We start from the raw sequence: 72,089 nt of genomic DNA, 5'->3' as shown, positions 1-72,089 counted from the left end.
CTCCCAACTACACTATATCGGAGAAGTTTGTGCTTATTAAGGATTATATTGATGGGTTGCCTTTTACCATTGCACATGATGATTTTGATAGATATAATATGCATGTGCTTGCTGCTCCTACTTGCAATCATTATGAGAGAGGAACTATATCTCCACCTCTCTATGTTTCCAATATGATAAAATTGCAAGAAACTATTTATGCTATGCATTGGCCTTTACTATGTGTGCATGAATTGTTCTTTTATGACATGCCGATGCATAGGAAGAGAGTTAGACTTTGTTGTTACATGATATATATTACTTTGTGCTCACTACTAAATTACAAATCTTTGTTAATTAAAATTGGCTTTGATATACCTTGGGATCCGGGTGGATTCATTACTTATTTTGCATCTCTCATTAAAGAGGCAGGGAAGGCATATAGGAACTTTTTTTCACTACTCCCGATCGATAAAGATAAAGAAAGACACACATACGATATGTGGATTAGTAGAATTTAGGATATTATATTACTCTATGAGCACTATATGCCTAGCTTAATGGCTTTAAAGAAAGCGCTGCCAGGGAGACAACTCGGAAGTTTTCGAGAGCCATTTATTTCTGTTGTGTGCTTTCATATAGTCTAAAAAAAGAGGGGAACCCAAAACTTTTCAAAAAGGAAAGTGGAAGTGAGAAAGACAAGCATTGTTGAAGTGGGAGAGCTCCTTGAACTTTGTTCATGCTCACGGAAACTTTGTGAATCTTGATTACAGAAACTTTTCATCAAAAATAATTATCCCCTTGTACAATTACATTGTATTATAAAAATAATGTGCTAAGGTTTGCCTTTAGGATGTTTACACTGCTTGTTGGTTTGTACGGTGCAGGACAACAACATTAGCTGTAGTGCGCGATTTTACATTTTTAACTGGAAAGTCAAACGGTTATGATTCCTTTTGCACTGTCTTGCTGTACAAATTTTTTTAGTTTAACTAATTTTGATAGAATTGTTGGGGTAACAGAAGTACGGTGGATGTTCATATTGCTACTGATTGTTCTGTTTAAGACAGATTCTGTTTTTGATGCATAGTTTACTTGTTTCGAGGAAACTATCAATTTCTATCAGTGGATTAAACCATGGAAAAGCTATATTACAGTAGACACAATGGAAAAACAAAATATGAATTGGTTTGCAACAGTACTTAGAGTAGTGATTTGCTTTATTATACTAACGGATCTTACCGAGTTTTCTGTTGAAGTTTTGTGTGGATGAAGTGTTTGATCGAGGAGGTCTCGATATGAGGAAAAGGAAGAGAGGCAAGAGCTCAAGCTTGGGGATGCCCAAGGCACCCCAGGTAAATATTCAAGGAGACTCAAGCGTCTAAGCTTGGGGATGCCCCGGAAGGCATACCCTCTATCTTCAACAAGTATCGGTATGTTTTCGGATTCGTTTCGTTCATGTGATATGTGCAAGTCTTGGAGCGTCTTTTGCATTTAGTTTTCACTTTTCTTTTATGCACCATGCTGGTATGATATAGTCCTTGGTTGATTTATAGAATTCTCATTGCACTTCACTTATATCTTTTGAGTATGGCTTTATAGAATGCTTCACGTGCTTCACTTATATCATTTGAAGTTTGGATTGCCTGTTTCTCTTCACATAGAAAACCGCCATTTGTAGGATGCTCTTTTACTTCACCTATATTTGTTAGAGCTTGGGCATATCTTTTGTAGAAAGAATTAAACTCTCTTGCTTCACTTATATCCATTTAGAGAGATGACAGGAATTGGTCATTCACATGGTTAGTCATAAAATCCTACATAAGCTTGTAGATCGCTGAATATGATATGTTTGATTCCTTGCAATAGTTTTGCAATATAAAGATGGTGATATTAGAGTCGTGCTAGTGGGTGGTTGTGGATTTTAGAGACACTTGTGTTGAGGTTTGCAAGTCCCGTAGCACGCATGTATGGTAACCGTTGTGTGACAAATTTGAAGCATGGGGTGTTTCTTTGATTGTCTTCCTTATGAGTGGCAGTCGGGGACGAGCGATGGTATTTTCCTACCAATCTATCCCCCTAGGGGCATCCGTAGTAGTACTTTGCTTCGAGGGCTAATAAACTTTTGCAATAAGTATATGAGTTCTTTATGACTAATGTGAGTCCATGGATTATACGCACTTTTACCTTTCCATCATTGCTAGCCTCTTCGGTACCGTGCATTGCCCTTTCTCACCTCGAGAGTTGGTGCAAACTTCGCTGGTGCATCCAAACCCCGTGATATGATACGCTCTATCACACATAAGCCTCCTTACATCTTCCTCAAAACAGCCACCATACCTACCTATCATGGCATTTCCATAGCCATTCCGAGATAGCCATGCAACTTCCATCATCATTATATACATGACTTGAGCATTCATTGTCACATTGCTTTGCATGATCGTAAGATAGCTAGCATGATGTTTTCATGGCTTGTCCATTTTTTGATGCCATTGCTACGCTAGATCATTGGACATCCCAGTACACCGACGGGAAGCATTCATATAGAGTCATATCTTTGTTCTAGTATCGAGTTGTAATATTGAGTTGTAAGTAAATAAAAGTGTGATGATCATCATTATAGAGCATTGCCCCATAAAAAAGAAAAGAAAAAAAGAAAGAAAAAGAGAGGCCAAAGAAGCCTAAATAAAAAAGGGGGCCAAAAAAGCCCACCCAAAAAAAAGAAAAAAAGAAAAAGAAGAAAAAGAAAAGGGGCAATGTTACTATCCTTTTACCACACTTGTGCTTCAAAGTAACACCATGTTCTTCATATAGAGAGTCTCCTATGTTATTACTTTCATATACTAGTGGGAATTTTCATTATAGAACTTGGCTTGTATATTCCAATGATGGGCTTCCTCAAATACCCTAGGTCTTCATGAGCAAGCAAGTTGGATGTACACCCACTTAGTTTCAGTTTGAGCTTTCATACACTTATAGCTCTTAGTGCATCCATTGCATGGCAATCCCTACTCCTCGCATTGACATCAATTGATGGGAATATCCATAGCTCGTTGATTAGCCGCGTCAATGTGAGACTTTCTCCCTTTTTGTCTTCTCCACATAAACCTCCACCATCATATTCTATTCCACCTATAGTACTATATCCATGGCTTGCGCTCATGTATTGCATGAGGGTTGAAAAGGCTGAAGCACGTTAAAAAGTATGAACCAATTGCTCGGCTTGTCATTGGGGTTGTGCATGATGGGGGCATTTTGTGTGACGAAAATGAAGCATGGCCAAACTATATGATTTTGTAGGGATAAGCTTGCTTTGGCCATGTTGTTTTGAAAAGACATGATTGCTTTATTGGTACGCTCGAAGTATTATTGTTTTTTATGTCAAATGATAGACTATTGCTTTGAATCACTCGTGTCTTAATATTCATGCCATGATTAGACATATGATCAAGATTATGCTAGGTACCATTCCACATCAAAAAAAAATTTATCATTTACCTACTCGAGGATGAGCAGGAATTAAGCTTGGGGATGCTGATACGTCTTCGTCATATCTATAATTTTTGATTGTTCCATGCCAATATTATTCAACTTTCATATACTTTTGGCAACTTTTTATACTATTTTTGGGACTAACATATTGATCCAGTGCCCAGTGCCAGTTCCTGTTTGTTGTATGTTTTATGTTTCGAAGAAACCCAATATCAAATAGAGTCCAAACGGGGTAAAAACGAACGGAGAATTATTTTGGAATATTTGTGATTTTTGGTAAGTAAAACCAACATGAGGCGGTGCCCGAGGGGGCCACGAGGCAGGGGGGCACGCCCCAGGGAGGCAAGCGTGCCCTGGACCCTCGTGGGCACCCCGTAAGGCGGTTGACACTCTTCTTTTGCTGCAAGAAAGCTAATTTTATGAGAAAAATCGGGGCGAAAGATTCACCCCTATCGGAGTTACGGATCTCCGGATATAAAAGAGACGGTGAAGGGGCAGAATCTGCCAACGCAGAAACAAAGAGAGACAGAGAGATAGATCCAATCTCGGAGGGGCTCTCGCGCCTCCCAAGCCATGGGAGCCAAGGACCATAGGGGAAACCCTTCTCCCATCTAGGGAAGAGGTCAAGGAAGAAGAAGAAGAAGGGGGGCTCTCTCCCCCTTGCTTCTGGTGGCGCCGGAGCGCTGCCGGGGGCCATCATCATCACCGCGATCTACACCAACACCTCCGCCATCTGCACCATCATCTCCATCACCTTCCCCCTTCTATATTCAGCGGTCCACTCTCCCAGAACCCGCTGTACCCTCTACTTAAACATGGTGCTTTATGCTTCATATTATTATCCAATGATGTGTTGTCATCCTATGATGTCTGGGTAGATTTTCGTTGTCCTATCGGTGATTGATGAATTGCTATGATTGGTTGGGTTGCATGTTTTATTATTGGTGCTGTCCTATGGTACTCTCCGTGTCGCGCAAGCGTGAGGGATTCCCGATGTAGGGTTTGCAATATGTTCATGATTTTCTTATGGTGGGTGGCATGAGTGACAGAAGCACAGACCCGAGTAAGTAGGTTGTTTGCGTATGGGATAAAGGGGACTTGATACTTTAATGCTATGGTTGAGTTTTACCTTAATGATCTTTAGTAGTTGCGGATGCTTGCTAGAGTTCCAATCATAAGTTCATATGATCCAAGAAGAGAAAGTATGTTAGCTTATGCCTCTCCCTCAAATAGAATTGCAATAGTGATTACTGGTCTAGTAACATAGTCAATTGCTTAGGGACAATTTCACAACTCCTACCACCACTTCTCCACACTCGCTATATTTACTTTATTGCTTCTTTATCTAAACAGCCCCTACTTTTTATTTACGTGTTCTTTATTATCTTGCAAACCTATCCAACAACACCTACAAAGTACTTCTAGTTTCATACTTGTTCTAGGTAAAGCGAACATTAAGCGTGCGTAGAGTCGTATCAGTGGCAGATAGTACTTGAGAGAATATTTGTTCTACCTTTAGCTCCTCATTGGTTTCGACACTCTTACTTATCGAAAGAGGCTACAATTGATCCCCTATACTTGTGGGTTATCAGTGCACACACTATTGACCATGTATATCTCAATTACGCTAAAGTCCCTCAAATATAGACACCTCACTCTTTATATGAAGCCAACCTCCCCCCCTCGCCCCCCCCCCCCACACACACAGAGAGAAGTCGTTCTCTCCCCTAAACACCAACACACGAGCACATTAACACCCCTCTCTCTTCTAAAGTCCGGACCCCAATATAGATCTCTATCACTTTGTCTCTCGGGCATGCAAACATCTCTTCCCCCACTCTCTAGGTCTCCCGGCATCTCTCTTTCCCAAGCACAGGCACTATGTAGAGTGTATCTTTCCCATACACACAAAACGTCTATCTCCCTAGTTATGTAGTTCTCGCACACTCACCTCACACACCACCCCCACTGCAAACAAACACACTTTGTCTCCTTGTGCACCACTCTCCTCTTTCTATCTCCCCCACATGCGGACCCGCCCCAGCTCCTTCCCTGTATACATATATGTCGTGACTCTTTCCATAGCTCCCTAATGTATCATAGTTCTCAATCTCGCACATTGTTCTCTGCATCATCTATTCTAAATCTCTCATGAAGTCCCTATCACACACACGATGACTCGCTTCCCTTGCGTCTTCGTACATAGGCCAATTTCGAACAACATCAACATTGTCTCCCTATCTATACGCCATTTATGGACACAAACGACCCCTCTCTCGCCCCCTCCCTTCCTCTCTCTCTCCCCCCGTTGCTAGCTCTCTCTCTCGCTCTCTCTCACACCCCTCTCCCACACACACTCGATGTCTCTTCCAAATAGTCTGCTCCCCCCGCCCGCACTCATGCTATCCCTCTACTACACATGTCACACCATTCCCCCCTTCCCTTATACTAGGTTTACATCATTAGTGGTCTCTCTACTCCACATACACACACTCCCTCTCACACACAAACGCGCACACAAACACACACAAACACGCACAAACACCCATTTATCTAGATCCTCATCTCTCCCCATGTCCGCATGTGTATCTCACACACTCACTCTCTAATTATGTATATGTGTCTCCATGTTACACAGCACAAAGCCCCATGTACATGTCTCTCTCTATCCTCCACACACATAGACACAAAGAATCTGTTATCATTGCCTCAGTCTCTAGACATATCACACACGCACACTGTCTCTCTCTCTCTCGCAACACGCTCAACAAGGGTTTCCCCGTGAATAACTTACCGTCTATTCATCAACAGTCGTGGCAGTACGGCGAACACGAGACGTGAAAAAGAATAAATCTACACGTACTTAGACCACCTAGTATGACTACTAGGACTAGAGCAAGCCAAAAAGCGCGCCGTCGTCACCCCCTCCTTATCGACGATGGGAAAACCTTTGTTTTACACAGTCGAGAAGTCATTGTGCTAAGGTCCCACATGCTGAGGCATTGAATAGAATGTAGATGCTAGTTTACGAAAACAAGTACCAATAATACATTTGTATCTCCATACTTATATTTCTTCTCTTATAAAAAACCGAGTTGGTGATGATGGTACGCGTGCCATCTTGCAATATAGACTGTCCGATCTATATCTGACAGATGGAAATTAAACTAAAAGATACCCGCACCCCTCTCCATATTTGCAGACAAGGCCTTCCCTCGTTCATATTTATCTCCAACAACCTCATTGTTGAGCAATTAAGAAAGGAAGCCTCTGGAACAAATTGGCCTAGTGGCCGCTGCCGGCGTCGTCAATCCCCATCCCTCCGCTCATTCCGACCACCAATCACCACCACGCCCCACTCCTCTTCACCTTATATCCTATTTCTTGAGATATCATTAGTTTTTACACATGGGATTACTCCCGCATGGGTCAACCACAACAAGTATTTTATAAAAAATGCATCTTGATGTTTCGTGTAATGCACGGATCTTGCTAGTACTCCTACAGAAGACTAAGTTGGTGATGATGGTGTGTCTGCCATCCGTAGTTTCTAACCATTAGATATACATCTAACGACTGTGAGGTAAGTTGTTGCCTTTTCTCACCAACATCCCACTTGTCTACCAATTTGCATAAAAACCCATAATTAGTATCTTAAAACCATTTGTGAATAAGTATTATTCTAATTATGATCCGTCGCAACGCACATGAACATTGCTAGTATTTCCAAGATGCAACAAAAAAATCCAAGTATTTCCATAGTTTTGAGTTTTCCATCAAGATATTAGTCACTCATGGTTGATATTTACTTTCAAACATGTACACATATGCACTATATAACTAGCCTTGCTTATTGGCTTCCAAAGCTTAACTTTCACTCCTACTTACAATATGTAGAGTATTTAACAAAAAACTACCACTTTCAACCAGCCCTAGGAAGAATCTATTGTACAAAAAATAGCAAAAACATACCCAAAATTTCTTAATCCACGCCAAAAACTACTACCTAGTACCGATTAGGCTCATTTAAACCCATTTATGACTGGTTTGGCCCACACATCCGTGCTGATGAGGCAGCTTAAACCAACACATTTTGTTTGACCGTTGGCACGAGGGACCCACATCTGACCTTCTATCCTGTTATTCCCCCTCAAATCATTATTTTTCCCGAACATTACTTCAAACAGTACTGATGCGTGTTCGTCGGTGGCGCCGGTGATGAGCGAGTTGGCCGCCGCTCCGCCGGACGGGTCGGACGCCGCGCTGGCCTCTGCACGGGTTGGCAGGCTGGCCCAAGCATGACTCACGAGTGAGCAAGCCGCCGTGCTGGCCTTCGCTCGAGCTAGATGGCTGGCCTTAGCGCGGTGCGCGCAAGCAAGCCGCCGCGCCGCCGTGCCAATCTAGCTAGCAAACCTTGCAGACAAGCAGCTGGACGGAGCTATCTTGGCTATCTAGCGGTCGCGAGCGCCTGACGAAGCTAGCATCCGGGCTACCGCAAGATGGGCTCCGCACTGCTAGCGGTTTTGACCTTGCCTTCTGCAGGCGGCGGTAGCTACGTCCCATGGCCGAGGATGACTAGGTGGACGGGCCGGAGGTAGGAGGTCACTCAGGGATTTTTGTGCAGACTGACATGTAGGTCCCACAAGTCATAACGCCTGGGTGTGTTTGGTAGGGTGTATGAAGGGTGCATGAGCCCAAGAGTTCCCTTCTCGACCCACTTTTGGGTGTTTGGTAGAGTGTATGAAGGGTGCATGAGTCCACACTAGCTTAGCACAAATACACTAGAAGCATGCATGAAGAGAGCATGCATGAAGAGGGGTGTTGAGTTGAGCATGCATGAAGAGGGAACAACTATGCTGAGACGAGAACGCAACCAAACACACCCTCCCGGTCGAATAGAAGGCGTTGACTTAATGGGCGACATGGGTTGAAACGTGCCTATAACGGCACTTTGTAGAGTAGTCGTTTCTTGGTAGGGCTGGTTGGTAAGGGCATGTACAATGGTTGATAAGGTAGTCTTATCTTAAGTCTGCCACGTATGCAAGTGGTAGTAGTTTCTTGGCATTATTAGTGGTTTCTTGCATTATTAGGGGTTTCTTGTAAGGAACAATGTACTACTAGCAACAAAAGGCGATTCTAGGTTGTGTTGTACTCCAGCGAGTACTACTAGTGGACGTGGGAGTGTATACCTCGTTTTGTGGTTTCGATCCCGGCCGAACGCATGGCGGCCTTTTTTTAAATAGTAACTTCGCTGCGAGCCAGTATTTTACACGGGTAGTTTGAGTTTTGAAGTCAAACGGACGTGCGGCACCACAATCTGAGTGCACTGGATAGCCTAGCCATGTGAACGGGTTTTCTTTCCCATCATCTCGTGGCTCGCGTGCTCGCCCTAGACACACCTCGCTTGCAGCTTCCTCGTTATCTAGTAGCATATTTAAACTAGCGCCTCCCAATTAAGCCCGAGGAGCCGAAAAAGCCTGGCGGGGCATTGGGAACTGTGCAATATGGCTCTGTACGTAAAGTGCTTTGCTACTAGTACTCTGTAACTTGTGGCATTGCATGCATGGACTTCACTCCATTATCGGCTCTATAAAAGAAATTCCTCTTTACATGTTTTTTTAAACGGAGGCAAAAGCTTTGCCTCATCTCATTCATAAAGAAGGAACTACTAACAAAGTTCGACGAGATACATTACATCTCCACAAATGGAAGCGAAAAGCCTAGTCTCGTTGTATCAAATAACTCAAATGTTCTACCCTCGCAGTAACCGTCGCTAATAAACAGGTTGCTAGTGTGTGCGTGAGAGGAGGGGCTGAGTAGTCCAGCTACGTGAGAGGACCGGCTGAATAGAGCACCGAGAGTACCCACTAGGCCACTACGCAGGTATACTTTCCATGCATTGATAGTACAGCGATGGTTCTAGAGAACAGTAGTACCCTCCAGTTCCAACTATAGCTCCTTGGCCCTGAGATTCAAGAGTTCAAAACTGGCGCACTATACTAGAAGTACAGTACATCGCACTACTAGTTGAGAAAGTAGTACTAGTACTGCTACAGTACGAGTACATACTCCTCCATCCCATAATGTAAGACGTTTTTGACACTAGTTGGCGTGTACAAAAAATAGCACAAACATACCCAAAATTTCTTAATCCATGCCAAAAACTACTACCTAGTGCCAAAAAATTCTTACTAGTGCTATTATTTACAGTATAATGCAATCCCATAACGTCCCATAATGCTAGTACTAGTAGTAAATAATATCCTCACCCCTTCGCTAAGGAACGATCTACAGTAGGAAGGGACGAGGCCCTGCGGTTACTACGCTCTTATCTTCTCCTCGCCAGTTCCCCTCCCCCGGAAGAGAAGGCAGTTCGTTGCTGCTCCCATGGATTCGTCAGGCGGTTCTCCTCCTCGTCGGGGCTGGGAGACCTTGGATGATGATCCTCTGGGAGAAATCGCACGCCGCTCCGACGTCCTCACCGCCGCAAGACTTGGTGCTTCCTGCAACAACTTTTTCAAGACGGTGCTTAAACAGGCTTGGGAAAAGGCCATGTTTGTTGGTCTTCCATGCATCCTCGAGGAGAAGGTTCTTCTATGGGACAATCCTTCGAACAGTCCACCGCTCCCTGGCCATGGTTGCACGTTGACTCTGCTAGAGTTTCCCACGTTGAGAGGTAGTCGGATTTTGTCCGATGAGCAGGTCAGTAATGGAGTTTGATCATGTAGTACTTAGTTATTCCATTTCCATCTCGTAATTTCTCTGCTGCCCACCGTCTTATATATAGATCTGGGTCGGTGCCAACGAAGATTGGCTTGCATACCTCCGGACGGATACCACCATCATTTTGCACAACATCCACAGCAGTGCGGCCATTCCCGTAGACCCCTTCTCCACCATTGGATCGGCCTTCCAGACTGACTGGGCTTGAATACGTATGATGATGCCTACATGAGATTGAAGAAGATAGCAATTGCGGACCCGCCGACAAAGCGACGCGGCTACAACGATTACTATCCCATCTCGGTGTTCGACATAAGGATTGCCATCAATGCAAGAGGCACTAACGGCAGAGGCTGGCGCATGTTGGCGGCGGCAGATTTGTAGCCCAACACGTTCGAAGATGTTGTGCGCCATCTAGGCCGCATCTTCGCGGTGACAAGCCAGGGGACTGTTTCATCTGGTTGCCATCCTACGGTACGGGAGATTACAAACGGAATGCACAAACCATCATTTGCATCCCTAACGGTACTCCATTTTTGTAGGGACCAGTCATCCCCCGATCAAAATAAGATCGTCGATCCTGGATGTGCATTTGCATCCGCAATTCATTCTAACCTGTAACCTTGTAGCTGACTTTGGCATATTGGGATCAACTATCTTAGAAGTCGTTACCCATGGTACCACTGATGTGCAACATGGTCACACAATCTACCATGATCGGACCGTCATCATCTACCCAGGTATTCCATTTTTTAACCCTCTCGCCTTCTCTTTCATTGTTGTACTACTTACTAGTACTAGTAGGAGTACTTTTTACCTTGGAGGACGTGTATAGCTAGCTAGGCCTTGAAGACTTGAAACCACTAGCTGACACCATTTTTGTTTTTCCATGTCTTACTATCTCATCCATGTAGCCAAGAGTGGCTATATATAATAAGCCGGTTATTTTACTTTCTCTATACTGGAGTAGTACTATTTGCTGCACAGTATTACTGACCGCCATATTTGAGCACAACATTATTATACATGGACCTTGACTATGTACGTCACCATGTGTCCAGATCTGAGATGCCACGTGTACCAGATGAACGGCACCGAGTTCGACCACCGTGATGCTACGTGGGTGCCGAGGAACACTCTTGGACAGTACTCGCTTTTCATTGGGGACAACTACCCCATTGTTAAGCGGATGCCACCTTCCATGCACGACACGGAAGGCCTGTCATTCATGAAGCATGGTTGTGTCTTCAGTGTGCACCGCCAGATGAACGACATGCTGGGACACCCTATCCTTGATTTATGCCGCTTCAGCTTGGATGAGTCTCCATCGTGTGGAACCGGACTAGAAAGTTGTGACAATGATTCCCGTTGCCCCCCGCTATGGATCGTGCCATCCATGAAGAACACCTGGGACTGGAACCTGGAGGAGGACATGTAGCCCATCTATAACGTGTAAGTGGAGTACAGTAAATTGTGAATGGTAGCACTGTGAATATATGTAGACTAGTCGTGCACAGATTTATCACATGAATTGGAGATGAACTTGTGTGGCATACTGGCATTTGTCCTTTAGAATTTATTACTAGTAAATGTGTTATGTGTACATGCAACTTGTGTGGTTGTTGCACGGTCTCCAACATGCTCTTTGAGAAAAAAAGGTGGCACAACTTTGGATATAGGTGACGTGGCGGCATCATACAGTAGCATCGTTCGCTATAGTTGTAGTATACTCCTACTAGGACGACAACTGCTATAAAACCTTGTGCTTGGCTCTTTGCCTCTTCGGGAGGTTCAACAGTTCGTACTCGTGTGAACCTTGCACTTGGATCTTCGCCTCTTCAGAAGGTCCAACAATGATGATACTACAATACAATATGCTTCTGGCAATCTGACACCGGTTGAACTGTTGCACGTCCACCATGAGGGCGAGGGCGGGGGAGAGGGAGAGGGCGATGTAGTCAAAACCCTATCCTTGTCCCGTGAGCCACCGCGCGTGGGCGAGGGAGTGGCGTAGTAAGCAAGCTTCTCCTCGTTCGGCGAGTTGACGGGACACATCAAAGCAGTATTAGTACTAGTCCATACTGCGTCCTTTCCGATTAATATGGCTTAACTTGAAACGAGAAAAATACACTGGCGGTCAACGTATGTAACAATACGCTCTTTACGGTCACTATATATAGTTTTACGGTGATTATATGATCACTAGCTCATCGTAGAGCACCATATTGCCCCCTACTGACCGTCCACATAGTCGACGTGGCACTTTGTTGACTGGTTAAATTGTCACCTAGTTTCTGGGTCCCACCTGTCAGTTGGCAGAGCAAAGAAATCAGTTAAACAAAACTTTACGCATGCGCGATAGGAGTCCAACCCTTGCGCGTGAACCACCCTGGTTGTGTATGAGAGTGCATGCACGTGTACTCTCTTGTCATTTCATCCCAAATTGGTATACAAAGCCTATAAATATGGTGGGAAAGGTCTTCCAAGAAAGAGTATACATCGGCTAAAAAACAAAGAGTGTAGTACATCTACACTTCCAATGCATTTAGCCTTTAATCTAAATTGATATTGATTGACTAATGCACCAACTTGTGCTCTAGGTATAGGCTACATGTCTATCCTTAATTACAGCATGCAACAACCTTCATTTAATCTTCTTCTCTCAATGGTCGCATGCACATATAAGTCTGCTACTTTTAGGCGTTAATTATGCCCTGGTCAATGTATAAATCTCTAAATGTACAGTCTTTCACGGACGTAGGGAGTAGGTTGAGCACTTGAGCGTGAGCGTGTGTGTTGCATCCGGTGCTATGTGCCGCATGGGTGCGTGAGTGTTGCATGCGTTCATGTGTACGTGTGAGTGTTGCATGTTGCATGCATGCATGCATGCATGCATGAGGCTTACTCCCTCCCATTGACATGTTCATATTTCAAGCTTCCTCTATTCCCTCCATATGGTGATACTCCCTCTGTTCCCAAATACGGAGTAAAAGCCTCCCTTTGTTTCCAAATACGGAGTATTTGTCTTTCTAGAGATTTCAACAAGTGACTACTGAAAGGATCGAGATGGACCTAGGGGGGTGAATAGGTACAATTATAAATTTTAATTACTACTTAGCAATTTTAGGCAATAATGCGGAATATGAAGGTGAGCCTAGCAATTGCAAGTGAGTACTAAGTACTAAGCAAGTAACACGAGCACATAAGTAAGCAAGCACAATATGATGTAAGTAAGTGCTAGGAGACAAGTACCAACAATTAGAGAGTTAGGGTTAGGAATAACTGCAACTCCAGGAGACAAGGATGTATGCCGATGTTCACTTCCTTGGAGGGAAGCTAGTCACCGTTAGAGAGGTGGATGTTACCACGAAGGCACACCAACGCCATGAAGGCTCACCCTATTCTCCCTTTGAGACAACACCACGGAGGCGTTTCTCAACCACTAGTGGTAGACCTTGGGGTGGTCTCCAAACCCTTACAAAATTTTCCGGGGGTAATCACAAGGTTCGATTCCTCTCCGAAAGACTCCTACCGCCTAGGAGTCTCCAACCTCCAAGAGTAACAAGAACGATGGGGAAAAGCTCAAGACTTGCTCAAAACACAAATTCCTTTGGTGCAAAGAAGGGGAAGGAGTGGATCTATCACTTGATCAGAGAACTTCTCTCAAATGTTCCTAAATCACTTGGGGATCTAGGATTTGATGTAGGGGATTGAGAGAGAGAGTGAAGAGTGTTCTTGGCAAGCTCAAAGTGAATGGTCAACCTCATCCTGTGGAAGGGGTGTGGAAAAATGACCGTTTGGGCCACTTAAGTGCATAGGATAGGTCGGACGTCCGGACAACACCGGACGTCCGGTGGCACAAATAAGTCTGGACGTCCGACAGACATCGGTCGTCCAGCCGCTGGGAATACATGTGCCATGAATCAGTACACAGGATACAGACGTCCGAGATGTGCCGGTCGTCCGGCGCCCGGATGATCGGAGAAGCCCGGAAATCCGTAAATATGGTTCTGTGGTAAAAGTACCGGATGTCCGAGACCTGCCGACCGTCTGGAGGTCGGACGTCCGGAGAGTTCCGGAAATCCATAGCTAACTTTCGGTAATGGGAACACCGGACGACCGGAGAGTGTCGGACGTTCGGACAGCTGAGAGGGACCGGACGTCCGTAGAGTACCGGACGACCGAAGAGAAAAACATAAGTTATGGGTTTTGAGCAAGTCTTTCACTAGATCCAACGATCCCCTCTTAATAGTGCGGGATCCCTATACTCAAGAACAAACCGTAATCAAAGCCAAGGCTACTGTCTTGTATCTCCATTCTTGAGTTATATGCATTTGTCCCTAGTCATGATCCACACATGGTCTTTGTGACATAATCCTGAGATATACTTGATAAACATGATTAGTCCCAACATACATGTTGTCATCAACATCAAAATATGATTAAGGGCATGATTGCACTTTCAACTACGTACGGAGCAAAATGAGTGAAGTGAGCATAGAGGCACAGGGATACTGTAGATAGGAAGTCTTCGCGATCCATTATTGCCCATCTCGGTCAGAGAGAACTATTCCAATAGTCTTCGCAGTGAAGTGACAATACACGCTGCAGCAGATGGGACACTTAATTAATAAGCTGAACCAGCGTGTTGGTGTTACTAAATCGGCCTTACCCAGTACTGCCATCATGTTTGCCGGTAGAGCACGTTTCCGCAAATACGCCTACACACCTCTCTCCTCCATTAACTAACATATGGGCCCGCATGAGGTGGACCCACATGTCATCCCTGTAACTATACGCTCTGAAGGACGGTATATCCTGGTAGTAGTACTAGTAGAATTGAGATTTAATGCACTTTCTTCCCCGTCTTTCACTCTTCTTCCTCCTCTCTTCTTCTTCCTCCTCTCTTCTTCTTCCTCCAGTCTTCCCCATCGTCGGTCGCACACCATTTCCCCCCGCTCACTGCTCGCCCGCCCACGCCATCTTCCTTGGTAGCTCGCACGTACCATATCCCCCGCTCACTGCTTGCCACACGAGGAGAAGCTTCTTTGCTCGCCCGCCCAAATCCACTTCCCGCTGGCTCGCAGGCACCGAAAACCCCAATGGCAGAACCGACTGACGCGCGGAGCCGCGATTGGAATTCCCTCCCCTATGTTCTCTTGGAGCAGATCTGTAATCCTATGGACCTACTCAGCACCGTCCGTCTGGCTGCATGCTCGATGTCTTTGTACCGTCTACTCGTTTGCAACTGGTCGGCTCTTTTCAAGACACCCTACTTGTTGATGCCTGACCCTCGAGGTAGCCCAGACACCGACTTGATGATCCTACGGAGGTTGTCGTGGTGCCTCTCGACATGCTACCACTACCCGTCCACCTGTCCTTCATGCGCGGCCACTACTGGGCGGGCATGAAGGCCAACTGGATCGTCCTCATCCACCAATCCGGTAGTCCGTGACATCTCATGGATATCTACACCCAGCGAGAAATCACCCTTCCATTGTTGGATACCGCTGCCATCGAGCCTCATGGTCCGCCGGACACTCCTGCCTACTACGCACGAGACGCGTCAAGCTTTTGGCTCGACCTCTATTTGCTGAAAGTTGTAATCTGTGAAGTGCCCACACCATCAGAAGACTACATGGATTACAAGCTCATTGCCTTGTTTAACATGAGATTAGTCTATCTGGAATCCGGTCGCCATACATGGTTATGGCTCATCGTCAATCCTATTGAGGCAACATTTATGTTTGATGCTATAGTGCACGATGGCATCGTTTACGCGGTCGACGCACAGATTGGTTGCCTATACTGGTGGAATCTATCGTCGTGTAATTGTTCTATCTCATCTCATCTTTACCTTATGAATACGGCTGCTTGTTCATTGTTACAAATTTAGAATAGATAGTATGTCTATAACCACATCATTGCTATATGTTCCTCTCATTTCCTAGATTTTTATGATCACACATGTTATTGTTAGATTTGATATGAGAACAATTGGCATCTAATGATTGTTAGAATAGATATTATGAGCATAACCTCATGATTGCTATATGTTACTCTCATTTCCAAGATTTTTATAACAACGCATGTTATTGCTTAGGTCTTTGAGAGTTTGGGTTGTGGTTACCGTGTCCTATTGTGTTTCGGCTATCTAGGTACGGTTCGACTTCAACATCACCACCGCTCATCTCCATCAACTATTCATCATTGCCAAGGACGGTAACTTCGACAACATCTTTGTCATACCTTGCAATTGCATTGATACCCCACATGTCCCTACTTTTGCGTAGCTTACCCATCAAGACTAGACATTGAGTATTGCCGGCAACGTGACTTGTGCACATTAGTGATCATACTCCATAGCATACATACCATACCATAGTGGTGCATATCTTGAGATCAACTTGTGTGTCACAAAGTTGTCCTCGCATACACAATTGCTATCTTGGTTCGTGAAGTTTTGCATAAGAAAAGAGCTCAAAAGTGAAAGAGCCACCCAAGATTTTAAGCAAAGAGGAAAGATAAGCAAAGAGCTTATAAGCAAGAACCATAGCATCATAAAATATTAAGATTGTCATATCCGATCATCTTGGATCATAGCACCGAAACACCAAATATAAAGCATACTTGGGATAGAGATCGTTGCATTTTTGCCTAGTAGGTTGTGCACAAGTTTCATATCCACCTATTGTGCAATCGTGCTAGCGTCTCTCTAGTATTGTGCAACAAGAGCATTTTCGTGGTTTCCACATTTTGGCTCACTTTTGGTTTGCACAATCCCATCTATCTATTTGCGTGTGTGTTTCCATGTACAACAAATTGCTTGGTCTACTTGTTGCATTTGCAAATTTGTGAATCTTTTCCAACATTATTGAAGCTCACTTACAATTGCATCAAATTTTGTGCCACCATCCTAACCAAGCTCCACCAAAAGCTTTTACTTGTGTAGGTGTGAGAACCGACAAGAATTGGTACCAAAAGTGCTATTTCATTGTCCGCATTTGAGTGAACTTGATTCATCTTCAACATCGGTCAAGGTACATTTGGGTATAAGTTCTTCTCCATCTACCACTTACATTTTGCTTGGAATGATGGACAGGCCAAGTTCTTCCACCAATACACCACTCATCGAGAACGGCGACGACATGTCATCATTTGTCACCAAGAGCCACCTCTTTGGTGCTCAAAGGGCGTTGCACCAAGAGCAACAAGCAATGAGCGACCGCATCAACAACCTCGCCACCGACTTGCGACTCTCCGAACAACATACAAGAGACTACTTCGACACCAAGTTCGACGCTCACAAGCAAGAGAATGATGCAAGAATGGACGAGATCCACGCTTTGATGAGGAACCGCCATACTTCCACTTCTTCATCTTCAAGATGGAGCCGCTCGAGTCGACACTCCGACGCCACCTTCTCCGACTCGAGTACACCGTCATTGAACACCCTTCGACGAGCAGCGCGTCAAGACCGTCATGCATCTCGCAACCCGCTACATGATAAGCATTCACAAGAGCAAGTCAACGAGCATCTACCTCATCCTCCACCACACCAAGTTGCTTTTGCAAAAGCTCAAGAACGACAACGTCTACGTCGCCAAGAGGAAGAATGAGCGTGTCTACACCAAGAGGAACAAGACGCCGAGGCTCAACGTCTTCAACAACAACAACGTGAAGCGCAAGCTCTTGAGGCGCAACCTGCCCTTAAAGAATCGAGCCGAGCCATTGCCAACCGCAATCGTGATCAGCGCAATCAAGAGGAAGCCCTTCGAGAATAAATCTAAGAGAGGAACTACCAACCGCGAGTACAACGTCAAATTCCTCAAGCTCCTCCACAAGCTCGTCAAGCTCCACTTCAACCTCAAGTTCAACAAGAACAAGTTGATCATGGACTTCCTCCGCGCCAAGAGAAACATGAGGATGACTACCCTCCACGTCAAGGGCGTCATCATCACCATCGCCAACAACACAATGAAGAGCAGCGCTATGGCAAGCTCAAGTTCACAATGCCCAAGTTCAATGGAAGCAATGATCCCGAAGAGTACCTCTCATGGGCATTGAAGGTCGACAAATTTTTTTTGTTTGCACAACTATGAGGAAGATAAGAAGATCACTATGGCATCACTTGAGTTCCAAGACTATGTGCTCATATGGTGGAAACAACTCCTTGAGCGCCGACAAGTAAGAGGTGAACCTCCAATCACCATTTGGGCCCAAATTAAGGATGTCATGCGAGCATGCTTTGTACCAACCTACTACAACCGTGATCTCTTCAAGAAGCTACAACTCCTCAAGCAAGGAACAAAGAGTGTTGAAGAATACTACAAGGAAATGGAGATAGCCATGATTCTAGCCAATGTCACGGAGGATGATGAGCAAACAATGGCACGTTTCTTGAATGGACTCAATCATCCCATCAAGAAGATTGCCAACTTCCAACCCTACTCCAACCTCATTGAGATCGTGCATCAAGCTACCAAGGCGGAACGTCAAGTGCAAGATGACTTCAAGTACGCCAAGTACTCATCCAAGACCTACGGCTTCTCCAACAACCAAGCTTCAATGACTCCTCCAACATCTACATCAACCAAGCCTTCTCCAAGCAACGACGACAAGTCAAGTTACAAGAAAACTTTGGCAAGTTCAAGTCGTCTTCCTCCTACTACAAGCAACTTCAAGCCGCGTGCTTCTTCATCTACTCCAACCGATGAGATCGTCAAAACAAGCTCCTTCAAGTATTTCACTTGCGGCGGCCGAGGCCACAAGTCCTACCAATGCATGAACAAGCGCACCATGATCCTCAACGACGATGGTACATATGAATCCATGAGTGAAGAGGAGATGGAAGCCCTTGAGCAAGTGGCCATGCACCGGCGCGTGAATGAGGATGAAGATGATCAAGTCTTTTGTGATGAATATTCGAGCCCCGCTCTCGTTGTCTCCAAAGTCTTGACTCTTCAACATCAACAAGAAGAGGACCAAAGATGCCACATATTTCACACGAAGGCCGGCATCAATGGAAGATCCGTCAAGGTCATCATCGATGGAGGTAGTTGTCACAACTTGGCAAGTGAATAACTATGCTTCAAGCTTCAATTGGTCAAGAGGAAGCACCCGCACTCATGCAAGGTTCAATGGCTAAGTGACTCCGGCACAATACGAGTTGAGCATACGGTCCAAGTCTCCTTCAAAATTGGTGCATATGAAGACACTTTGGAGTGTGATGTGGTCTCAATGTCCGTTTGCCACCTCCTTCTTGGTAGGCCATGGCAATTCGACCGTGGTGTCATCCACAATGGGCGTACCAATCACTATAGCTTCAAGATGAAAGGGAAGGAATATGTGTTACGACCTATGTCTCCTAGTCAAGTGATAGCCGACAAGCAAGCCACCCATCGTGGAGAGAAAAATGAGAAGGTGATCCACCATAAAGTGAATGAGAGCCACAAGCCAAACTTGAGCGACTCTTCGCCTAGAGAGAAAAACCTCATCCTATTTGCCACCAAAAGTGAGATGAGAGAAGTGTGTGAGAACCCATCGAGTGTTATGCACTTTGTCCTTGTGTGCAAGGATGGAGAACCAAAAACTAACACCTCTCATGAGGTACCTTTAGTGTTTCAATCTCTTTTGCAGGAATTCCAAGATGTTTTCCCCGATGAGCTACCTCCAGGTCTACCTCCACTACGAGGCATTGAGCATCGAATCGACCTCATCCCCGGAGCGCCACTTCCAAACAAAGCTCCATACCATGTCAATCCCGAAGAAACTAAGGAGATTCAACGGCAAGTTCAACAACTCATCGACAACGGTCATGTACGTGAAAGCTTAAGCCCTTGTGTCGTTCCCGTTATACTTGTGCCTAAGCCCGATGGAAGTTTCCGCTTGTGTTCCGATTGTAGACCTATAAATGATATGCTTGATGAGCTTAGCGGAGCCAACTTTTTCTCAAAAATTGATCTTAAAAGTGGCTATTATCAAATTCGCATACAAGAGGGTGATGAATGGAAAACTGCTTTCAAAACAAAATTTGGATTATATGAGTGGTTAGTGATGCCTATGGGTTTGTCGGAAGCTCCCGGTACTTTCGTGCGTCTTATGCATCATGTGCTTCGACCTTACGTTGGAGTCTTTGTTGTGGTTTACTTTGATGATATTCTTGTGTTTAGCAAAACTATGAAAGAGCATATAAATCATGTTAAGGCTGTTTTGCAAACCCTTCGCAAGGAACGTCTTTATGCAAACTTGAAAAAAATGCATGTTTGGTGTTGACAAAGTGGTTTTCTTGGGTTTTGTTGTCTCTTCCAAAGGTGTCCATGTTGATGAAACTAAGATTGAGGCAATTAAAACTTGGCCCCAACCAACCAATTTGCAACAAGTGCGTAGTTTTCTTGGTCTTGCAGGATTTTATCGTCGCTTTGTGAAAAACTTTAGCACAATTGCCGCTCCTTTGCATGCCTTGAGTAAGAAGAATGCTCCTTTTGTTTGGGGATCTTTGCAATCCACCGCTTTTGATGAGCTCAAGTATTTGCTTACTCATGCACCGATTCTTGCTTTGCCCAACTTTGACAAAACTTTTGAGGTTCATTGTGATGCAAGTGGTACCGGAATTGGCAGAGTTTTGATGCAAGAAAAACAAGCCATTGCTTATTTTAGCGAAAAACTCCCCGGTGCTCAACTTAACTATCCCATCTATGACAAAGAATTATATGCTTTAGTGCGTGTGATACATGTTTGGGAACATTACCTTAGACCTCATGAGTTTGTCATACACACCGATCATGAAACGCTTAAGTACTTAAAAGGCCAAACTAAGTTGAACAAGCTTCATGCCAAATGGAGTGAATTTATTGAATCTTTTCCTTATGTGATCAAGTACATTAAGGTTAAGGAAAATGTAGTTGCGGATGCACTTTCACGCATATGCACACTTGTCACTCAACTTGAGTTGAGTGTTATTGGTTTTGAGCATATAAAAGACTTGTATGAGCATGATCCTTCTTTTGCTACTCCTTACGCTAAGTGTTTGACACACACGTCTTGGGAGCGATACTACATAAAGGATGATTATCTTATGAGAGCTAACAAACTTTGCATTCCCGAGTCTTCTCTTTGTTTGCTCCTTTTGCAAGAGGCTCATGGAGGCGGACTCATGGGACACTTTGGATGCGACAAGACATTCGCCACGCTCTCCAAGAACTACTTTTGGCCCAAGATGTTCCGTGACGTCTCACGCTTCACCAACCGTTGATCTACATGTCGCAAAGCTAAGTCTAAAGCTCAATCCCATGGTCTTTACATGCCCCTTCCTATTCCTTATCAACCTTGGGAAGACATTAGCATGGATTTTGTACTTGGTTTGCCTAGAACTCAAAATGGCAAGGATTCCGTCTTTGTTGTTGTGGACCGATTTTCTAAGATGGCACATTTCATTCCTTGCAACAAGATAGACGATGCTTCATATATTGCAAATCTATTTTGTAGGGAAATTTTGCGACTACATGGAGTGCCAAAGACGATTGTCTCGGACCGCAACATCAAGTTCTTGAGTTACTTTTGGAAGACCCTATGCGCCAAGCTCGGAATCAAGCTATTGTTCTCTTCGTCATACCATCCTCAAACCGATGGCTAAACGGAGGTGACGAACCGTACACTCTCCACTCTACTTCGCGTGTTGATCAAGAAGAACATCAAGGAGTGGGAGGCGTGTCTACCCATCACCGAGTACGCCTACAACCATGCAAGACATTCGACGACCGGAAAGTCCCCCTTCGAGGTCGTCTACGGCTTCAACCTATTGTCCCCATTGGACATTCTACCTCTTCCTCTTCAAGAGCACACCAACCTCGGCGCAAGTGCCCGGGCAAGCTACATCAAGAAGATGCATGAAGATACAAGGCACACCATCGAGTGCCAAGTACAACGACTCGCGACCAAGCTCAACGTCAACAAGCATCCCATGATATTCAACATTGGAGACCTCGTGTGGCTACACCTTCGCAAGGACCACTTCCCCAACGAACGCAAGTCCAAGCTTCTCCCTTGAGCCGACGGGCCCTTCAAGGTTCTAGCACGCTACAACAACAACGCTTACAAGATCGATCTCCCACGCGACAAGTACAACATGAGTGACATCTTCAACGTCTCCGATCTCTCCCTGTACCATGGTGATTAGGATTTCGATCCGAGGTCGGATCTTTCACAAGGGGGGGGGGGGGAGATGATGCGGAGCATCCTTCGGTCATCCTCATGGACCTTCCATCGTCTCACCAAGCACCAAGAGGACCCATGACTAGAGCACGAGCTAGAGCTCTCGAGACTGAGGTGACTTCTCTCCTTAGTGATATCTCATATGATCCTCTCGAGACATGGCTACTACCTCAATCCGGAATGTTGTGCATGATTAGGTACCAAGAGGACCCTCCCGAGGATGGACATGGAGATGGCCAAGACCCCAAGTTCATGAAAGAAGAGAACCCATGGAAGAAGGTAAGAACACCCTCCAGGCACCGGACATCTGGCCAAGACCCCAGAAATCCGGCCCATGGAGATCTACACGGCCAACCCCTGCAGAAGAAGACTACAGCGCCCGGACATCCGGCATCCAGCCCGGACATCCGGCGTCCAGCCCGGACATCCGGTCCCTCACCATAAATCCGGCCTCCCGCCCGGATATCCGGACCAGGCGTTCTGAATGCACAGAACCTGGACCTGACAGCCCGGACATCCGGCCTCTCCACCGGACATCCGGCCCTTCAGGAAGCACCGGACATCCGGCCCCTCTGAGCGGACATCCGGCGCCTCATGAGACATCGGACATCCGGCCCGTCGCCCGGACATCCGGCGCCACCCTGCCTGTGCGCAGCTCCTTTGGGCCGTGACCCATGTATCCCTTCGCCCCTTTGACTGTATATACTCCCTCATCCCGTACGTTCTGGGGTTAGCGTTGATTTAGCTCATTTTTGAGATAGAGCCTCGCTCATCCATCGGATCTCCTCCTTGTGAGAGACCGCGGCCTCCTCGAAGAAGATCCACATGGACTCAAGACCCCTCTACGGGAAGATCCCCTCGTGGATTCAAGACCTCCTCATGGAGAAGAACGGTTCCCTTTGTATCCTTCCTTTGTTGATTTTGGATCATGTGCTACCTTATGTGTTCGGTGATCTAGCACTCGTGTGATTGATTACTTGTCGATTGAGTGTTTCTCTCGTCGTCGTCCCCCCCTCCCGTGATTTCCTTTGTGTTCTTCCGCGTGTTCTTCGTGTTTCCCCGTAGGATCCACTCCAAACATGAAAGATCGTCACCATAGGGTTCCGCCCTACATCACACACACACACACACACACACACACACACACACACACACACACATATATATATATATATATATATATATATATCAATTAGGCTTCAAGTGCGTACTTATTAGTTAAACATATGGTTAAAATGTGACACTAAATACGACTAGTAAGTAGTACAGTAGCAGTACTAGTATACGTCGGTCAAATTATTCATCGTGTCCATACATTCAATTGACGTGACAACACACTGCGCGTGAGGTGACACAAGAATCCCGGTGGCGTGTTCGGGTATTCTGGACTTCAAATTTGGAGTACCACTTATCTGTCGTAATCTTTCATTATTCACTTAAAATAGTCGATTGATCATACATTGAGTACCATATAACTGGAATTAACCGATGCAAGTCCAAGAAGGATTGGCCGGTGCTGCCGGCTCGCATCAAGTTCGATCCCACGGATCAGGAGCTGATCGAGCACCTTGAGGCCAAAGTGAGTGTTGACAGCGCGAGATCTCACCCTCTCATCGATTTGTTCATACCAACCATAGATAGCGAGCACGATATATGCTACACCCATCCTGAGAAACTTCCAGGTAAGACACCGATCGACCGTCTACTTGCACAAACATATTTCTTTGTTTATATCTCTATTTTTCTTTTTAGACGCAGACCTAGTGAAGCAGTTACAATTTGACAGTTAATAAAAAGTGAAATAAGTGACTGCAACATGCCAAAGAGTTATGAAAATGCCAACTACATACACTAAAACCTGTATTCGACAATACTGCAGGTATCACACTGAGTGGCCTAAGCAAGCATTTCTTCCAGCGCAATTCCAGGGCGTTCAAAAGGGCCACGTGGATGTGTTGCAAGATACAGTCGGAGTGCGGCATGCACGCGATGTGGCACAAGGCCGACAATACCTTGCCGGTGATGGTCAATGGCCGGCAGACGGGTAGCAAAAAGGTTCTGGTGCTGCACACCAACAAGAACTTTGACCAGCAAAGGACCAACTGGGTGATGCACCAGTACCACCTCGGGGACCTGGAGCAAGAGAAGGAGCGGGAGCTGGTCCTCTGCAAGATTTTCTACCAGACGAACACTAGGGCCAGGAGTAAAAAGATTATAAGTTAGTGTGGTATTGGTACTTGTACTACCTTGTCGTCCGCAAGTTGGTATTGTTGTTAACGATCTTTTGGTATGAACTTGGCATTTGCTTCCAACCATCATGCCAAGGGTCGGCGTGGATATAAAGCTGAATCATTTGTTTTGAAACGAATTCTCAGGCACCTGATTTTTATTTGATGAGTAGCATAAGCACCTGCCGTTCGAATTCCCAGTTCTCCAAATTTTTCGAAACAAGTGCATGCACTTATTATCACAATGAAAAAACAATATCCCTGCTGCATCCCAGTTATCAGCCTGTACTTGCAGAATTCTCTCGTTTATTGAGCAGGTATATTGTTTTTTCAGGTCGAGCAAGTTTCAACTGGGCTGTAGATTGCCCAAGCTTGGTTTTGTTTTTAACAGACCCAGCCCATGACGACAACGGGGCACAAAGATCCAGCAGGTATCTACTAGCATCTGGCCCGCCAGCGTTAGTTATATTTTGTCTTACAATATCCGCAGACAGTTTTTTTACTGAATCAAACACACATCTCAGTTCTATTTTCCTCTTGAAACACATGTCCTACATCCGTTTTCTAATCTCTACCTATAGTTTTACTAGTTTATATACACGTATCATTATATTGAAAATACATAAAATTCCCTTTTCATATTTACATCCTTATTTTTGTTGCCGTTTTCCCTCCCAACGCTGATTTTTTTACCACTGGTTTTCCCTTAAACCAACTCAATTGTCCCACGTCTTATTTGCTTAAAAAACAAAATGATTTTTTTGGCAAATCAATAAGTTCTTAAAAAGATGTTTATCATTTCGGGATTACAACAGTTCGGAATCTACCGAAATATGCAAAATAAGGTTGAACTTTTTGACCGTGGTCCTCGGTAGAAAATGGGTTGTAATAAATTACTTAAAAATTAGCAAATGGGCTGCAAATTATTAAAAAATAATAGCAAATGGGCTCTATGTTGTCTGCCACAGATTTGGAGGCTGTCTTGTGGGCCTACTAAGTTCATGCGTACACAAGGTTTCTCAAAAAAGAAACTTAGTCAACAATCGAATCTACCAGCGTTAGACCGTTAGATGTCAATCTAACGGCAATCGTGCTTCTTCAGTCTTTGATATTCCTGCTCCAACCGCCCAAACAAGCGCCGACGGAACCGCCTGCTCCCGCCTCCTGTGGTCGGCTGTGCTGCCGGGCAGGCCTCACGACCCCACCATACTCGCATCCCTAGCCTATCTATCCTTCTACTCACCCACACCTCATGTTATTTTTCGGTGACGGTAGCCGAACCAGTCAACCCTCATACTCTCCACCGCGTGGGCAGCCACTACCGTGTCTTCCCGTCTCTATGTCGTTCCCTTTGTAGGCCTCGCCGTCATCCACCGCCCTGGTGCTCTCGGCGCGTCGTGGTCAACGAACGGATCCATCGGAAGTGGACTGTACGTGGAGAGGCTGACAGCTGGGTCCACGGACGCACACAAGGAAATGCCTCCTTATTATGCACAAAATAATGATTCCTCCACCTGACATCTGGGACCCACCAGAAGGGCCTCTGTATTTCGTGAAAAAAACATTCCCTCCACTAACAGGTCGGACCCACCAGCTATATCTTTGCACGCAACAAAGTTCCTCCTTATTGCACACAAGAAGATGAATACCCCCTGCCAGTTGGGACCCACCATAGTGGGAGGCTGACTTGTGGGCCTACTAAGTTGACGGGGATGGAAGGCTTTGTCAACTTAGTCAATATGAACGATCTAGCTCCTGTGACCGTGCGATGTCCCTCCAACGACCGTCGTGCTTCTTCAACCTCTGGTCTTCTTGCTCCAGCCGCCCAAAGCAGCGCCGGTTGTGCCACCTGCTCCTGCCTCCCGTGGCCGGCTTTGCTGCCGCAGAGGCCTCACCGCCCCCTACTACTCCCACCGCTGGCAAGGCCATCCCTCCACTCACCCATACCCCCTGTTATTCTGATTATTTCTGAGGCGACGGCAGCTGAGGGAGTCCCGGATTAGGGGATGTCCGGATAGCCGGACTACCATCATCGGCCGAACTATCATCGGCTGGACTATCATCATCATCGACCGGACTCCAAGACTATGAAGATACAAGATTGAAGACTTCGTCCCGTGTCTGGATGGGACTTTCCTTGGCGTGGAAGGAAAGCTTGGTGATACGGATACGTAGATCTCCTACTATTGTAACCGACTCTATGTAACCCTAGCCCTCTCCGGTGTCTATATAAACAGGATGGCTCTAGTCCGTAGGACACAACAACAACCATTACAATCATACCATAGGCTAGCTTCTAGGGTTTAGCCTCCTTGATCTCGTGGTAGATCCACTCTTGTAAACATCCACAATATCAATATCAATCAAGCAGGACGTAGGGTTTTACCTCCATCAAGAGGGCCCGAACCTGGGTAAAACATCGTGTCCCTTGTCTCCTGTTACCATCCGCCTAGACGCACAGTTCGGGACCCCCTACCCGAGATCCGCCGGTTTTGACACCGACATTGGTGCTTTCATTGAGAGTTCCTCTGTGCCGTCACCGATAGGAAGGATGCCTCTTCCCGTCTTCAAGGACGGCATCTTCGCCGATGGAGCCTTGGCCGCCGGCCAAACTATCCGGCTAGGAGGTTTTCTTATGACCGCCTGTCCGGCCACCGCTTCAACGATGACCTCTCGTGTCATCGAGAGCAATCTTCACGTCAACTCGGAATTCGCCGAGCAGTTAGATCCAGCAGAGCTCTCGTCTGTAAACGAACTCTTGGATCGGATCGCCGCCCTTGGAGTCGCTACAGACTACAATCGGATCGGGCTTAAAACCGATCTGAGAGAGATTAACTCTCCCCAGGTTACCCACCACGTCACGGTGGTAGAGGAACATCGCGACGATCCTTCTCCCATATTGAAAACTAGTCGTGTCCGGGCTACCGAACCCTCCATGCCGGATTCCCGCGGAGGAGCGGATTCCGATCAAGCACTGAACATAAAGTCAGGCATCGGACCGGACTCGTTGGACAACGTTCCACTTTCCAAGCTTCCAAATTCGGAAACTTCTCGGCCCTTGAGCCTCGAGATGGGCAGGGTCCCGGACTCAATTAGGCCCGCCCGTCCAGATATATGCGATCTATCTCTAATCCGGCAAGAGCCAGCCGAAACAGTACATCATTACTGGGCCAGATTCCTCCTGGTCATGGACCGGATAAAGGACTGCCGAGAGGAAAACGCAATCTCGATCTTTTGCAACAATTGCACGGACAGGGGAATCTTGAACGCCGTCAGCCATCGTGAAATCACACGTTTCGCCGACTTGGCATCCATAGTGCGAAAGTACTGTGCCATAGAAAGTTTCCGGAAAACCGAAGATAGGTTTTGGGATAATCCGGCCCCGAACATAGCCCCAGTCCGCAACAAAAGGGTGCATTACACTCAGGCACCAAGTACAAGAACCAAAAAACAGAAGCCCCTTAAAGGGAACGGAACCGTACTGGAGGGATGGCTCAGCAAACCCTGTACAATTCACAGTACCAAGGGCGCCACCCCAACACATAGCCTTCGTGCATGTTGGATATTACGGCAGGTGGCCAAAAGTGGCGAGGAGCTTCTAGCCCCGCGAAACCACACCAACAATACCGGTACGGTATCAACAGTCTTCGAGACTTTCGCATCAAACAATATGCGGAAACGAACGATCCACAGCCTTGCCGAAGTCTACCAAGTAGCAACAACAAATCCTTGGAGCGACGCGGCCATCACCTTCAACGCCAGCGACGAACCTAAATTCCGAACAGCCCGAGCACCAGCCGCATTGGTCCTCAGTCCAATAGTGGACGGCTTTCGACTTACCAAGGTACTCATGGATGGCGGCAGCGGATTGAACCTCATTTACGAGGAAACTCTTCAAAAAATGGAAATAGACTGGAGCCGCATTGAGCGAAGCAGCACAACCTTCAGAGGAATAATCCCTAGCCGGGAAGCACGCTGCACCGGAAAAATCACACTCGATGTGGTGTTCGGCTCGCCGGACAATTACAGGTCCGAAGAAATCACGTTCCAAGTGGCCCCGCTCAGCAGCGGATACCACGCTATATTAGGACGAGAGGCGTTCACAATTTTCCAAGCCGTACCCCATTACGGGTACATGAAGCTCAAAATGCCTGGGCCCGGCGGGATAATCACTCTCGTTAGTGATCCGGACATAGCACTCCGCGCCGAAAACAAAACAGCCGCATTAGCCCTGGAGGCACTATCCGAAGCCCTAGCGGCAGAGGAACTCACCGCGCTGCGCGCTACGGTGCACAGAGACGACGTGATACTCGATAAGAGATCCAAGTCCACCTCCTTTAAACCAGCGGACGAAATTATAAAATTCCAGGTCCACCCAACGGACCCGACAAAGACGGCCTCCATCGGGGCACAGTTGAACCCTGATGTAGACGCCGCGCTGCGAGAATTCCTTCGGGAAAATTGGGACATTTTCGCCTGGCATCCTTCAGATATGCCAGGAATCCCTCGCAGGCTGGCAGAGCATAGCCTAAACATCCTAAAAGGGTTCAAGCCAGTCAAACAGGCTCTTCGACGATTTTCCGAACCCAAAAGACAGGCAATGGGAGAAGAACTAGCCAAACTATTGGAAGCCGGATTCATCAGAGACATCAAACATCCGGATTGGCTAGCAAACCTGGTAATGGTACCAAAGAAGGACAGATCCTGGCGCCTATGTGTCGATTTCAAAGACCTAAATAAAGCCTGCCCAAAGGATCCCTTCCCCCTCCCCCGCATCGACCAAATCATCGATGCCACTGCAGGGCACGATTCATTGTGCTTCCTGGACGCATACTCCGGCTATCATCAAATCAAGATGGCAGAAGCGGATCAAGCCGCAACGGCGTTCATTACTCCATATGGACCATTCTGCTTCAACACGATGCCCTTCGGACTTAAAAACGCCGGCGCAACATATCAGCGCATGATTCAGACATGTCTGGCTACCCAGATCGGCAAAACAGTAGAGGCATACGTAGACGACGTAGTCGTCAAAACCAAACACGTCGAAACTCTAGTAGACGACTTGAGGGTCACATTCGACAACCTCCGAGCATATGACATCAAGCTGAATCCGGAAAAATGCGTTTTCGGCGTACCAGCCGGAAAGCTCTTGGGCTTCATTGTATCCGGTAGAGGAATTGAAGCAAATCCGGCCAAAATCCGAGCCCTATCACAGTTGGATATTCCAAAAAACCTCAAACAGATCCAGAAATTGACTGGATGCGTGGCGGCTCTCAGCCGCTTTATCTCCCGCCTAGGAGAAAAGGCATTGCCCCTCTATCGCCTCCTCAGGCACACCGAACACTTCGAGTGGACGGATGCTGCCACTGCCGGACTCGAAGAAATAAAGGCCATATTGGCAACGAATCCGGTCCTGGCTGCGCCCAACCTGGGCGAACCTATGTTGTTATACATCGCGGCAACACATCAAGTAGTAAGCGCGGTGCTCGTCGTAGAACGAGAGACAGAAGGGCATAAATTCCCTCTTCAAAAACCAGTGTACTACGTATCCACTGTTTTAACCCCCTGCAAGTCCCGTTACCCGCACTATCAAAAGATAGCGTATGCGGTGTTCATGGCATCCCGGAAGCTCCGACACTACTTTCAAGAGTGTTCGATAACAGTGGCCTCCGAAGTACCCCTAAATGACATTATAAATAACCGCGACGCAACGGGCAGGATTGCAAAATGGGCCATTGAGCTCTTACCATTCGACATAACTTACAAACCCCGGCGAGCTATAAAGTCGCAAGTTTTGGCTGACTTTGTCGCTGAGTGGACTGAAGCCGAACTCCCTAAAGAGTACGGCGCATACTCCAATTGGATTATGCATTTCGACGGCTCCAAAATGTTGGCCGGATTGGGGGCTGGCATCGTACTAACGTCCCCAACCGGGGACAGAGTCCAATACGTACTTCAGATAATGTACACGGACTCCAACAACGCAGCCGAATACGAGGCCCTCTTACATGGCCTCCGGATGGCAATCTCCATGGGCATCCAACGCCTAGAGGTGCGCGGGGACTCAAACCTCGCAATATCCCAAGTAAATGGAGACTTTGACGCCAAGGATCCAAAAATGGCAGCCTATCGCAACGCCGTCCTTAAAATGTCAGCTCGGTTCGAAGGACTTGAATTCCACCACGTAGCCAGAGATAATAACCAAGCGGCCGACGTATTGGCACGCATCGGCGCAAAACGTGACGCTGTCCCTCCAAATATCTTCCTGGAACGGCTGTTCAAGCCATCCGTACTATGGGAAGAGGAGTCCGGAAATAACAAACCGGAGGCAGCCGCAGAGCAATCTGACATAACCGGCGATCCAGCCGACGAAACAACACCCTCAGCTCACGACATAATGGCAGTAATCGCCCCATGGACAGAGCCGTTCCTAGCCTACTTGCTTAGGCAGGAACTCCCCGAAGACCATAATGAGGCCCGCTGCGTAGTCCGGCGATCTAAAGCCTACAAGGTCCATGAGGGAGAACTCTATAAGAAAAGCACAACCGGAGTCCTTCAAAGGTGTATCTCCGAAGAGGAAGGGCGAGACCTTCTGGCTGAAATTCACGCCGGACTAGGCGGACACCACGCCGCAGCCCGGGCCCTTGTAGGAAAGGCATTCCGTACAGGATTTTATTGGCCGACGGCCCGGGCAGATGCTCAGGACTTAGTCCAAAGATGCGTCGGTTGTCAGCTCTTTGCTAATCAGAGCCACATGCCACCCACCGCCCTCAAAACTATACCCATTACCTGGCCGTTCGCGGTCTGGGGGCTTGACATGGTTGGACCACTTAAAGGGGGAACCCACAAGCAAAGGTACCTATTGGTCATGGTGGATAAATTCACCAAATGGATAGAGGCCAAGCCAGTTAAAACGGCAGAGTCCGGACCAGTGATAGACTTTATATCCGGGGTAGTACACCGTTATGGTGTCCCCCACAGCATCATCACCGATAACGGCACGAACTTCACGGCCGATGAGGTTAAATCATGGTGCAAAAATATGGGCATCAAGCTCGATTACGCTTCAGTCTATCATCCTCAAACCAACGGTCAAGTGGAACGAGCAAATGGTCTAATAATGAGCGGCATCAAACCCAGACTAGTGCGGTCCCTTACGAAATCTGACACGCACTGGGTAGAGGAGCTCGACTCCGTACTCTGGGGGCTGCGGACAACGCCTAACCGTACTACCGGATTCACACCATTTTTTATGGTATACGGCGCAGAAGCAGTTTTGCCCTGCGACATAATTCATGACTCACCTCGAGTGCGCATGTACGAAGAAAGAGAAGCCGAGTTGGATCGGCAGGACAGCTTGGACGCATTGGAGGAAGAACGCGACGTCGCCAAGGCTCGTTCCGCATTCTATCAGCAGCAGGCTCGAAGATACCAAAGCAGAGAAGTACGGGCCAAGACTTACAACGTTGGCGAACTGGTTCTACGCCTGCCGGACAAGAAAAAGGACAAGCTCAAGCCCAAATGGGAAGGCCCCTTCATCATCGATAAAGTCTTGACCGGCGGAGCGTACCGTCTACGAAATGCGTCGGATAACCGACTCGAGCCGAACCCATGGAACGCAGCCCGCCTCCGAAGATTCTATGCCTAGCGCCGGACTAAGAGTTCGTCCCTTTCCCCCCGTCCAATTTTTTTTACTTCAGCTGCCTTTTGTTTATCTTTTTCTTCTCAACCCTATTCATCAAAGCCTTAAAAGGCCTACTTGCGCATCGTTCGCGCGCAATTGATGTGCTATCCGCACTCATTATACCTGGGGGCTTCTTTACCAGAAGCTTAATTATAAGGGCTTCATGCCCAGCACATGTGTCAAGCCTCCACATGTACCTTTTATTCACCATTATATGCATCGATATGACTTAAGTTTTGGCCAAGCTGGGTTGCCTGGCTCCTGTGCTTACCCCTACGTTCCCGATTGTTCGGCTAGGAGGTAAAGGGAGCACCTCTGCGATTGTTACTGCCGGGTCAGCCGGATGTGTACCTCAGACTGGGTGAAGCCGAAAGCTAGCGTTCTTAAGGGAATATTCGGTCGGTGACTTAAAAGATGATTTTTTATCCACTTATTTATCTGCCCCCAGATGTTTTTCTGCTTTTTTCGCAGTCCGGACATGCACTTTAGGGCATGCCACCCCCAGAGGAAAGGAACCCTTAACGGAACTATTCTCCCTGGAAGATGTTTCTTACTACCCATGTAATATAACATAACTAGTTGGGCACTTGTCTGATAAAGCACTAATGACCCCTACGCCTGGTCTCCATGCATACCCCGGTTGTTTCATAACCGAGAAGGTATTCGGACACACTCCGGACTCTAGGGTCCCGAGGTCGAAGCGAAAAGGTCGGCAAAGACAAACGATCTACAATCCGGCTAGAAGGCATTTTATATGTCATTTTATAATACATTGTCAAATCGACTGATTGTATTCTTCCTCAATCCCGTCTAACAGGTTGTCTAATTTACAGTCCTGTTGGGAAAATTTAGCGGCCAACTCTACTTGGCCGTATACTAAACTCACAGGGATCTCCTTCCCATCGGGCCCCACAGGTCCGACTTCGGCCATGTGGTTGGGATCCGCCTTCTTGTACCGCGTCTTTACCATGGCCCAGGCCTCCCTGGCACCTTGGCGGCAGGCCGAAATCTTCCATAAATGGAAGCGCTGCCGCACTCCCTGAAGCTTCTCCGCAAGCTCCCCAAGACCCTCGGGTAAGGAGAAGGCTGGCCATAAAGCCTGGATGACGCCGCTCATTGCCTGCCGAACTCGTTCGATCAGTTGCAACAATTCGGGAAGTTGATCACCCGTTGATACGGGCATCTCCTCCGCAGGGCGACCTGTGAGCATACCTGCAGACATATTCTGTCAAATTGACTTCCTCGCCGAACTCTTCTTTTCAAAGGAGTTCGCTCAAGCACTTACTATAGATGCCGCGACGAAGCCGCTGATTCTCCTTAACGGAGCCCGACAGCTCGGCCCGAACGCCTTTCAGCTCTTCTCCAAGCTGGGCATGGGCATCCTGGAGCTTGTTCCTTTCATGCTGCACCTTATGCAGCACCCTCTCGCCGGCCTTTAGTTGGCGCAGAAGTTCTTGCCTGTCCGGATCTTGTCCGGCAGCACCTGCAACGTCATTTTTTAGACTTGCGCAAAGGCCAAACGCTACTTATCTTTCTAAAATAATGCGTTACCAGGAGAGGTCCCTGTGTTTCCTCCTGCGCCAGAGAGTGCGGCCTCAAGTTGGGCCTTGCACTCTTGCAGCTCCTGAGACAGTTGGGTATTCTTCTCGGTAAGATCCTACGTTTCATATGATCCTTAAATCAGTTAATATAACTACTTTAAGTCTCGGGGGCTACTGGCATATACAACTATTAAATTCTCTTACCCGTATGTCTTTTACATACTGCTCCGTGGCTCTGGTAAAACCATCTTGAGCAGCACGAAGGTGCGCGTCCCCCGCGTTAAAGGCATTCAACGCCTCGGGGGAGAAGCACGCGTCACGAAATACTGTCCGGCGGCGCCTGTGATTCATGGCACTCTCCACCTCAGACTTGGTGGCGGACAGTCTGTCGGCATCCTCCGTCGGAGGAACGTCCGGCTCGCGCCTTGCGCTCGCCTCCCCCTCCAGACCAGGTGCTGGAGCCTGGCTGGTAGAGGTTGGATTGGCAACCTCCACGCCCGCAGTCCGGCGGGCGCTTTTTTCCCTACAAAAGTCATGAGCACTCAAACGCTTCCTAGGAACGTTGCTCTAAATAATGAATTGTGAGCTACACCTTTGCGGCGACGTTTCAGTCCGCGCCGCGCTCCTCTTCCGCCTACTGGTCCGGACTGGCCTTTGTTGGTCAGCCACCGCGGGCTCGGCTTCTCGCCCTAGGGGCGCCTCCTGCACAGCGCCATCATATACGGTGGTCAGAAATAAGCAAGGAAGGAATGACGGTGTCAGGACTTCGGTCGCAATCACCTGGGAAGCCGGATATAGTCCGGGATAGTCGGCCGTGATGGCGACTAAAGCATTGTCCATGCTGAGCTGGTGGAACACCCCGTCGATTAGCTCCACCTTTATGTCCGGATCCTCTTCGGAGGCCGGATCCCGGGATCTCTCTGGATCCTCGGGTTGCGGAGCTGGACTTAGCATGTCCTCCACGATCCGGCGCAGTTCCTGCGTCGAAAGAAGAACACAATATAAGAAACTTAAGTTTCAAAAAGCATGGGTCGGGCACGCAGAGTGTTCGCTTACCCAAGGCCGGGGATTATTCATGGAGAACCCATTTAACGGGTTCGTCCGAAGGAAATCCTCCTTCTCCCCCTTATACAGGCCGGACAGGATCGTCACCAGGTCTTCGACCGAATCCGGCCCTTTGCGGCCATGACGGGTGGCATCGTCCTCCCCGTTGAAATCCCACATGGGGTGGCCCCTGTATTGTAGTGGCTGCACCCCCCGCATAATGCATGTTGCCATGACTCCAATCATGGTCAACCCGGAATGGGCCAGTAACCTTATTCGGCCCATCAAATAATGGACGCTCTTGTCTTCCTCCAGTTGGGGGCTCCGCGGACGCCAACTAAGGCGTTTCTTCAGAGGAGCATTGCTGAACTCCGGGAGGCCGATCCGAACAGGGTCCGGCAGCGGAGCGTCTTCTATATAAAACCATTCCGAAGGCCAGTCTTCGGACGCCTTCTTAGGGGTTCCGGATGGATATCCGGTCCCGGCAATGCGCCATATTTCGGCGCCGCCCACTTGATATATGGACCCCTCGTGAGAGCGGGGTACAAGGCAGAACAACCTCTTCCACAGCGCGAAATGGGGCTCGACGCCCAGGAATAGCTCGCAAAGAGCTACGTAACCCGCAATATGCAGGATTGAGGCGGGCGTGAGGTGATGAAGCTGGAGTCCGTAGAACTCCAGGAGCCCGCGGAGGAATGGATGTACAGGAAATCCGAGCCCCCTTATCAGATAGGGGACGAAGCATACCCGCTCCCCTTTGTTGGGACTTGGGGTAACCTCCGCTTGCTTCCCACCTTTGTAGGTGGCCAGCCCGGCTCGAACCGGAACCATAAAGGCCGGAGGGAGATATCCCCCCGCTTGGAGCTTCACCAGCTCGTTGTGCGGAACAGAGCATCTCCTCCAATCTCCTGGCAAAGGGCTGGGAGCGCGAGAAGAGGAGCCGCGTTGACGGTCCATGATGGAATGGATTCTTGGTCGAAAGCGCTCCGATGAGTATTTGCGGGAGGAAGATGGTGATTTGGATCTGGATTCTTGCCTCCCTTATAGGCAGATTATTCGCACAACTAGGGGGTAAAACATAAAAGACACCCTGGCTTTTCACATTCGCGCGACGCGTGGAAGAAGGCCATTATTGGGCGTGGAAGCCAAGACGCGCAACATTGATGAGGAAGCCGGACACTGTTCGGCAGGTACGTAGAACTTGAAGGAGAACCCGCCTTGCAACGCCGAAGACTACACACATGCTGGACTTATCGTCATTGAAGCCTGGTTCGGGGGCTACTGAGGGAGTCCCGGATTAGGGGGTGTCCGGATAGCCGGACTACCATCATCGGCCGAACTATCATCGGCCGGACTATCATCATCGACCGGACTCCAAGACTATGAAGATACAAGATTGAAGACTTCGTCCCGTGTCCGGATGGGACTTTCCTTGGCGTGGAAGGCAAGCTTGGCGATACGGATACGTAGATCTCCTACTATTGTAACCGACTCTATGTAACCCTAGCCCTCTCCGGTGTCTATATAAACCGGATGGCTCTAGTCCGTAGGACACAACAACAACCATTACAATCATACCATAGGCTAGCTTCTAGGGTTTAGCCTCCTTGATCTCGTGGTAGATCCACTCTTGTAAACATCCACAATATCAATATCAATCAAGCAGGACGTAGGGTTTTACCTCCATCAAGAGGGCCCGAACCTGGGTAAAACATCGTGTCCCTTGTCTCCTGTTACCATCCGCCTAGACGCACAGTTCGGGACCCCCTACCCGAGATCCGCCGGTTTTGACACCGACAGCAGCCTCACGCCGTAGCGAACCAATGAACCCTCGTACTCCTCTCCGTGTGGGCATCCACTGCAAAGTCTTCCCCGGCTCCGCGTCGTCCCCTTCCTAGGCCTCGCCATCGTCCACCACCCTGGTGCTCTCGGTGCGGCGTGCTCAACATGGTCAAGGAACGACTTCCATCAGAAGAGCACTGTACGTGGAGAGGCTGACAACTGGGTCCATGGCCGCAGCAAGGAAGTGCCTCCTTATTACGCGAAAAATAATGATTCCTCCACCTGACAGCAGGGATCCACTGGACGGGCCACCGTATTTCGTGAAAAAATGTTTCCCCCTAACTGCTGGGACCCACCAGCTACATCTTCGCACGCAAGGAAGTGCGTCCATATTACGGGAAAAAAGCGATTCGCCCCCTGACTGCTGGGACCCACCAGCTACATCTTCGCACGCAAAGAAGTGCCTAATAGTCGGGACCCACCTGGTCGAAGCGTACGTAGTGTTGTCATTCTGGTCACGAACGTGTACGTACATACTGGTTGATGTAGAGGTGTGCACGTGTCATAGTAGAGGCGCTCATGCAGCATATACATGTGCGTATAATGGCTAGGGTGCAAGAAAGTAAATACGACCACATAAGTACATACGGGCAGGGTCTTGAATGCCTACTCGCGCATACGTATGGCCAGGGTTGGGTCGGAACGGACAAACTGCGTCGTCGTCGTGTTCATGGGGAGGCAACAGAATGCGTCATGTTCATCGGGGGGCAACAGAACACGTTGGAGCCAACCGGCTTGGACGGAACAACCGATGAAAACGAGGCCTGACGTACCGCAGAACGGAGGAAACGGCCTTGTGTTCGACTGGCCACGTTCGAAACGGGATCCTGTTCATCGGGAGGGGTCTGGCGTACCGCAAAACAGAGGAAACAGACTTCTGTTGGACCTCCTATGGTCGAAATGGGGTCTTGTTGATTGGGAGGGGTGTGGCGTACCGCAAAACGGAGGAAACGAACTTGTGTTGGAGCGCTACGGTCGAAACGGGGGTCCTGTTCATCAGGAGGGGTGTGGCGTACCGCAAAACGCGACTCCACGGGATACTGTTCATCTCCACCGTCGACCTCCTCCATCCTCCACGGGCTACTGTTCATCCACCGTCGACCTCCTCCAGCCTCCACCCGCGACTGTTCATCCACGGGCTCCTGTTCATCCAGCCTCCACCGCGTGCTACTCCACCGGCTACTGTTCAACCAACCCTCTCGACGGGGTCCTGTTCAACCACCCCTCTACGGGCTACTATTCATCTAGCCCTCCACCGGCTACTATTGAACCAACCCTCTACGGGGTCATGTTCATCCAGCCCCAACCGGCTCGATCAGGGTCCCGTTCATCCAGAGGCAACACCATGGGGTCCTGTTCATCCACCCCCACCGGGAAATGTTCATCCACCCCCCAACAACGCTCACTGTTCATCAAGGGAAGGAGGCAGCAGGGTTCGATCGACTTCAGTTAGCAGCAGTAGCAAAAGAATCACTCGGATTCAGTAATGTAGCTAGTGCAATCGCTCGGGTTCAGTTAGAGCCCAACGCCTCGCTTGGGTTCAGTTAGAGCCCAACGCCTCGCACACACACGCGTACGTGTATGAGAAGAACGCATATCGCTCGGCCCCCGACCACCCACCGTAACCGGGAACTCCGCGAAATTTTCCTTGCCCTCGCTTCTACCATGGTTTTTTCCGTCATGTATGGCCCAAAGAATGTCATGCAGCTGCGTCTCCGGCCCGCCCAGGATGAAAAGCCCATTTTCTGTCATGATTTTTTGTCATAGAAGTAGGAGCCCACCACATCTATGATGATACCGGATTTTGTCACAATTATCGTCATAGAAGTGTCATAAGTATGACAGAATTTTTTTTCGTTCGGCCCAAAATATCACAGATGTGTCTTTTTTTGTAGTGTTAGCTTATGACTCTCCCTCATATAAACTTGCAATAACGATTACCGGTCTAGTTATCGATTGCCCAGGAACAAATAACTTTCTTGTGACAAAAAGCTCTCTACTAAAACTAACTTAGTTGTTTCTTTATCTAAACAACCCCTAGCTTTTATTTACGTGCTACTTATTATCATGCAAATAATTCTAGTTTCATACTTGTTAAGGTAAAGCGAACATTAAGCATGCATAGAGTTGTATCGGTGGTCGATAGAACTTGAGGAATATTTGTTCTACCTTTAGCTCCTCATTGGGTTCGACACTCTTACTTATCGAAAGAGGCCACAACTGATCCCCTATACTTGCGGGTTATCAAGGAACCAATATGGGCATCCAGGTTCCGCTATTGGTTCTTGACCAGAGAGGTGTCTCGGTCATGTCTACATAGTTCTCGAACCCGTAGGGTCTGCATGCTTAACGTTCGTTGATGATATAGTGTTATATGAGTTATATGATTTGATGACCGAATGTTGTTCAGAGTCCCGGATGAGATCACAGATACGACGAGGAGCTCCATAATGGTCCAGAGGTAAATATTGATATATAGGACGATGGTATTCGGACACCAGAAGAGTTTCAGAGTGCATCGGGTAGTCATCGGGGCACCGGAAGGGGTTCCGTACACCCCCGGGAAGTGTATGGGCCTAATGGGCTAGGGGGGACAGACCAGCCCACTAGGGGGCTGGCGCGCCCCTCTCCTTGGCTGGTCGGCCCTAGGGGAAGGAAAGGGAAGGGGTGGCCCCTCCTGCCTTTCCCTCCATGTGAGAGAAAGGAAGGGGGCACCTCTCCTTGCCTTCCTCCCGCACTCAAATAAGAAAGGGCGGGGGGGGGGGGGGCTTGGGGAATTCCCCAAGTAGGATTCGACCCTACTTGGGGTGCCCCCTGGACTCTCCCCTCTCCCCCACCTATATATATATGTGGGAAGGGGGCGCTACACATAACCACGACAATCTCTTAGCCGTGTGCGGTGCCCCCTCCACCGTTTACACCCTTGGTCATATTTTTGTAGTGATTAGGTGAAGCCCTACGGAGATAGCATCACCATCACCGTCACCACGCCGTCGTGCTTCCGGAACTCATCTACTACTTCGCACGTCTTGCTGGATCAAGAAGGCAAGGATGTCACCGAGCTGAACGTGTGCTGAACGCGGAGGTGTCGTACGTTCGATACTCGATCGGTTGGGTCGCGAAGAAGTTCGACTACATCAACCGTATTACTAAAACGCTTCCGCTTACAGTGTACGAGGGTGCATAGACACACTCTCCCCTCTCGTTGCTATGCATCTCCATGGATAGATCTTGCGTGTGCATAGAATTTTTTTGTTTTCCATGCAACATTTCCCAACAACAACCCCTTTGCTGTCGTTGGGTGCAAGCGTTGGTTTGTGCGTGTGCAGGTACCACTTATCTTGTCTGTGTGACCTCTCCTATTGGCTCAATAAACCTTGGTTCTTACTTGAGCGAAGTACTTCACGCTACTACGCTATATCACCCTTCCCCTTCAGGGAAATCCCGACAATATCACAAGTAGCATTTACCATTGACGAAATCACTTTCATGACGCGCCATTTATCATCTAGAAAGTGAACACTTTTCGTGATGATAAATGTATTATTGTAACACTTTTACGACAACACAGGTATGACTATCTTGGTTCTGTCATAAAATCGTCACAGATGTACATGCATGACAGAAAACGTGACATATTGTGACAAACACATATCATCATGAAAGTGTTTTTAGTGATAGCACGGTAGTATCACTCGCGAAGGGAGCGGTACAGCTGCACCAGACAACAGTACAGCCGCTGTGGCCAAGCAAGCCTTGTGCACTCCATGAAGGAGCGGTACAACTGCTTGGGAGGAAAATACACTGGTTAGACTTGAAATTTTCTCCTCAAAACGGGAAGGTAGATATGCGGGTGCGATATGTATTTGTGTACGTGATTTGATTCCACTCGTACCTTTCGATGCAGACCTCCTGTTATTGTTAATAGTACGAATTTCTATGACTAAACAAATAAACATGTCGAAAATGTCGCCTTCATTCTTTTCCTTCCAAAGGGGTGCCTAGCCGTCTTGTGCCATGTAAATATGCCTGTGTAGCTCAAGCACACGGTTAGTTTGCAAAATTGCGTTGTCATCAACACCAGAATACTTAAGGTGGGAAATGCCCTTTCAATGAGGGTACGAAAGAACATACAAACGATTGTCTCATCAAGCACAGTTGACATGTAAATGACCAACAGTCATGAAGCCCTTGCGCACATCAGCTTCCTCAACAAAAGACACACTAGAACTAGTCTGCAAATTGTCATGTCTATGGTTTTAGATGAGAGGTGTGAATCTCCGTCGACGTCATCTGAAGGAGGAGGTAACCAAACATGTTTTACACTTGCCACTTGTGACTAACGCCACCTTAAGGATTCACGCGATACCTTTGGAGAAAAACCAACATCAATACTTCCAACCCTTCACCATCAATTCAGGCTATTGAAGAAACTGAGGCATACTGCAAACATATTGAAAGAAGAGGTCAAAGTTGTCGCCCGAAGAGCGAGCTAACTGATTCTTGATTGACACATCAACTAACAAGATCTGAAGAGAAGCAATAAATATGACAAGACCTATTCTCACGGGCCCTTCATTGGTGTTGGGTTGAATGTCGTTGAATCAGGAAGAGACATTACTCTAAAGCTTCATCATTGTTTCAACCTCACCGATGCCGCCATGGAGAAAATACAGAAAACAAGAACCCGCTAGAACTAACTAAGAACAACAAAAGGAACGGTCCCTACTCCTGGCCGCCGACGAGACAGCTAGAAGAGACGTTACTCCAATGCTTCATCACTATTTCAACCTCATCGATGCCGCCATGGAAACAAAAATTCAGAAAACAAGAACATGCTATAACTAATTAAGAACAACAAAAGGAACGGTACCTGCTCCTGGCCGCCGACGAGATAGCCCGACCAGAGATAGGAGGAGGCCCAAGCGGCAATGTGGAAAACGAACTCGATGGGAGCTTCATGTTTGCAAAGATAAAGCTTTCCCCCCAATTTTTTCCGATGACACACCTAGGCGTACCATATTTTTATAGAAGGCGGAAGTCAATTACAAAAGACTACAACTTGCTGCGAACAACAAGTGTAGTTGGAACTCCACACTCCACTATGACAAGTACAAACACAACGGAAAAGGGCTTGCCCTAAGTCAATCATCTAGCCGCGTCACAACAAAAGTCAGTCGCCTTGAAGAGTAATAACTCCAACTGGATTTCCCTTGCCAACGCACTACCCACCCTTGAATGCCTAAGAGGAGACGACGAGTGAATAGCGGGACTCGGTCAGCCATGAGAAAGCCATCGTATTGGAATCACCGGCAGCTGCATACATAGCGCCCACGAAGATTAACTCGGGCAGCGGCAAGCACCACAGACAGAACCACCAGGCCAGGTCCAGGCCAGGTCTCCACATGCGATGCTCTCAATAGAGTGATGACGCCACACCGCCGCCATAGTCGGTCCTGCAACGGACAAGGCTTTCGCCCGAGGACCACAATCTGATCAAGGAGGGAAGATGCCGACACACCTTGGCGACGCCTCCAACAAGGAAAACGACACCCACGGGCGTCGTCACCGCTAGCTCCGAAGGATGAGCAGGATTTTCATCCGAACCGTCGCACCTCTCCCACCCCCATCAACAGATTGGCCAAACTGTCGGAGTCACACCGCCGCTGTCGCAACACCTCGCCACCGTGTCAAGACCACCGCAGTACATCGCCCTCGCACGGCCGAGAGCAATTCCCCCCAAAAAGTTATGGAATATGTTAACGAGCTACCGTATCCTTGATCTTGCTTGCCTGACTGGAAGGGGCAAGTAGTCGAGATCGTAATGCAGGAGTAGTGACGGCACGCTGGCGTTGCGCCGTTATAATTCGCCACGGCAGGCAGAGGAGAGCCGCTTTTCCACGGCTCGCTCGCCCGACCCCATCAAACGTTGAGGAGAGGGGGGAAAAAGAAGAGAGAGAGAGAGAGAGGGCTCGCCCGCTCGAGGATGCCCGTTCCTCTTCCTCCGCAAGAAATAGGCGCAAACACAACAACACAGTGGAGCCAACGGAATCCCCAAATCGATCTCTCGACTCCGGGCCGAGAACCCCCAATTCCCAGTCCTCAGCCCCCATTCCGGTCGCCCTGATCCTCCCCCGCAGGCGATTTGTCGGAGTTCGCCGCCCCTCGCGGCCCTGCCGGTAAGCCCAATCCCTACGCCTATGGCCCTGCTCGGTCTCGCGTTTCTCTCGCCCGTTCCATGGGCAATTGGATCTTCCTTTTTCCCGCGACGCGGCGATGTTATCTGTTTTCGTGTCCGCTAGGTTACTTTCTGTGCGAATTTCTCAGCGGTTGCTGCTGTAATCTGCTGCAGGGTTCTGTGATTCCGCCTCGGGCGCCTCGGGGATCTCTCCGTTGCTCGCCGGCACCCATGGCGCCGGCTTCGGCTCCGGCTTTGGACGTCGAGGGCGAGGTCGGCGGCGGCAACAGCCAGAACGCGCTGAAGTCCGAAGCCGACGGGGAGCGATCCGTCGCTCCGGGAGGCGGTTCTGTGCCCGGTGAATTCCGCTCCGATGACGCGGCCACAGCGGTTTGTGAGGACGGTATCGACTCCTCAGATGACCCTGCCCTGGCCATGGATGTCAACGGCAAGGGCGACGGGGGCAAGGAGAATCTGGGCAAGGTGCGGGTGAAATCCGAGCCCGAGCACTGCGAGGGCGAAGGCGCCGTTCTCGCCCCTTGCACCCGGCCTTTGGGTGCCGATTTTGTGGGGATAGCTTCCTCCTCCTCCTATAAACTGCCCATGGCGAGTCCGGAGGACTCGACTGACCAGCGAGGAGGGGATAGCACGGAGTGCTCGAGCTCGTTCGCAGACTCCCTTTGTGAGACTGGTGATGAGGCAGGCAATGGTGACCTGGAAGTGAATTCTCCCTTTTCAGCTCATGCTAATGGCGGTCAAGCTTCCGCGATGCCCAGGTGAGTCTGTTGGCAGTTCCTTGTATGCATTCAATGGTACTGGTTGGATGATTATGCAATCCTGTTTCCAGATTGTCTGATTGTATTGTTTGAGAAAGAAATGAACAAGCAGAATACCCTGTTAGGCAGTTAGTAACTGATATTATACACTCTTGGCCTTGGGTTTCCCGCGCTGGCAGGGTAAAGAGCAGTGCTATGTGTACGATATTTTTTTTACGACTTTTGTACGACACTGCTCAGTTACCCTTGGATCAGATCTATGCATCAATAGGAGTCGTGGGATCACAATGTTGGACGTGAATCGTAAATATCAAGTCGTATGCAGAACAATTTCGCAGGGTAAAAGGTAGGTTGTGGTAGAGTTTTGTTTACTCGTAGAGCCTACCAAACTTTAGAGGCTGTAGCTATCCATAGGAGGCTATACACTTTGGTATCAGCTCCTAGGTACTGTGATGGCAACCTGGTCTGCGCACCCAAGAGGCAGATGGTGTCAGAGAATAGAGAGAAGGAGATAAGCAATCCGGCTTACCTATTATTGCTTTCCCTAATAAATACTAGTGCATAGCTTATACAGAGCTGGTTACAATTAACTCATCCATCACGCCGGCGACTGTATGTAGTTTATCTGCCAAAATTAGCAGTAAGTGATCCGCGCCGTTTTCTTGTGATCTCGTCGTGGTTTTCGCTGAAAATGTTGGGCCTACAATTCAACCTTCATGTGATTTGTTGAGTATGTATTGAGATTTTTCAAGGAAGTAAGGATAACCAGAAAAAGATATTCAAGAGACAACTAGAAACCTTCATGTGAATTGTGAAGGCAAGTGCATGATCTGTAGTTATGTCTTGATGCTGCTCTAGTCGCTATTTGAAAAATCTTGGCAAATGAGCAACAGAACACATGAACTGAATTGAATGCCCAATGTCTTCAGCCTCTAGCTCTGCACCAAAATTAGTGACTAGAGTACCCCTGGGTAGGGTACATCCTAGTTTGAACACTCAAGAAGCAATTCATTTGACATAAAAGTTAATTCACGTATACATTTGCTAACATCAACCATCCAGCTAACCCCGTCTTGAGTAATTCAAAGGCATGTCAGCCACACAACAGTTTTCTGTGAAGCTCGTAGTTCATGACCTCTAGTTATAGAATGCAGACTTTCTTCTTTCTTGCCCCTCTTTGTCTGATACTCACTGAATTGCTGTCCCAACATCTATGCACCAGCAATACACCCAGGTAGCTATTCCCTAATTTAAACAGTCGAGAATAAATTCCTTTAGATAAATGTTTATAATTTAAAGACTTCTCTTGTTTGACAACACACAAAATTTGTATAAGTGACTCAGAGTTTATGACATCCAGTTGTGTCCTCAGTTTTCCTTTTAATTGCCCCTTTCTAGTTTCCAAGACCTGCACAACATGTTCACCTTTTTTTAGATCAGGGAGGCTGGTGGCCACCCCAGTTCCATTAATCATGAAACCACCAAATCCATACAGGTCTAAAAATCAGGTAAAAAGATCCAGCAGCTAAAAGAAAGTTGGTAAAGACATAAGTCACCTCCAAAAACAGGGGAGGAAGACAAAAGGCTACTTAAAAGGAAAATTACAGCAGGATCATCAGCCCGCAAAAGCCCAAACTATACAGCACGACCAGAGAAACTTCTGCAACAGCCTCATCTCAGAACTTGGTCTTCTTCAACGGAGACTGGGTTGGGGATGGCGCAGGTTCCAGAGGACTGCAAGGGCTAAGCATGGCCATCTTCAGAGCACACTGTGGATCCTGCCTGGGAGGGGAAGACAGTAGCTCACCAAGTGGCAGGTCAAGGCTGCGATCAATTGCATCTGACAGAGAAATCTTGCTAAGGAGCGCTGGATTCAGGTTGGCATCTTCAGTGCCAGACTCATGTGCAGTCACCCCAGCAGGCAGTATGGTATTTTGATCACCGTGGAAAGCATCCGGAGAAAGACTCCATTCTCTCCAAAGCACCATCCTTGAACAGGATTTGCAATTTTTTCAGAGTAATCCGGATTAGCCACCACACCTGTTTGATGTCAGACCACATCATATTATTATAAACATGGGAAATCCTAGTTTTCCATATGCACCAAAGAGTATAAGCACAGATATAATTAGGGGCAGCATAATTTTTGTTTGCTGGTCAAAATCTAGCTACTGACAGAAAAACATGTTCACCTTTCAGCTACGTTATTGACTGGAGCATCCCAGGGTCTAGTCAAGAGGCAGTTCCTTTGAGTAAACATTGATTCACAGATATATTTGGCACATCAGCTATACATTCATATATTTCTCTTCAATAATTCGAAGCACTCTTTCTCTCCCTTCTTGGATGTAGACACCAAATTTATGTGAAACTCGGTATTAAATGAAGGCTGTCTCAAAAGAAAACTGGTGCCACATTTCCTTATTTGAAACATCAGCCAACGTTGTGTCCGACATCTTCAGCCTGCAGCATTAGGGACCAGAGTAGCCCTGTGTAGCTACTTCCTGGTTGAGATAAACATTCATTCAGAGATATATTTGCCGACATGAATTATCATCTGTTATTCTGACGGCAATGCATGTTGTGTTGTGCACTTGTTTCTTCATAAGTCTAATGAAGCCAAATTTGAGTTACTCTTGTGTGTGCTTCAAATTTCTAGCTGACCTGTCATATTCTATGGGTATTGCATCCTCAGTGCAATATTTCCATATAGAAGAAATTATATCTACTCTGATATGCTTCCGTTTTGTGCAATTTTTTCACATGTAAATTATCTTTCAGAAAGAAAAAGGTAACTGCCGAGTGGAGGAATGCCGTCCGCCCAATGCTGTGGAGATGTGAGTGGTTAGAGCTGCGCATGAAGGATCTTTTATCGCAAGTATCAAAGTATGACAGCCAGCTTGCTCTCATCGAGCAGGAAAAAGAATCGCAGAGAGCAACAAGCAAGACAAATGGTTGTAGGCAAGAATCTGGGAAGAACTGCAGAGACCATGAAAATATTAGCATGGAGAGGAGAAAGCGCAAAAGACATGAAGACACTGTGGATACATCATTGTACCTCAAGAAGCACAAGATATTATCATACTTCTTTGGTCCGCTATCTATTTATTTTCTGTTTGTAGGGATAGTGCATCACTTTATCCCATGTTTGTCTATGTTTTGCACCAGGATACTACTGGTAATAATAAGGTTATTCTTGTCTTCTACAGATAAACAAAACAAGGGAGCTGATGCAGATGGCCTCTTAATTGATGATGATAGTCATGGTCAAGGTATGGTTATGGTGATCATTTTCAAACTCTTTGGTTAACAAAGAAAGTTATTTACTACTGTACCTATCAAAATTTTACATTAAGTTGAGCTGCCATGTTACTTAACAGATAGAAAATGCTTGCTTATATTAGGGCACCTTCATTTGTGTTGTAGTCACATGCAAGCAGTTAATTAGCTGACCATTAGGAAGCTAAAAACTGCAGTCTTTCATTAGTTATGACTGTACGACAGATTTCAGTGCTCTGCAACCAGCAGACATCTGTGGAACTCATTTTGCTAGGTGCATGCTTACTGTAAGAAAGCTGACAGACCTACTGGCGCCTTGTTCATACACTAGGTAAAAATGTTCAGGGCGTCATGTTAGTGAGTGCTTTTATTTTATCAAGATAGCTGATCTGATTGTTTGTTAAATAACCAAGTAAATAAGTATACAGCCATATCTTGGTGTCTGTTCCCTGCATCTAACTGATTCATAAATCTTAGAGTTAGTGTTATAACTGTTAACATCCTATTGTATGATGAATCAGTTAAGCGTAGTACGTTGCAGCCGTTTAGGGATTTATTAGGTTGTCAGTGTAGAAAATGCAAAATCCATCTTTACTGCCTACTCTCTGGGTTTTAAGTAATCCCGTTGTTGCAAGTGCTATCTGTTTATTTGATTTAGTCCTAATGCAGTTGGGGATGATACTAGACGCCGCCTCGAAATTGTTGGTTTGCCTGCGTCCAAGGAATATGATATGGCTTCCAACCAATTTGTGTTACAAAAAGTTCTCATGAAAATTGGTGGTATCCAGTCTCGAGTTCATCGTCTACAAGAGCGTCTCAGCAAGGCTCGCTCTAAACAAGCAAGGTTGGCATCTTTCATGGATCATGACCAGGTCAAGGTGGCTGAGAAGAGGCAAAGGATACAAAAACGTGCATTCTCTCCTGAGAATGATCGATATGCTAAGCCACAGAAAAAGAAGAAGCTAAACATTTTGCTGGAGCAGGAGGATAGACCAACTCTGTCAGTAAAACCCACATTGTCTGAGAGGGCAACTGATTGTCTAATAGAAGATCCACAGGGCAATGGTGAAGAAAAAGCTCTAGAGAGGAGCCAGGCACATAAGAAAGACATCACAGCGGACCTACTTCTAGCTGTTGAAAGTTCCTTACCAAATGGTCATTTGGGAGATTTGTGCAAAGAAGTAAGTTCTTGCTCCTTGGTCCGTTAACAGATGTTTCTTCTTTGTTTCGTTGCATGGTCCCTTAGCTTATGCTTCTTTAGTCCATTGCTTTGATCTTGTTCAGTTGTGGTGAATTTGGTTCAGCTCAGTTGTATTTAAAGAGATTCATTGTGAAATGGAATACATACCTACCTATGGCTTGTATGTACATAGTAGGACTTCGATTTAGAAAACCCTAATTATGAAGTATATAGAATATAAAACAAATGCTACACTGCTGTGAAAATATTGTACAGATGACTTGTCTACTTGTGAACTCTGATTGAGTTAAATGTGCCATTAGTCCATTAACTCAAACTCTTTGCACAATTTAGACCAAGAACTCAGAAAAATATACCAATATTACAAAGAATATACCAATATACAAGTCATATAATTTTTATGTTATATAGTTTATATTAGGGTGATAAAATTGGCAACCTAGGTATACGCGTAGGACTTGTAAACTGAGACGGAGGGAGTACTAAGCTTCCATCCTATTAGAGTCATTAAACAGGAAAGAAATAACTTTCTTTATCAATAAGAAGTGTCAATTCTAGTGGTTGGAGGTGTCACTTATTTTCCCTAAGGCCTAGGTTCGACTCCCACTCAGTTTTTTTTAAATTGTGATGGCATATTTGCAAAAAAGCACCCTATAAAATTTACCCAAGCGCGAGTGGTCCAAGATATGCCGACGTGGTAGCCACATGGATGGTTTTTTATCTCCCAGATCGGTTTTGGTCTTATCTGATCAAATAAACGAGTTTATGGCCTAAATCGATCATTTTCCGAGTTCTTTGCCTAAAGTGTGCAATGAGTTTGAGTTAATGGGTTAATGGCGCATTTCACTCACTCTGATCCCCCACCCCCAGACCCGAACCCCGAAACACTGTCTTCCCTGTGACACAAGAACTGTAATTAAGTCTTGGATACGGGATTTGGGACCTGTGACAGATGTGTAGCATGTTATACATGAGTTCTTAGGAGTACATTTCATAGGAGGATGCTTGTATGCCAGATCCATCCAGAATTTCATATTTACTGTGCCATGACAAGTAGAAATTGCAGGTTCTAAAACTGAGAAATCACAGTGCAATGTACAGAAGCACTTCACTTGCAATTTTTCGACAGCACACAATACAACTATGTTATATTTCTTTGGCAGCTGCCAAATCTTTCAGTGGCCAGATAATTTAGGTTATGCCATATACATCCACTATCCAATAATCATCTGATTCATTTCAGTTGCTAAGAACCTTTTATTGGCTAATCCCTTTTTAAATAAGTAGCTCCTTGGGTAATACTTCTGCATGGGCATTTAGTTGATACTTGTTGATGTTTCTTTTCACAGAACACTGATGATATCCTCATAGACAACCAAGGGGCCAAAGATGGGTATCAGCCGTTTGAGAATGCCAAGCATCCACCTGAGGAACCACCTGTGCTTATTGAAAATGTTGCTAAAACTGCTCCATCGAAAGTTGGGAATACCTCTGAACCAGTGGAAGCCGAGAAAAGTTCGGTCCCACTGATTAAGCAAGAAGTAACTATTGGAAAACTGCCAGTTTTGAAGCATGTCTACTCTGGAAAGAAACGTGGAAGGGCACCCAAGACAGAAGATATGGGCTCTGAAGCTGCATCCAAGAACCACAATAGAGAGGCCTCCGAAACACCTTCTGCAAAGCAGAAAGCTGAGACAACACCCTGCGCTGAAAACGAGAATGCTGGCTCAAAGAAGTCGAACTCTGGGAATTCTTGTTCAGCTGCAGAGAAGCTGAAAATTGGAAACTCATCCTCAGCTGCAAAGGCGCAGAAATCTGGAAACTCATCCTCAGCTGCAAAGACTCCAAAAGCAGGAAACTCATCCTCAGATGGAAATAAGCAGGCAGCTGGAAACTCATCATCAGCTGCAAAGAAGCCAAAAATGGGGAACTCATTCTCGGATGGAAAGAAGCAGGCAGCTGGAAACTCATTCACAGCTGCGAAGCCGAAAACAGGAAAGCCATCCCCAGATGGAAAGAAGCAGGCAGCTGGAAACTCGTCCGCACCTGCAAGGACGGAGATGAGTGAAAACACCCACACCAATCTTAGGATTGAGAAGGCTATCTTGGTGGAGGTGAACAGCAGGAGGAGTCAAAGGGTACGGAAGCCTAAGGTTTACTGAAGCAAAACCGGACTGCTCAAATTCAGGGTAGTGTAATTATGAGAAACAGGCCTTGTTTATCAATCTATCCCTTTCGTCTTGCTGAAGTTCGTAGCTATATTGACAGCGGCTTCTCGCAAAGTAATTTAGTGTAGATATTCCTAACCTTTTCGTTTGGGTCACCAAACTAAAAATATGCTTCTTATTATGTATAGTTGTTCTTTGCTGAGCTTGTGATGCAAATATGCTTGCACTTGGTGTCTCTCTACTGCATTGTTTGTTCAGTTTTGACACTTCCAGTTGTATTCACCTAGCATTTGTTTCCCCCTTGGTTGGTGATGTTTGAGTCAGGCCAGACCTCCACCCTTCTACTACTCCGTCCCACAATATAAGATCGTTTTGCGAGCTGTTTTAGCTTGCAAAACGATCTTATATTACGGGACGGAGTATATTGCAGGTTGAAGACGATAAAATTATGTGCCCCATAATTCATTAGTTGAGGTGAATCAGTCTGTTCTCCTGACGGAGACAATGATGATTGATAACACCAAAAGATCCACCCCTTGCACCTTCAGTTGGTCACTTGACACAGACTGCCAAAGAAGGCTTAATTCCCATTCGAAAAGAGAAGGCTTAATTCTCTGTGACAGAGAATCAGAGGACAGCGAGGAGTAAGCTTGGATGCTGGTCGGAATATTTACCCTTCTAGGAACAGGAGAAATTGGTGTTCAGAAAAGCTTCAAGCTGGCAGAAAAAGTTGCATTGATATTGGAAGAAGCGCAGCCTCTCCTTTCACAGGTACATCCTTCTAACCAATACTCCCTCCGTCCGAAAATACTTGTCATCAAAATGAACAAAAGGGGATGTATGTAGATGTATTTTAGTTCTAGATACATTCCTTTTTGTCCATTTTGATGACAAGTATTTCCGGACGGAGGGAGTACTTTGTAACAGTTTGCAACCTGTGATATAGCTTATGTCATGGAATAGATGTGTCCTAGCTTTATGACCGTTCAAACTCGTTCGTAAGCGTCATCATGCTTTTCTGTGTACATTTGATGGGAGCATACTATATATATGTTCTGTTTGTGGCATATTGAAAATGCTCAGGCAAAACAGATCCAACTTGTCCATACTTCCGTGGAAGGTCATCTCTCTTATCGCATACAGCTGAAGAAGTTCAGCCTTTTTGCTGTCGGAGGTGCGTGATAGTGATCTGGTGAAGGATGCGGAGGCTATAGCTAACGGCCTGGCTGGTGCATCCGGTGATTTTCTGTTGAAGAGCATTACTTGTAATAAATATCCTCATAAATTTGAAATTAAGTAATCCTGGCTAAACTTTCCTCAGATTCTGAAGAGCTAAAACTTTGTGGGAAGAAGTTTTTGAAAATCCTAGCACCTGCTGTTTCTGCTTTTCTCTGCACCTTGGAGTGTGTGCATGAATTGCAAATGTTATGGTAGAAGCTTCACTCTTTGTTTTGCTTACACATACGCTGCCCTGCAGATGGTTGAAGTCTTCAATGCTTACCCCTGAGATTAGTCATCTTGTCAAGCAGTCCATTCTCACCCTTACATTTACTCAGAAGAACATTGAGGTTTGTACTGTATATATTTTTCAGTTATTTCTGAAACTGAAGAGAAGGCTGGCAAGGTTTTGACATGTCTCCTTCCTTACTTTCAGTTTCAGAGTATCAGCTCGGACATCTCTGGTTTCACGGAACATCAAAACTGCTGATCAAGTCCCTTAACAAAGTTGAACAAAACGCAGCTATGTGTCGACAAGTGTCCAAGTGGAAAATTACCGGCAGAGTAGACCCGTCCTGATGAGATTGAAAGTATCTTCTTTTTTTTTGCGGGGAAGATTGAAAGTATCTTAAGAGACGTTTCCCCCGACCATTTGTTCATGTTAGTCAGATCACCTGAGCAAACCCATATTAATTGACTCTCAAGCAGATGTATCTAGCACTAAAATATGTCAAGATACATCCATTTGAGCGTCAATTATAAGACTAAAATACGTCTAGATACATTCATTTGAGCGGCAATTATAAGATACGTGTGAATTATAAGACTAAAATACGTTTAGATACATCCATTTGAGCGTCAATTATAAGATACAGGACGGAGGGAGTACCAAACTGCAGATTTGGGGGAGTACCAAACTGCAGATTTGGCCAATGATGATCGATCCTTGTGGTAAAAGAACAGACTCCTGAAAATACAGAGTCTGAACTCTGCAGATTCATCCTATAGAAGCGTGTCAAATCGGACTTGTGCCATCATCGTGGGATTAGAATCTTATAATCAGCAGTGCCATCATCCACATTCCTTTGATATCAACTCGCTGGCACTCTTTAGCAAGTATTATATCTTCTAGTGGTTGTACTAAAAATATGCTAAAGTACATCTTTTTCATTATTCTCTAAGAGCAACTCTAACTTGCCATCCAAACGGATGTGAAGCGTGTTTGTCCGTTTTTTGTCTGTCTGTTTGGGTCGGCTGGATGATCACTATCCGCTTTTGTCCAACCAGTGCACCCAGCCAGCCGACGCAAATTCCGTTTGCTACATATAGCATATTTAATAAACAAACGACTGACGGCCATGCCACGCCCACAGTTCATGCGGGCGGCCATGCCAGCCTCCAAAAAAACACACGCAGTTCATGCTGGTGCACTTGTCCAGCGGCAAGCATATAAAAAACCATGCCATTTATTGGCTTTGGTAGCCTCGATCTCGAGCTTCTTCGCTTGCATGCCCGCCTTTATCTCTAGCTTCTTCGCATGCATTTCCGCCTCCATCTTGAACTTCTTCGCTTGCATCTTCGCCTTCATCTTGAGCTTCCTTCTCTGTATCTCCATATAGGCCTCCATTTGCTCTTTTTTTAATCTTGCCTCCGCTTTTCTGTTTCCTTTTGGGTCATCATGATTGCAAAGTTTCTTGCAAGGCAATTGACGCCGCATCACGCTTCTCCTCTTTCTTGGAGTTGGTCTTTCCCCGCGCTCGTGGCTTCTCTCCCTCATCATGGTCCTCGATGGCTTGCAGCCCCCCATTCTTCTTGAGGGTGGCATATTGCTCCTTGAATTTCTTGTGCTCTTATGATCATCCAACAATGTGTGACGGTGAACGACTTGTTCCCATGTTGGGCCCGAATGCTTTCAAAGCATGGAATGCCTACGAATGAAGACACGAGTGCATATTCCTATGTGCAATGGACATGCAAGCACGGGAAACGAGAATGAAGATGGTGGAATGTATACCATGTCTTTGATGCCGAGGCCACTCAGGCGGCCCTCGGTGCTCTCAAGGTTGGCACAAAACTTGTTGCACTCTTATTGTATGACCCTCCAATGCTTTGAGAGGGACACCCAACCACGCTTGCTTTGCGTCTTGTACGGCGTGGACTTCTTGCGTTCATGGAATAAACGATGAACTCTCAACAAAAAGGTTGATCCCTTTTGCTCGGCACCGATCTTGGGATCTTGTCCAATATCTCTCCAACATTCACAAAGGAGATTGTCCTCATCCTTTGTGTATGCCTTTGTTCGAATGCTTTGGCGCTTCTTGTTTGCATTGGCTTGGGTGGTGAGATCATCGGCAATCAAAAGCCCCCCCCCCCCCCCCCCGATGATGAAGAAGCTCAAAATCAAGGTCGTGACATGTGTTGAAGCTGCACCGAAGCAAGACGTGGCATTGAGGGGCCCACCTATTTTTTAAACGGAGGCAAAAGATTTGCCTCGCCTCATTAATTAAGCAGAGAAGAGTATGGATAGTCGGTGACATGGCCACAAAGGCCAGCTGTAACATACACGATTACTCTCCCGGAATAAGGTTCCCTAGGTACTTAGCCCCTGCTCTCACCCATAGTTGTGTCTCTGCCTTGATGGATGAAAATATGTGAGTGGGTAAGGAGGCCTTGTTTTGAAAGATACTTGCATTCCTCTCGTTCCAAATTGCCCAATAAATTAGCATCTTCAGAGAGTTGAGAGCCTTCCTGCTTGCGCCGTTGAGAAGTCCGTTAGCGTCCCACCACCGTTCAACGGATGGAAGATCGGCCCTAGCCATCGTCTGCGACTTGTATCCCTAGTCGATCATGGATCAAATTCCAAATCCTGACCGAGTAGCGACATTTAAACATGAGGTGTGCGGTAGATTCCGGTTCCCGACTAAGGAAATGTAGCTTACGTTCTCATTTTAGCAGTACTTGATTGGAGCTTAAAAAGGCGGGAAACTTATCCCTGGTCTGCAATAAACCTAGACAACTTTTTTTGCTTTCAGAACCTTGTTACTTGCTTGATCTAATTTCATTAATGATAATGGAAGCACCGGGGGTAGGGATGGGGGTGGGGGTGGGGGTGGGGGGTGGCGGGCTTTCTGGGCCCTCCTAATGCTCTAGAAAAGTAAATACATTCCAATTCGGTGTCAATGAAAGAGCCTGTGAGGGTACGTGTTGCCCGATCTATAGGTTTTCTTCCGATCATGCAACCGGTTGGCTATTGATGTGAGTGACGACTTGGACCTCTTCATTCATTTTGTTCCGTGACAAAGTTCGGTTTCTACAACCTTCTGGATTGATGGTGAACGATTGCAAAACTACGTTATCTCAACTAACGTTTGTTCGACGGCTAATGGTATCGCGGTCTTCAAAGGCTTTCTATGGTGACGGGGTCTGCAGATGTCCATATCCCTTCCTACCTATTGAATGTACTTTTAAGCTTCGGTAGACGACGAACAAACAAAGGCAGAAGACAGTTTTTTTTGTCTTATGTTGTCCTTTGATTGTATTGTCTACTATTTTATTTGATAGGTCAAATATGATATGCTCTTCGGGTGTCTTTTCTTAAAAAAGGATATTCCATCATTTATAGTGTTACTAGAAGTTGAGAGGACAAAGTCACTTTTAGGCATCGAATGCGAACCACACTGTGAGCCGGACGTGTGCAAATCAGGCAGTCTCAAATTGAGGGACAAAGTAGGGGAGTCTAGATGCCCGCCATGTTGGCCCGACAGCTTGGCCCCATCTCGCTTTCTAATCATCCTTCCTCACTCTCATACAGTCCACTTCACTCCCAAAACCCTAGTCGGTGCCCCGCCACGATGGGCAAGAAGATGGCGGAGGAGTAGCACCCGCAATCAGATAATGTGGTATCTTAGCGGCTACCGGTCTAATGTGCCATCGCCTCGCCGCGACGGCAGATTTGACGGAAGATCGAGCTCCAATCCACGCCATCATGGAGACACATCACCGTCATGTGCTTGCTTAACGAGCCTTATACCACGCTTGCACCATCCGTCTTCAAGGAGGAGCTCGTTGATGGCATTGACGTCGGTTGGACGGAGCTCAAACGAGAAGGGGACCGCCGCTACGACCCTCGAAGACGCAGGTGGCGCCGCTGCATGTTCTCACAGATCCAGTGCTCACGTAGCATGGGTGCTGGACCAGTCAAAGACGACCAAGGAGTCCGACGCCCGCTGCCAGCACAGAGACACGTCGCCGCCACATGCTGCTCGCCCGCCTGCGGAGCCTCGACGCTACGCTTCGTCGGGCCCCTTGTCTTCCACCGTGCAATCCGTCAAGAAGGAACCCGCAAATAAGGAAGACGACGGCATCGACATCAACTGGGCGGAGGTCGGGGGGAGTAGGACCCGTTGCCCCGGGCCCTGATGACGAAATCCGAGTTCGAGCAACAACTCTGACTAGCGTTTCAGAACTCGGTGCTCGTCCAAGGTCCGCAGCAAGCGTCGTCCCCGTCGCCTCATCCATATCGGACACTCCGTCAAGCAAGAGCGGGTGCGTTCCCCTACAACCTTCCCCTCCGCGGGGCGTCCGCCTGATGTTTGCCGTTCGAAATGCCCTCACCTCGTCTTTGTACAAATTCACTAAATGAGCTCTACAATTTGAACAAACAATCCTCACCCTCCAGATTTTGTCTAGTATTTATATTGCGAATCAACCTGTGGTTGAGTTGGTTAGGTGGACAGTGGTATCCCCAACCCACCAGGGTTTAAATCCTGGTGCTCGCATTATTCCTGGATTTATTTCAGGATTTCCGGCGATGCGCTTTCAGTGGGAGGAAACGTTCCCGTCGATGACGAGGCGCCTACGGTGACTTCGTAAATTTTAAGATGATATGCCGGCTCAGTCTCTCGAACGTGCTCATAGGGGTAGGGTGTGCGTGCGTGTGTTTATAGGGGTGAGTGTATGCGCGTGTATATGAGTGCTTGTGTCTGTACTGATGCTAAAAAAACATTTATATTGTTTTTGTTATTAAAATAGAAAAGGACAGATGAACGTTCTCCTGAAAGAGAAATAGATCCTGCCCAGCCCAAGCAACGCAAAAGGCAAAAGCCACCTCCCGCCGCCGTGCTTTCTCCACCTACCCCCATTCCCCCCACATAGGGCCAGCTCCCGCCGCTCGGAGTCGGGATCACGCTCCCCAAATCCCCCACCCTAGCCTCGCTCGCCCCGAAGTCAAACAACAGACAACGCATTTCCTCGAACACCTAGCCTCCCTCCATGGCCACCTCCGCCCTCGCCACCCTCTCGGCCACCGCCGCCGCCGCGGGGGCCAGGCGCGTCCTCCTCTCGCGCGGCCCCTCCTCCCTCTCCTTCGCCTCCCGCCGCCTCGCGTCCGCGGGCCCCCTCCGCGCCGGGCCCCTGCCCCGCGCGGCGACGCGGGCCCTCTCCGCGACCGCGTCCCCGGCCGCCACAACGACCATCGCGGTCGGCGACCGGCTCCCCGACGCGACGCTGTCCTACTTCGACGCCCCCGACGGCGAGCTGAAGACGGTGACGGTCCGCGACCTCACCGCGGGCAAGAAGGTGGTCCTGTTCGCGGTCCCGGGCGCGTTCACGCCCACCTGCACCCAGAAGCACCTCCCGGGGTTCGTGGCCAGGGCCGGGGAGCTCCGCGCCAAGGGGGTGGACACCGTGGCCTGTGTCTCCGTCAACGACGCGTTCGTGATGCGCGCGTGGAAGGAGAGCCTCGGCGTCGGCGACGAGGTGCTGCTGCTGTCGGACGGCAACGGGGAGCTGACGCGCGCCATGGGCGTGGAGCTGGACCTGTCGGACAAGCCGGTGGGGCTCGGCGTCCGGTCGCGCCGCTACGCGCTGCTGGCCGACGACGGCGTGGTCAAGGTGCTCAACCTCGAGGAGGGCGGCGCCTTCACCAACAGCAGCGCCGAGGACATGCTCAAGGCGCTCTGAGGCCTGAACCGCGCCCCCCTCCGCTCTCGCCATGGCCGTCGAGTCGTCGTCGGCTCGGTTCGTCCTCTGTTTCCTGAAGGCCTTTTTTTTTTTTTGCTTCGTTTTTCCTGAATGAATAATAATAATCGGTGCGGCAGCGGCGGCCTGTGTTTGCTGCTGCTGTCACCTTGATGTCGTGGCGAGCGCCGAGTAGTGCAGCGTAGCTTTGAGTTGTCATCTTGATGAGATGTGAAGTTTCTGGAGAACTATGAGTCGTGGCCGTGTCGTGGTTTGCAACCTGGCATGGCATGGAATATCAACTTTTGCTTGCTGTTTGCATCGTATCATAATGATTCGTGTTCATACACATCCGTGTCGTGATGGCACGGCTGGAGTACAGTGGCTCCATTTATGCAGGAAAATTAAGGCGGTGATGCGCACCAGCGTTGCTAACAGGTTGATTTGCACGGCCAGTGGACACACAGTGAATTAATTAATGACAAACTATCAAGTAATAGAGTATCTCTTGAATTGTCAGCAAGACTAACGTCAAAACACAGACCAACTTTTCTTTTCTCATCTCCTTTATAACCAGAGAAAAGCAGATAAAGCAAGAATTATCTTGCATTACTCATCCAAAGCATACCATGCGAAAGAAGAGATAACTTGGAGATCCAGTGAAGTTAAGAGCAATAAACCATCTATCAGAATGCGAAGTCGTTACAGATTAACCAGCGAGGTTGTAGAGAAGCCCTGATCATGCTTTTACACCAACCTAGCATAGACGAAGCCAGAAAACAGAGAGTAGCATTGTTGACGCACCGAGCAGTGAGCATTAATTATGGTACTAAAAATGACTTGTATGTAAAAGAGATGGCCCTAGCAAATTTGCAGGCTAACCGGAGATTCAACCTCGTCCCATAATATACATCTTATTGCATCCAATTTGGCTCGGAGGGAGTGTCTAAGTAGTACCCCGTCCCATAATATAAGAGCGCTTTGACACTAGTAGCTGATAGTGAAGTAATTCTCGACTAATCATGGGAGTTTTAGAGATGCAAATCAGCTAACAGAACAGATAAAACGAGTCTCCTTCAGATTACCCCTAGAATAGCTGTAGTATACTCCCTTCGTTTTTATTTACTCCGCATATTAGAGTTGACTGAAGTCAAACTTTGTAATGTTTGACTAAATTTATAAAAAAGAATATAAATAATTAGCATAACAAATCTATATGATGTGGAAGTACATTCAACAACGGATTTAATGGTATTGATTTGTTATTGTATATATTAATATTTTTGTTTATAAACTTTGTTAAAGTTTGTAAAGCTTGACTTTGACCAAAACTAATATGCGGAGTAAATAAAAACGGAGGTAGTACCTAATAGCCTAAGTCTAGAGAACAAGAACTGCCATTGCTAAAACTACTTGATGACAGAAATCCTGGGAACACCAACCACCATTCGTAGAACACTAGGTAAGCATCACGGAACCAAGGCGCTGAGCATAGAGATCAACTCCTTCATGATAGCAGGGCAGCTTTGGCTCAGATGCTCAAAGCCGTCACTGGCCATGGCCGCCTTCAGATTCGCCTGAGAGCTGAGAAAATCGAAGCATGCCTTCTTCAGTCCACTGCAGTGGTGTTGCTCAGCCAACACCAAGATTGTGGCCACAGTGCTCACTTGGATGCACCTGCAAAGTTTGTCTTCGCAGATCAGCTTTAGCCTGTCCAGATTATACCTGTCGGCTGCGACGAGCAGATGCTGAGACATGGCTTCTTCCCCTGCTTCTTCCCTCTTCATCTCCGGCAAGGTGTCGGTGTACACAAAATAGAGCAATGCCTTGAACACCTGCGCGTCCATGTCATCTATTTTGACGACAGCCGATGTGTCGACGCTCTCCTTCATCTCGCCAAAGAGTTCCGCACTGAACACCGGCGACCGGGCCGCGATCAGGCAGCGGTGCGCGGCGAAGGTCTCGCCTCCGGCCTCGAACACCACATCGGCGCCCTTCTCTGCGAGGAGAAGGTTACCCAGGTGCAGGTGCAGGTCGGACGGCGGCACGGTGACGAATGCCGGAGCGGCAGGCTCAGGCGTCTCCACCGCGCGGAAGTCGCTGACGACGATGAGGTCGCACCGGACGGCGAAGGAGTCCCCCCTGAGATGCTTCGATTTCTCCAGGGCCTCCCCTCGGATGAACTTGGAGTTCCCCCAGCTCGCCAGGCCGGCGAAGTTGTTCAGCGGCTCCGCCTCCAACGGCAGCGCCTGATTCTCCGCCTCGCCGGCGAAGCGGAACTGGTGCTGCGCCCTCACCGTCCTGGAGGTATTTTCGGCGAGGATGAGGCGGAGGGATATGTAGCCGGCGTTCTCCGCCTGGTCGCCATTGGGGTAGTAGAGGACGAGCCAGCGGTGGCCTCCCACGGTGAAAGGGCAGGACTTGAGGGACTCGCCTGTGGGGATGCCCTTGGTGCGCGAGTAGAGGTCGATCGTGAAGTGGTGGGATCCGGTCGCCGTGTCGGCGGCAAGGGCGGAGGCGGACCGCGATGGCTTGCCGCCGGCAGCGGTTGACGACATGGCGAGTGGGGGATTGGGGTTCTGCCGCTCTGGTGCGGTAGGGTTAAGGGCAGGGAAGCAAAATATAAATCGCTCGTGCGAACGGAAGTATGAGGTGCTTACTCGGTCGGCCCAATTGTCAACTTTCTTTTAAGGTTCACTTGACAACTTGACCGCGTCATTCATACTCGTAGGGAAAATGTTCGTTGGACTAACCGGGTAGCAAAAAGGGTAGAAAATGCAGAAACGAATAATTTTTGCAAACGTTTTCTTTTATAATCAGTTAATCATTGACTTTATTAAACAACCATAGAGACTGGAAAATGAACACGAATATGCAGCGATGTAGAAGCCACACTCGGGCCGTCTACATTATGAAATTTCTAGGCGTGAAGCACCCAAAACGGACATAATATATTTCTGCGGGCGCGGACAATGATATGGAGTCGGACATCCAACACTAGCCTCAAACACCTCCGTGCACAATACAAACAAAATTAAACTAGACGGACAAATATCATACAAACATGGCAGAATTCATGTAAAATGGACATAAACTTTGATGTAATTTATAAAATCGGATGATATTTTGTCCATTTGACTAAACTTAAAAAGACTAAACTAATTTATAGCGGATGGTGACCTTGTATGCCTGGTCGGGATGGCCGGTGGAACCTCCGTTGCCGTCCATGTCATCGTTATTGTCGGAGTCATTGTCGATGTCCTCCCCATGACGGAAGGGCGTGGGGGTGCATGTGACATCCCGACATGTATGTGTGATACGTCCATTTTACATTATGTTTTTCTACTGTTATTTATGTTATTTTATTGTATAATAATGCTTTTTGAGTAATTCTAATGTCTTTTCTCTCATAATATGCAAGGTATGTACCAAGGGAAGAATTCTGGCAATTGAAAATCTGGACTTGAAAAAGCTACGTCAAGCTACCTATTCTGCACAACTCCAAATGAGCTGAACTTCCCGAGGATTTTTTATGGAATATTTAAGAATTATTAAAGCAAATAAGTGCGAGAGAAGGACTTTCGGGACGAAGAATCGCCGCCTCGAGGCGAAAATTGGGCAGGAGCACTTTTGCCCTCCGGCGGAGCGATTCCGCCGGGGGAATTCCCCTCCCGGAGGGGAAAATCATCGTCGTCATCACCACCAACAACTCTCCCATTTTGGGGATGGCTATCTTCATCAACATCTTCACAGCACCAACTCCTCTCAAACCCTAGTTCATCTCTTGTGTTCGATGTTTGTATCAAAACTATAGATTGGTGCTTGTGGGTGACTAGTAGTGTTGATTACATCTTGTCGTTGATTACTATATGTTTTATTTGGTGGAAGATTATATGTTCAGATCCATTATGCTATTTAATACCCCTCTGATATTGAGCATTTTATCATTTGTGAGTAGTTACATTCGTTCTTGAGGTCACGTGAGAAATCATGTTGCAAGTAATCATGTGAACTTGATATGTGTTCGATATTTTGATGATATGTATGTTGTCATTCTCTTAGTGGTATCATGTGAACATTGACTACATGACACTTCACCACATTTGGGCCTAATGGAATGCATTGTGGAGTAGTTATTAGATGGTGGGTTGCGAGAGTGATAGAAGCTTAAACCCCAGTTTATGCGCTATTCCGTAAGAGACCGATCGGATCCAAAAGTTTAATGCCATGGTTAGAATTTATTCTTAATACTTTTCTCGTATTTGCAGATGCTTGCGGAGGGTTAATCATAAGTAGGAGGTTTGTTCAAGTAAGAACAACACCTAGGCACCGATCCACCCACATATCAAATTATCAAAGTACCGAACACGAATTAAGCCAACATGATGAAAGTGACTAGATGAAATTCCCGTGTACCCTCAAGAACACTTTGCTTATCATAAGAAACCGTTTTGGCCTGACCTTTGCCTCAAAAGGATTGGGCTACCTTGCTGCACTTTTCTTTACTACTATCGTTACTTGCTCGTTACAAATTATCTTGCTATCAAACTACTCCGCTACTTACAATTTTAGCACCTGCAGACATTACCTTGCTGAAAACCACTTGTCATTTCCTTTTGCTCCTTGTTAGGTTCGACACTCTTACTTATCAAATAGGCTACACTTGACCCCATACACTTGTGGGTCATCAAGGCTAATTTCTGGCGCCGTTGCCGGGGAGTGAAGCGCTCTTGGTAAGTGGAAATGGTAAGGAAACATTGTTACTACGTGCTGAAATTTATTGTCACTTTCTACTACGGAAAACAATCCTTTGAGGGGTTTGTTCGGGGTATCTTCACCTCGACCGGAACCACAATTAGTTGACCTACTGCACCTACTGAAAATATTGAATATGAAATTCCTTCGGGTATGTTAGAACAACTGCTAGCTAATCCTTATGTAGGAGATGGAACCGAACATCCTGATATACACTTGATATATGTGGATGAAATTTGTGGATTGTTTAAGCTTGCAGGTTTGCCCGGAGATGAAGCTAAGAAGAAGGTTTTCCCTTTATCTTTGAAGGGAAAAGCGTTGACATGGTGTAGGCTTTGCGATGATATTGGATCTTGGAACTGGAACCGTTTGAAATTGGAATTTCATCAAAAAAATATCCTATGCATCTAGTTCATTGTGATCGGAATTATATATATATACATATATAGGCTTTTTCCTCGTGAAGGAGAAAGTATCGCTTTAGCTTGGGGGAGGCTTAGGTCAATATTATATTCATGCCTCAATCATGAGCTCTCAAGAGAGATTATTATTCAGAATTTTTATGCTCGGTTTTCTCGTAATGATCAATCCATGCTTGATACTTCTTGTACTAGTTCTTTTATGAAGAAGACTATTGAATTTCGGTGGGATCTTTTAAAAGAATTAAACGCAACTCTGAAGATTGGGAACTTGACGAAGGTAAAGAGTCAGGTATTGAACCTAAGTTTGATTGCGTTAAATCTTTTATGAATACCGATGCTTTTCAAAAGTTTAGCATTAAATATGGACTTGACTCTGAGATAGTAGCTTCGTTTTGTGAATCTTTTGCTACTCATGTTGATCTCCCTAAGGAGAAGTGGTTTAAATATCATCCACCTATTAAAGAAGAAGTTAAAGAACCGGTAAAAGCTAAAGAAGAAACTATCATTTACAATGTTGATCCAGTTGTTCCCACTACTTATATTGAAAAACCACCTTTCCCTGTTAGGATGAAAGAACATGCTAAAGCTTCAAATGTGGTTAACAAAAGTTATGTTAGAACACCCAAACCAACTGAACAAATCAGAGTTGAACCTAGTTTTTCTATGGTTAAAGATCTCTTAGTCGATAATATTGATGAACACGTTATTTACTTCTGTGGTGAAGCTTCTAGAATTTCCAAACCTGAAGAAAAAGATAAACATAGACTAGTTGTTGGCATGCATGTTGTCTCAGTTAAGATAGGAGATCACTGTTATCATGGGTTATGTGACCTAGGTGCTAGTGTGAGTGCTATTCCTTTCTCCTTATATCAAGAAATTAAAGATGAAATAGCACCTCCTGAAATAGAAGGCATAGATGTCACTATTAAACCTGCTAATAGAGATACTATATCACCAATTGGGATTCTTAGAGATGTTGAAGTCTTGCGTGGGAAAATAAAATACCCTACTGATTTTCTTGTTATTAGCTCCCCACAATATGACTTTTCTCCCATTATTTTTTGTAGATCTTTCTTGAACACCGTCAATGCTAAAATAGATTGTAAGAAACAAACTGTCGGTGTTAGCTTTGGTGATGAATCTCATGAATTTAATTTTTCCAAGTTTAGTAGACAACCTCATAAGAAAGATTTGCCTAGTAAGGATGAAATTCTTGGTCTTGCTTCTATTGTTGTACCTCCTATTGATCCTTTGGAACAATATTTGTTAGACCATGAAAATGATTTGCATATGCGTGAAAGAAATGAAATAGATAGAATCTTTTTTGAACAACAACCTCTGCTTAAACACAATTTGCCTATTGAAACTCTAGGAGGTCCTCCTCCACCTAAAGATGATCGTGTGTTTGAATTAAAACAATTGCCAGACATTTTGAAATATGCTTATCTTGATGATAAAAATATATATCCTATTATTATTAGTGCTAACCTTTCAGAACATGAAGAAGAAAGATTACTGAAAGTTCTAAGGAAGCACAGGTCTGCTATTGGATATACTCTTGATGATCTTAAGGGATTAGTCCCACTCTAAGTCAGCACAAGATTAATGTGGAACCTGATGCTAAGCCCGTTGTTGATCACTAACGTCGATTAAATCCGAAGATGAAAGAAGTGGTAAGAACGGAAATATTGAAACTTCTGGAAGTAGGTATAATCTATCCTATAACTGATAGTAGATGGGTAAGTCATGTTCATTGTGTCCCTAAGAAGGGAGGTATTACTGTTGTTCCTAATGATAAGAATGAGCTCATTCCACAAAGAATTGTCACATGCTATAGGATGGTAATTGATTATAGAAAATTAAACAAAGCAACTAGAAAAGATCATTACCCTCTGCCTTTTATTGATCAAATGTTAGAAAGATTATCTAAGCACACACATTTTTGCTTCCATGATGGATACTCTGGCTTTTCACAAATACCTGTTTTACAACCTAATCAAGAAAAGACCACTTTTACTTGTCCTTTTAAAACCTTTGCTTATAGACATATATCTTTTGGTTTATGTAATGCACCTGCTACCTTTGAAAGATGTATGACTACTATATTCTCTGACTTTTGTGAAAAGATAGTTGAGGTTTTCATGGATGACTTTTCCATTTATGGGAAGTCTTTTGATGATTTTTTAAGCAATCTTGATCGAGTCTTGTAGAGATGTGAACAAACAAATCTCGTCTTGAATTGGGAGAAGTGCCACTTTATGGTTAACGAAGGTATTGTCTTGGACCATAAAATTTCTGAGAGAGGTATTGAGGTGGACAAAGCCAAGGATGATGCAATTGAGAAAATGCCATGTCCTAAAGATATCAAAGGTATTCGTAGTTTCCTTGGTCATGCTGGTTTCTATAGGAGGTTTATCAAAGACTTTTCTAAAATTTCTAGGCCTCTTACTAATCTTTTGCAAAAGGATATTCCCTTTGTGTTTGATGATGATTGTATGGAAGCCTTTGAAACACTAAAGAAAGCCTTAATTACTGCACCTGTTGTTCAACCACCTGTTTGGTACTTGCCTTTTGAGATTGTGTGTGATGATTATGCTGTTTGTGCTGTTCTAGGACAAAGAGTTGATAAGAAACCGAATGTTATTCATTATGCTAGTAAAACTCTAGACAGTGCTCAACGAAACTATGCTACTACTGAAAAAGTATTCTTAGCAGTGGTGTTTGCTTGTGATAAATCCAGATTTTACATTGTTGATTCTAAAGTAATTGTTCACACCGATCATGCTGCTATGAAATATCTTATGGAAAAGAAAGATGCAAAACCTAGACTCATTAGGTGGGTTCTTCTTCTACAAGAATTTGATTTGCATATCACTGATAGGAAAGGAGCAGAGAATCCCGCAGCTGATAACTTGTCTGGGCTTGAAAATATTCTTGATGACCCACAACCTATTAATGATAACTTTCCTGATGAACAACTAGTTGCAATAAATGTTTCTAATAGCACACCTTGATATGTGATAACCCACAAGTGTAGGGGATCGCAACAGCTTTCGAGGGTAGAGTATTCAACCCAAATTTATTGATTCGACACAAGGGGAACCAAAGAATATTATTGAGTATTAGAAGTTGAGTTGTCAATTCAACCACACCTGGATAACTTAGTATCTGCAGCAAAGTATTTATTAGCAAAGTAGTATGATAATAAAGGTAAGAGTGGCAAAACTAATATTTTCGGGTTTTGTAGTAATTGTAACAATAGCAACAGAAAAGTAAATAAGCGAAACACAATATGTGAAAAGCTCGTAGGCATTGGATCAGTGATGGATAATTATGTCGGATGCGATTTCTCATGTAATAGCTATAACATAGGGTGACACAGAACTAGCTCCAATTCATCAATGTAATGTAGGCATGTATTCCGTATATAGTCATATGTGCTTATGGAAAAGAACTTGCATGACATCTTTTGTCCTACCCTCCCATGGCAGCGGGGTCCTTACGGAAACTAAGGGATATTAAGGCCTCCTTTTAATAGAGAACTGGAACAAAGCATTAGCACATAGTGAATACATGAACTCCTCAAACTACGGTCATCACCGAGAAGTATCCCGATTATTGTCACTTCGTGGTTGTCGGATCATAACACATAACAGGTGACTATAGACTTGCAAGATAGGATCAAGAACACACATATATTCATGGAAACATAATAGGTTCAGATCTGAAATCATGGCACTCGGGCCCTAGTGACAAGCATTAAGCATAGCAAAGTCATAGCAACATCAATCTCAGAACATAGTGGATACTAGGGATCAAACTCTAAGAAAACTAACTTGATTACATGGTAAATCTCATCCAACCCATCACCGTCCAGCAAGCCTATGATGGAATTACTCACGCACGGCGGTGAGCATCATGAAATTGGTGATGGGGGATGGTTGATGATGACGACGGCGACGAATCCCTCTCTTCGGAGCCCCGAACGGACTCTACATCAGCCCTCCCGAGAGAAATTAGGGCTTGGCAGTGGCTCCGTATCGTAAAACGCGAAGAAACTTCCTCTATAATTTTTTTCTCTGCGAGACGGAAGATATAGAGTTGGAGTTGAGGTCGGCGGAGCCTCAAGGGCCCACGAGATAGGGGGGGCGCGCCTAGGGGGGGGGGGGGGTGGGCGCGCCCCCACCCTCGTGGAAATGGTGTGGCCCCCCTGGTCTTGATTCTTTCACGAGTATTTTTTATATTTTCCAAAACTTGCCTCCGAGGATTTTCAGGACATTCCGAGAACTTTTGTTTTCTACACATAAAACAACATCATGGCAGTTCTGCTGAAAACAGCGTCAGTCCGGGTTAGTTTCATTCAAATCATGCAAGTTAGAGTCCAAAACAAGGGCAAAATGTTTGGGAAAGTAGATACGTTGGAGACGTATCAACTCCCCCAAGCTTAAACCTTTGCTTGTCCTCAAGCAATTCAGTTGATAAACTGAAAGTGATAAAGAAAAACTTTTACAAACTCGGTTTGCTCTTGTTGTTGTAAACATGCAAAGCCAGCATTCAGGTTTCAGCAAATATTATGAACTAACCATACTCACAATAACACCTCGGTCTCACAATTACTCATATCAATGGCATAATCAGCTAGCGAGCCATAATAATAAAACTCGGATGACAACACTTTCTCAAAATAATCATAACATGATATAACAAAATGGTATCTCGCTAGCCCTTTCCGAGACCGCAAAACATAAATGCAAAGCACCTTTAAAGATCAAGGACTGACTAAATATTGTAATTCATGGTAAAAGAGATCCAGTCAAGTCATACCCAATATAAACCAATAGTAATGAATGCAAATGACAGTGTGCTCTCCAACGGGTGCTTTTTAATAAGAAGGTGATGACTCAACATAAAAGTAAATAGATAGGCCCTTCGCAGAGGAAAGCGGGGATTTGTAGAGGTGCCAGAGCTTGATTTTAAAATAGAGATTGAATAACATTTTGAGCGGCATACTTTCACTGTCAACGCAACAACTATGAGATGGCTGTATCTTCCATACTACATGCATTATAGGCAGTTCCCAAACAGAATGGTAAAAGTTTATACTCCCCCACCACCAACAAGCATCAATCCATGGCTTGCTCGAAACAACGAGTGCCTCCAACTAACAACAACCCTGGGGGAGTTTTGTTTAATTATATTGATTTGCTTTGATCTTTTTGGATCATGGGACTGGGCATCCCGGTTACCGGCCCTTTCTCGTGAATGAGGAGCGGAGTCCACTCCTCTTGAGAATAACCCACCTAGCATGGAAGATATAAGCAGCCCTAGTCGAAACATGAGCTGCTCGAGCATACAAAAAAGAATTTCATTTGAAGGTTTGGAGTTTGGCACATACAAATTACTTGGAACGGCAGGTAAATACCGCATACAGGAAGGTATGGTGGACTCATATGGAACAACTTTGGGGTTTAAGGAGTTTGGATGCACAAGCAGTATTCCTGCTTAGTACAAGTGAAGGCTAGCAAAAGACTGGGAAGCGACCAACTGAGAGAGCGACAACAGTCATAAACATGCATTAAAATTAATTCACACCAAGTACAAACATGAGTAGGATATAATCCACCATGAACATAAATATCATGAAGGCTATGTTGATTTGTTTCAACTACATGCGTGAACATGTGCCAAGTCGAGTCACTCAATTTATTCAAAGGAGGATACCATCCCATCATACCACATCATAATCATTCTTATAGCATGTTGGCATGCAAGGTAAAACCATTATAACTCATAGCTAGTCAAGCATGACACAAGCAACTATAATCTCTAAATGTCATTGCAAATACGTTTACTTCATAATAAGCTGAATCAGGAACAATGAACTCATCATATTTACAAAAACAGGAGAGGTTGAGTTCATACCAGCTTTTTTCATCTCAATCAGTCCATCCTATATCGTCATTATTGCCTTTCACTTGCACGACCGAACGATGTGTATAATAATAATTGTGCACGTGCACTGGACTAAACTGGAATCTGCAAGCATTCAACTCAAGAGATAAGACAAAGTAATATGGGCTCTAAGTTAAATAAACTATCATGCATATGAGAGCCACTAAACATTTTCAATATTGTCTGCTACTCTCGATCCCCAATGGAAAGAAAAGAAAATAAAACTATTTACACGGGAAAGCTCCCAACAAGTAAAAGAAGAACGAGAAATCTTTTTGGGTTTTCATTTTAATTCTATTACAAGCATGGAAAATGAACTAACTATTTTTTTGGTTTTTCTTAATGTTTATGAAACACACAAGAAGAAAACTAGAAAAAGAAAATTAAACTAGCATGGATAATACAATGAAAGAGTATGAGCACCGACGACTAGAATAGTGTGTGAACATGATTATAAAGTTGGTGAGAAATACGTACTCCCCCAAGCTTAGGCTTTTGGCCTAAGTTGGTCTAATGCCAAGAGTAGCCTGGCTGATATCCGTAGTTGTAACTGGGGTCGTACTAAGATGCAGTAGCAAATGCTTCCTGAGCTGCGGCATGTTGGCGAGCCGCCTCCGCTCTCCCCTCATATTCAGCTGCCTAAAATCCTCAAATATTCTATAAAAAATCATACTAAATTTGCAGGGCATTTGGAGCACTTCTATTTTTGGGATATTTTTTATTGCACGGATAATTCAGAAAACAGACAGATAATACTATTTTTGCTTTATTTATTTTAAATAACAGACAGTAAAAAGAGGGTACAGAAGGTTGTGCCTTCTAGTTTCATCCATCTCATGATCATCAAAATGAATCCACTAACAAGGTTGATCAAGTCTTGTTAACAAACTCATTCCGAATAACACGAAACCGGAGAAATTTTGAATAACACTAAGTTACCTCAACGGGGATATGAAAATCTCCAACAATAAGAATATCATACTTTTTCTTGACAGTAGGGAGAGGAAATTCAAAACCTCCAATAATAATAGTTGGAACTTTTCCAATAGAATTGATGATATGAACTTGAGATTGTTTCCTCGAAAAGTGTACCGTATGCTCCTTACCATTAACATGAAAAGTGACATTGCCTTTGTTGCAATCAATAACAGCCCCTGTGGTATTCAAAAAAGGTCTACCAAGAATAATCGACATACTATCATCCTCGGGAATATCAAGAATAACAAAGTCCGTTAAGATAGTGACATTTGCAACCACAACAGGCACATCCTCACAAATATCGACATGTATAGCAGTTGATTTATCTGTCATACGTCTCCAACGTATCTATAATTTATGAAGCATTCATGCTATATTATTATCTATTTTGAATGATTATGGGCTTTATTATACACTTTTATATTACTTTTGGGACTAACCTATTAACCGGAGGCCCAGCCCATATTGATGTTTTATTGCCTGTTTCAGTATTTCGAAGAAAAGGAATATCAAACGGAGTCCAAACAGAATGAAACCTTCGGCAACGTGATTTGTTTGGAAGAATATCACCCAGGAGACTTGGAGTTCACGTCAGGAGACCCTCGAGGAGGCCACGAGATAGGAGGGCGCGCCCCCCTGTCTCGTGGACCCCTCGAGCAGCCCCCGACCGACTTCTTTCGCCTATATAAGCCTACGTACCCTAAAACCATCGAATATCAAGATAGATCTGGAGTTCCGCCGCCGCAAGCCTCTGTAGCCACCAAAAACCTCTCGGGAGCCCTTCCCAGCACCCTGCCGGAGGGGGAACCCATCACCGGTGGCCGTCTTCATCATCCCGGCGCTATCCATGACGAGGAGGGAGTAGTTCACCCTCGGGGCTGAGGGTATGTACCAATAGCTATGTGTTTGATCTCTCTCTCTCTCTCTCTCTCTCTCTCTCGTGTTCTCTCTCGTGTTCCCTCTATGGCACGGTCTTGATGTATCCCGAGCTTTGCTATTGTAGTTGGATCTTATGATGTTTCTCCCCCTGTACTCTCTTGTGATGAATTGAGTTTCCCCTTTGAAGTTATCTTATTGGATTGAGTCTTTTATGTGAACACTTGATGTATGTCTTGCCGTGCTTATCTGTGGTGACAATGGGATATCATGTGCCTCTTGATGTATGTTTTGGTGACCAACTTGCGGGTTCCGCCCATGAACCTATGCATAGGGGTTGGCACACGTTCTTGACTCTCCGGTAGAAACTTTGGGGCACTCTTTGAAGTACTTTGTGTTGGTTGGATGAATCTGAGATTGTGTGATGCATATCGTATAATCATGCCCACAGATACTTGAGGTGACAATGGAGTATCTAGGTGACATTAGGGTTTTGGTTGATTTGTGTCTTAAGGTGTTGTTCTAGTACAAACTCTTGCATAGATTGATCCGAAAGAATAACTTTGAGGTGGTTTCGTACCCTACCATAATCTCTACGTTTGTTCTCCGCTATTAGTGGCTTTGGAGTGACTCTTTGTTGCATGTTGAGGGCTTGTTATATGATCTATCTATGTTATTATTGTGGAGAGAACTTGCACTAGTGAAAGTATGAACCCTAGGCCTTGTTTCCTATCATTGCAATACCGTTTACGCTCACTTTTACCACTTGTTACCTTGCTGTTTTTATTATTTCAGATTACAAAAACCTTTATCTACCATCCGTATTGCACTTGTATCTTCATCTCATCGCCGAACTAGTGCACCTATACAATTTACCATTGTATTGGGTGTGTTGGGGACACAAGAGACTCTTTGTTATTTGGTTGCAGGGTTGTTTGAGAGAGACCATCTTCATCCTACGCCTCCTACGGATTGATATACCTTAGGTCATCCACTTGAGGGAAATTTGCTACTGTCCTACAAACCTGTGCACTTGCAGGCCCAACAACGTCTACAAGAAGAAGGTTGTGTAGTAGACATCAAGCTCTTTTCTGGCGTCGTTGCCGGGGAGGTGAGTGCTCGAACGTATATCTTTAGATCTTGCAATCGAATCTTTTTGTTTCTTGTTTTATCACTATTTTAGTTTATAAAAGAAAATTACAAAAAAATTGAGTTAAGTTTGTCTCATACGCTTCGTCTTTTTAATATCTTTCGCGAGTTTGATGGAAAGGAAAATTGTGCTCAAGTGCTAGAAGAAGAATGCTTTAAAATGCTTGGTACTAAATCTTTTAATGATGAGCATGATTGCAATGTTGTTAGTATAAACTCCTTGAATATCCATAGTACTAATGATGATTGCTCTAGTCATGATGAGAATATATCTTATGAGCATGTCAACTTTTGTGGAGTGCATGTTTGCATGAACACAACAAATAGAGAAGATATATATTGCAAGAAGCATACGTATTTAGAAACTAAGAGGTTGCAAGAAAGGCTAGATAAGAGCACGGTGAATTTAAGATATCTTTCCCATTGT

The 72,089-nt window shown here is 46.1% G+C and overlaps 3 protein-coding genes and 1 long non-coding RNA gene across 5 annotated transcripts; 3 read left to right on the top strand and 1 right to left on the bottom strand.

Annotated features, from left to right (window-relative positions):
- Window positions 1-42,651: 42,651 nt before the first annotated feature.
- On the top strand, window positions 42,652-50,595 carry LOC123155519 (uncharacterized). Of its 2 annotated transcripts, XM_044573681.1 has the most exons (6): window positions 42,652-42,931; window positions 43,105-43,706; window positions 46,488-46,798; window positions 46,916-46,978; window positions 47,655-48,166; window positions 49,536-50,595. In XM_044573681.1, exons 2-6 carry the CDS (start codon window positions 43,162-43,164, stop codon window positions 50,346-50,348), a joined length of 2,244 nt encoding a protein of 747 aa, XP_044429616.1. In that variant the 5' UTR covers window positions 42,652-42,931; window positions 43,105-43,161; the 3' UTR covers window positions 50,349-50,595. The 2 variants fall into 2 exon arrangements, with proteins under 2 accessions (XP_044429616.1, XP_044429615.1); XM_044573680.1 differs by having other exon boundaries at window positions 46,488-46,978.
- A 544-nt stretch (window positions 50,596-51,139) lies between these two features.
- Window positions 51,140-52,342, top strand: LOC123155520 (uncharacterized). Its single transcript, XR_006477478.1, has 2 exons — window positions 51,140-51,922; window positions 52,009-52,342. It is a non-coding gene; the product is annotated as an uncharacterized lncRNA (long non-coding RNA).
- A 4,358-nt stretch (window positions 52,343-56,700) lies between these two features.
- On the top strand, window positions 56,701-57,856 carry LOC123156199 (peroxiredoxin-2E-1, chloroplastic). Its single transcript, XM_044574358.1, has one exon. The coding sequence runs from the start codon at window positions 56,844-56,846 to the stop codon at window positions 57,531-57,533; it is 690 nt and encodes a 229-aa protein (XP_044430293.1). The 5' UTR covers window positions 56,701-56,843; the 3' UTR covers window positions 57,534-57,856.
- Window positions 57,857-58,379: 523 nt separating this feature from the next.
- Window positions 58,380-60,155, bottom strand: LOC100415838 (BTB/POZ and MATH domain-containing protein 1). The gene has a single exon (XM_044574357.1). The coding sequence runs from the start codon at window positions 60,086-60,088 to the stop codon at window positions 59,000-59,002; it is 1,089 nt and encodes a 362-aa protein (XP_044430292.1). The 5' UTR covers window positions 60,089-60,155; the 3' UTR covers window positions 58,380-58,999.
- Window positions 60,156-72,089: the final 11,934 nt, after the last annotated feature.

This window comes from Triticum aestivum, chromosome 7B (genome assembly GCF_018294505.1).
Source record: "Triticum aestivum cultivar Chinese Spring chromosome 7B, IWGSC CS RefSeq v2.1, whole genome shotgun sequence".
Classification (NCBI taxonomy): Eukaryota; Viridiplantae; Streptophyta; class Magnoliopsida; order Poales; family Poaceae; genus Triticum; species Triticum aestivum.
This window is presented reverse-complemented; position numbering and strand designations above follow the sequence as displayed.

Excerpts from the sequence above, each read along its gene's own strand:
- LOC123155519 (XM_044573680.1), top strand. The coding sequence starts at position 43,162 with ATGGCGCCGGCTTCGGCTCCGGCTTTGGACGTCGAGGGCGAGGTCGGC. Across the intron at positions 46,979-47,654 it reads TGATGATAGTCATGGTCAAG|TTGGGGATGATACTAGACGC; the intron begins GTATGGTTATGG and ends GTCCTAATGCAG. Across the intron at positions 48,167-49,535 it reads TGGGAGATTTGTGCAAAGAA|AACACTGATGATATCCTCAT; the intron begins GTAAGTTCTTGC and ends TTCTTTTCACAG.
- LOC100415838 (XM_044574357.1), bottom strand. The coding sequence starts at position 60,088 with ATGTCGTCAACCGCTGCCGGCGGCAAGCCATCGCGGTCCGCCTCCGCC.
- LOC123156199 (XM_044574358.1), top strand. The coding sequence starts at position 56,844 with ATGGCCACCTCCGCCCTCGCCACCCTCTCGGCCACCGCCGCCGCCGCG.